This window comes from Lathyrus oleraceus, chromosome 5 (assembly GCF_024323335.1).
Source record: "Lathyrus oleraceus cultivar Zhongwan6 chromosome 5, CAAS_Psat_ZW6_1.0, whole genome shotgun sequence".
Taxonomy (NCBI): domain Eukaryota; kingdom Viridiplantae; phylum Streptophyta; class Magnoliopsida; order Fabales; family Fabaceae; genus Lathyrus; species Lathyrus oleraceus.
Window position 1 is genome coordinate 269466461 of NC_066583.1, and position 72089 is coordinate 269538549.

Consider the following 72089-nt stretch of genomic DNA (forward strand, 5'->3'; position numbering starts at 1 on the left):
GCTCTACTTTCTTCCCACTGATTCCTTTGGAAATAAAATTCATTTCTAGGAAGACTCTAGTTCGAGCGATAAACACTTTTCCCTCTGAAGGATTGTAGAAGCAATACCCTCTTGTTTCTTTAGGATACCCCGCAAATAAGCATTTTTCATATTTGAGCTCAAGCTTAGTTGAAATTTGTCGTTTCACATAAACTTCGCAACCCCAAATCTTCATGTAAGACATATGTGGTTTCTTACCACTCCATATCTCATATGGTGTCTTCTCAACCTTTTTGGATGGGACACGATTAAGTGTGTAAGCTGATGTCAATAGTGCATGTCCCCAAAAGGAGTTTGGAAGATCAGCGTGACTCATCATGGATCGGACCATGTCTAACAAGGTTCGATTTCTTCTCTCAGATACACCATTCCATTGGGGTGTTCCAGGAGGAGTAAATTGGGATAGAATCCCACACTCTTTCAGATGGTCATCAAACTCTAGGCTTAAATATTCACCACCTCGATCTGATCGAAGAGTTTTAATATTCTTACCTAGTTGGGTTTTTACTTCATTCTTGAATTCATTGACTTTTTCAAAGGACTCTGATTTGTGTTTCATTAGATACACATAATCATATCTACTAAAATCATCAGTACATGTGATGAAGTACTTAAAACTTCCTCTGGCTGGTATGTTCAGTGGTTCACATACATCAGTATGTATGAGGGTCAAAAGATGGTTAGCTTTTTCACCTTTTCCTGTGAATGGAGACTTTGTCATATTTCCAATTAAACAAGATTTGCATGTCTCATATGATTCATAATAAAAAGAGTCCAAGATTCCATCTTTATGGAGTTTGGAAATTCCATTCTCATTTATGTGGCCTAATCGACAATGCCAAAGGTGAGTTGGATTTAACTCATTAGGTTTCATCCTTTTAGTATTAATGTTATAAATAGGAATTTCAAGATCAAGGACATATAGTCCATTGTTCATTTGTGCAGTAGCATAGAATATATCATTAAAAAAAATTGAGCAACAATTGTTCTTTATTATGAATGAAAAACCAAACTTGTCCAAACAAGAAACAAAAATAATATTCCTGCTAATTGCAGGTGCATAATAACAGTTCTCTAACTGAATTATTAAACCACTAGGTAAAGTCAATACATAAGTTCCTACAGCTAAAGCAACAACCTTTTCTCCATTGCCAACTCGTAGGTTAACTTCACCTTTTGCCAAATCTCTACTCCTTTTTAGCCCCTGCACATTGGTACAAATGTGAGAACCACATCCAGTATCTAATACCCATGATGCAGAAGTAGATAGATTAATTTCAATAACAAAAATACCCAAAGTTGAAATCTATACTTCATTTTTCTTATCTTCCAGGTACTTTAGGCAGTTTCTCTTCCAGTGTCCGGTCTTACCGCAATGGAAGCAGGTGTTATCCTTTGCTATTCCTCCATTAGGCTTCAAAGTATGAGCAGTGGCTTTGGGTTTGGCAACTTCCTTGCCTTTCTCTTTACCACCCTGCTTGGTGAGCCTTTTGTTATGTTTCTTTCAATTTCTGATCATTAGAATGGACTTCCTTTTTGACTTCAGATTCTGCTCAGCAGTTCTTAACATGCCTAGCAGTTCAGGAAGAGTTTTGTCCATATCATTCATGTTAAAATTAAGGACAAATTGACCGAAGCTCTCTAGAAACGATTGCAAGATCAAATCAGTCGCAAGTTCCTTTCCGAGGGGAAAACCCAACCTCTCAAGGTTCTCCACATACTCAATCATCTTGAGCACATGGGGACCTACAGGGGCTCCCTCGGCTAACTTGCCTTGAAAAAGGGCTTTTGAAACTTCAAACCTTCCATGCCTTTCATGCTCTTGATAGAGCATTTCCATGTGTCTGATCATATCGAACATTGTCATATTCTCATGTTGTTTTTGCAACTCCGAGTTCATGGTAGCTAGCATGAGGCAGGCAGCTTAATTGGCATCATCAACATGCTTCTTATAAGCATCTCTTTCTGCCTTAGGTGCAGAACTAAGAGGTTCCTCTTTAGGAACAGTTTCCTCCAAGACATACAGCTTTTTATCATGCTTGAGGACAATCCTCAGATTTCGGTGTCAATCTAGAAGATTTATCCTAAACAATTTTTCTTTATCAAGGATTGATCGTAAAATGTTGTTAGAGGTGTTTGTTATCATGGTAATCTACATGAAAAATATGAAAATATCAGTATCATTAAAATAACATATTTAATTAGGTCTTTAATTAAATATGCTCTTACTATTTTACTCAAAACAAATTATCCTCACCATTTGATTCGGAAAATCCCATTGGAATATTTTCTAGTGGGTCGAGATCCACGTTTCACTTTGTTTTAAGTCCACATAGGAGGATTACACAAAACTAGGTTATTTAGGTAGGAACTCCTTCCAATTGTATCTAATACAACTCTCGAATGTTTTAGTTGGGTGAATAACTTCTTATTCTAATCCATCATATGGATCATTTCCAACTCTTGCTTCTAAACGTATTAGTCTTATTATAATTTGTTTAGTTAAGTTTGACCCATTGTTTTAGCAATTGGATATTACAATTATCCCATCGCACCTTACTAATATAGAACATGCACCTCGCGTAGGCGAAACCTACATTATTTGATACTAGTCTTGATGAGTGCTAAAACTTGGAAAGCATAAACTTAATATTTAATTTGAGGGAATCTGCAATTATTTTGATCTCACCGGCTTATTTATCATATAAATCGTCTCTCACATGCATCAACATACATACAAAATGAAACATTAATGGCCCCTAGCGCAATTGTTCTCCCAAGCCAGTGAGAGGACCTAAACTAACCTAATAACGATCTAAGCTTCTCCAAGCAAGATCTTCAAGGTTGTCCTCCTTTGATATTGTATTCTTCTCTTTCTTCATAGAATTGCAATACATAAAAGAAACTCGTTTTACATACGAGGGAGTGAGATGAGAAAAGAAGTTATATTAAGAGATTAAAAGAGAGGCACGACATGCAGGCCGTATTTTAAAATACCAAAAACAAAATAAAGGAAAACTAAGGCCATAATTGATCACCACAAGACAATAATAATAAACACATTATTATTTTTAATTTAAATTTTGTTAATCAAATAAACCTAATTAAATTTCGGAAATTGATCACACTACGCAGAGTTAATTAGTATTATTAATTTAAATTTTGTTAATTAAATAAACCAAATCAAATTTCGACAATTCGGCAGTGCCCCGATGCAAAATTTTAATGAACAATTCATTTGAAATTGACGTTGTTTTTCGCATCAACACTTGATACTTTAAAGCACAACTCTTGTGCAGTCACAACCCTAATCGCATAACTCTTTGACACCACAACCCTTGTACCATCATGAACCCTAATGCAGCAATTTCATATCGTCAAACACACCTCGATTGATAATTCATTATGATTGATCAACACGCCATTCCTTCACCATACTAATGTCAGACTCCAAAGCAAATGACTATTGATCGCTTAAAGGAATAACAATCATTAAGTGTTTGAATGAACGAAATAGAAACAATATATCATATATACCATATTTTGCATCAGAATTACTTATATCATATATATAAATTGATCGATCTCATTTGTGTAACCTACGGATGATCGATGTATCGCTGCTTCATCATACTAACGTCGGATTCCGAAGCATAGTCAACATCAATCATCCAAATCGTACACACAAGATGCCAAATTTAATTACTCGTTTATTATTTAATTCATTATGTCTTTTAATCGTATTAATACAGAAAATATATAAAATAAACAGTTATCACATGCATGGTTTCGTAAGTGGCTCTGATACCACTGAAGGAAAATTGCGATCCAAAATGTAGCGGAAATTAAAAAATTTCTTTTAGTGATCCTTACGAATGGGCATGATCAGTGATAGAAATTGTTGCCTCTTGTGGAGATTGAAACCTTTAATGCAAATCTAAGGAGTGATCACGAGCGTTGAATGGTGACAACGCCACTACTCAGTCTACACTAACGGATTCCTTCAGTCTCAGTGCTAGCTGCTACGAATGAAGGCTTTGGGTGAGTGAATGAGAGAGAGAGAGAGAGAAACAAAATTTTATCAAGTGAAATGCTTCTGCACAAGGGTTCTATTTATAGAACCACTTGTGTGGGCTGCAAGCTAAAAAGTCCACTTAAGTGTATGTGGCTCATATCTTATGGTATACCGAAAATCACTTAAGCGTGTGGTACCTGTAAGACCCCAATTTTGCCCCTAAGATCCCTCATGGCCCATATCATCTCATATCATGGCCTCAAGGATCACTGCATGCCCTAGCTTCCCTCCTAGTGGGTAGGTTGCCTTGTGAGTTGTTTCTTGATCACCAAGCATGCCTTGCATTTGTGTATCTTTGCTTTTCATATGTTTACTAACCAAAAAGTGCAAAAATATTGTCAGTTTAACCTTGTTGCTTGCAGTTGAAGCAATCATCAGCAATTAGGTCAAAATCAGTCACAGTCAGTCAAAGTAATGGATGGTGGCCATTCTTGCAGAATTTGGGCACCATGATCAATAATCAAAGGTTCATATGACTTGTGACATCATTTGGAATCAAGATATCAAAGAATTAGGGTTTGGAATTCATCAGAAGGTGGTTCAGTCAAGCAAAACCCTAGAAAGTCAAACTTGGTCAACTGTGGATTTAATCAGTGATTTGAGGATGGGATTTGGTCTGAGAGGTCTCATTCATGTCTATACAAGCTTCATATATCATGTCAAGCATCATCATTGAAGAATTTGAAGTCAAACAGAAAATTTCCAGAAATGGAAAGTTGACCTGTAATTGGAATTTACCAAAAATGGAAACTTCTTGATCCTAAACTTGCATCATGATACAAGCTTCAAATGAATTTTTGTCCAACATGAAAGTTGAAGATCTTGTTCTACCATTTTCAAAAAGTCCAAGAACACTCAAATCCCATGAATGGTTTGCAAGATATGATCAATTCAATTTCAAAAATTTGTGAACTTCAAAGAGCCATATCTCATGAACCATAAAGCCAAATTTGGTGGGGTTTTTTCCTACAAACCACATTTCATCTCCTCTTTCCAAAAATATAAATTTCATCCATCAAAACCTCACCATGCAAAATGGCAATTTTGGACTTGTTTCATTTAAATTCAAGTTTGACCAAAAGTTGACTTTTCAAATTAAAGGTTTTCAGCACATTTGGCCAATTGGGAATTGTTTGGAAGGCTATTTGCAACATGTTCCAAGCCCAAATTCATGCTCATGCTACTATCATACCATCATTTTGGCCAAAGGTGCAAAATTAGCAATTGGTTGAAATAAGTAAATCCTTGTTAGCACTTCATGAGCAGACATAAAACAGCAAATATAATGGTCATTTGCAGCATGTTACAAAGCACATTTCGTGCAGACTCACACCCCATTGCCAAGTTGGTGAAAGTTAGCAAAATGACAAAAATGCTTCATTTGAACTAATCTTGTTTAGCACTTCATTAACCAACATTAAACAGATGTATATAACCTTATTTTCTGCACAACTAAACCCTAGTAGCAGCCATACACGCACAGAAACTCTCATGCTCTCTCAATTGCATTTTGACACATTTTCAATTTCTGCTCAAAACTTTCAAAGTACACGATCTCCATTGGTTTGTTCTTCATTCTAGCCAACATTTGAGGACATTTGCAAGCACACAACACCAGCTGGAACTCCTTTTTTGAGCTCTGTTTTCTTCAAGCCACAGCAATGGTGAATCGAATTTAGGAAGCTTCCAGGCATCAGTGAGCTAATCTACCTCAAGTACCCATCATTCCACAGCATTGTATTCATCTGTTTTTGCTTGCATCATCAAAACAACACCTGCTCCACACTTTTCTTCAAAATCAAGTAAGTGCTCGACCTTCTCCTTTTACCAAATCATGCTATGTTTAGGATAGGTCTTTGTATGCTCATTCCATTGCAACTTGAATCGTTTGAAATGGTTAACTGTGTTAAGAGAAATCTGGCTTTGAAGTTCTATGCTCAAACTTGTTTTCATTGATTTCTCTTTTGTGAGCCTGTTTTAATGATTATGGTTGCTGGATTTGTATTATGCTTGGTGTGCTGAATCGATTGCCATATTTAAATGCTGTTTCTGGGATAATTTGTTTTTCGCGATTGGCTGATGATGAAGAACAAGTTGACGCTGTACTGTACACAAACCCTAAAATTCGTTTTTTCCAGAAATCCACTGTTCACGTGTTGGCTGCTTTTGTTATTTTTTGATTGCATGAACAGCACTGTTGCCTTGCCCATACTGAATTGCTGCGTGCCACCTCTCCAACCAAAACTCACCGTTTCATTTAATTTCCCCACGAATTACAATACTGCCACCGGTCATAATTATTTAAATTAATTCATTTTAATTGTTCAATAATTATTTCATTTTGTTACACAATTTTACAAAAATCACATCTCATTCATTGTTAATCCAAAATTCATGAAAATTTCAGCATTGTGTTCATCTTGATGTCTAGTATTTTATCATGATTTTTGCTGAATTTTTGGTTGGTCGAATTTTTAATGATGCTAGGATTTGTAACATGTATGCATATTTCATACCTTTTGCCAAAAACCTTGTGAAATGATGAGGATGTATCCAATGATTCTGAAATTTTTTGTGGTTAATCTACACTCATTCATCTTCATTTTGATGTAAAGTTTGTGCATTTATAATATGTGGTTTGTGAGATATGAATTTTTGAACTAGGGTGTGACAATTTGTGTCACACCAATGTTATGCAATTTCTTGATTTTTGTTGACATGCTTCCTGACCTCCAATTAATGTGAAATTTTGCATGATCCTTCTCTTACATGTCTAGTTGATGTGTGAATTTTCCTGGAATTAATTGTGCCATTTCCAATTTGTTTGAGAATTTTCTTCCCTGCCTAGTCAAATGTTGACTTCATGTGATACATGTTGCCAAATCCCTGGTGAAATTCTCATATCTTATTGGTTGATCATGAAATTTTACATGTTCATACTAGACATCTTGAGCTTTTCATTGGTGTTGATCCCATTCATTTCTCATATGTTTTCATTTTGTTATGATTTTTTGAAGATGACACATGTTTTGTTGACTTCTTTGTGCACATTTGAAAATGTGTTGACTTCCTGATTTTAATTGACCATCTTCCCATGATCCAATTGAGCTGAAATTTAATATGCATGCTATGTTATGGATTGTGATTGAGTGTGAATTATTTCATAATTTTTGGAATTGATTATGTTTGGGTTTGAGCTTGGTCTTGCTGTTGACCTTTTGTGTGCTCCCTCTTGCCATGTTTTGACTTCTTTGGTCTATAAAATGATGATGATGCATGTTATGAATTTGAAACCAATTGTGCTTGCTTCTTAAATGTTTGAACTTGACTTTGGTTGACTTTCATTTGCTGTTTTGACTTTTATCATTTGTTTTTGACCCTAGGCTTGCCCTAGTGGTCTCTTGGCTTATGTTGAGTTCATTTGTTTCAGGTTAAGCATAGTGCTTCAAAGAAACCATCCAATTTTGTTTGAGCTTGGTTATATATCATGTACTAACCTTTGTTTTGTAGGTGTGACTCATGTGACTTGAGTCTTATGCTTTGCACATTGGTTCCTCTGATTTAACTGTTGAGTCCATTCCTTCTGATTTTAACTGTTGAACTGTGTACTGATTTGTTTGACTATTTCAGGTACCATTAGTTGCTTAAGTTCTTTGAACTTGCTTGCTTTGCTATTTAGCAATTTGCTTTGAGGTAATCCCTCTCTCTTCATGTAGTCTGGAGACCCGGCTTGTTATTTGGCCGGGCAAACTGTCTGAAGTCCTCCTTAAGAGGCAATGCTTGTGTGTGTTTAAAATTGTCCCAAGCAGGAAAAGTCCTTCAAGTAAGGCAATTGGTAGATCAAAGGGATAAGCAACCTATCCCCTACTATTCAGTGAGTCTTCTCCTTGCTCCCATTACATGGTTGTAGCATTGAGATCAAAACCCAAGATCTATCGAGTCAATAATGTGGAGAGAGTTCCTACTTTCTGAACTCCCACACTTTCTGAAATGCTCTCCCTGATCAGGGATAAGAGCAATGAGGCACACCCCTCATCTCCTTTCATCTGCTTCACCTTAGCCTCTCAATGGCAAGGTTAAGAGCAATCTTTTACCCTATTCCAGTTGGCCTCAGTGCCTAACCCTCTTGTGTGAGCCTCCTTGTTTGGCTATAGAGTGTGCTGTTTGATATTGATTGATTGATTGCTTACTTCATATGCACATGCTTGCTTGTATGCTCTATGCATTTATCATCATTTATTGCTCATCAATGCATAATCATCTCATTTGTCTTTGTGACTTATCATTGTTGTTTACCCATTGAGGACAATTGTAAGACCATTCATTGGCCATTGCTCCTATGATATGGAAGTGAGTATAAGACCATCACCTTGGCCACTCATCTTATCTTTGCTTGATGCATTTGATTGTACGTGAGGTTGCAACTGTAAGTCCCTGCAAGTTGGCATTTGCTTTCCTATGATCATTTGTTACTTTGTTTGTTTGTATGTGAGGATACAATTATAAGTCCCTGTAAGTTGGCATTTGCTTTCCTGTGATCATTTGTTGCTTTTGTTCTTGTATGTGAAGATCCATTGTAAGTCCCTGTAATGTGGCATTGGTTTTCCTATGAGCATCTGTGGAGTTAACCTAAGTCCAGACAGATTGGCAGTTGACTTCCATATTTCATTCTTGTTTTTCTTTTGAGGAGATTAGTGTAAGACCATTGAGTGGCCTCTGATATCCATTTCTGTTTTAGGAGACTGGTGTAAATCCATCTATTGGTATCCGGTATCCACCTTTTACTTCTTTGTTTGAGGAGATTAGTGTAAGACCATTGAGTGGCATCTGATATCCAGTTTTATTTTAGGAGATTGGTATAAGCCCATTGATTGGCATCCGATATCCGCTTTTATTGACTTTCTTCTTTGTTTGTTTATTATTATCCATTGCTATTCCAAAGGACACACTTGAATCATCTGCTATATGATTTCAAGAAGTGAACCTCCTGAGAAGTTTTACAATCCATCTCATCCATTCATCCTCATTGTGTCCTAAACCTTTTCACACATTGATTTCAAACTTGACATAGATGTTGTGCAAACATCTTCATGTTTTCTAACTAAAAACCTGGACCCCAAGTCCTTGACTTTTTTTTTCAAACTCCATTTTCATAATACTTCTTTTGAATCAATCTTAATCATACTTTGACTTCATTTTCACAAATCACAATCAATTAATTTCACTCATTCACTTGTTTTGGCTCTGTCCATTGTTAATCTTTTCATGCATTAGCCATAGGTTTCAATTATCATTGTGGTTGATGTAAATCTTACCTATCCTTAGTGAGTCGACAGTAAGACTTCCGTACTGAAAACAGGGCTAACCCCTCTAGTACGTCGAAGCTATCCTCGCATGGTGGATGTTGTTTCTTGGTCGAGTTTTCTCCCATTGATAATGAAAAGCCTCAGTGCTTGTGTTTAAAACTGAATCCACCAACTTTTGGAAATCTTTTAGCCGAACTACGGCGTTTTGATCCTTACCTTTGATGGAAGGTACGTAGGCAGCGGGTTCATCCGTTCAAACCCAATAACCCAATAAAAATTGTATATTCTTTTCTCATCATCCCAATCATGTTTGCACAATGTTCATGTCATAACAAATAACAATTTTGTACAACAAGTGTGAAAAGGGCTCCCTAGGAGTACCTAGGACGTAGTGGGTGCCTAACACCTTCCCATTGCGTAATTTACCCCTTACCCAGACTCTCTGATCTTTTTATTAGTTTTCTACGTGTAAAACTTCTTAGGCTTTTGTTCGCTTTTTAGCCAGTCCTTTGGATAAATAAAAGTGCGGTGGCGACTCGAAATTTCATTGTATGCTTTGCTCATGGTTTAATCGATAAATCATATAGCGACGAATACACCGCTACAGAAAAGTGGCGACTCTGCTGGGGAGATCTCACCAGAATCCTTGGTGGTATTGCCTACTTTTCACCCCTGTTGTGCTATATTATTATTTGTTATACGACATATTTTTGTACAATTTGGGATCACTGTATTGATTGTAATGTTTGAATTACTTGATATACAAATGTTGTTTGCTTTGGTGATCTGTGAGATGAGTTCTGTACCCGAACTCGAGTGCACTCTAGGATAGGAGAATGGCATAGTCTTGTTGACTGGTGTGGAGTATTCCTTAGCCAGTTGACTTGCGAGTCCATTCACTTGGTGGAGGTCATGTTGAACTAATAATGTCACACAAGTTATTTGTGGTTAGGCATTATTCTTTCAATCATGTTCCGCAGAAGCCAAGGACCGTAGTTTACCAAACCCATCTTGGCCTATTTTTAGGACCGTAGTGCGGAGGTCGTTCAGATGTCAGTTCTGATACGATTGTTACGCGATACTACACTCATAAGAGTTTCTCTTGAGAATATTCTTGGAATACGAGTATTCGTTCCTCCGATAATATTCGAAAGATGGAACGATGATTATGGGAACCTCTGATAGAACATGTCTGGCAGGTTTAAACCCTAGTACACTCCCTTTGGGTGGTTCTTAACCGAGACTCCATGCTCGTGACTCTCAACAAACCCGTGATTCGTGGTTGAGTCGTTCAAACATTGTTAATATCAATGGATCCCGGATCAGGTGTAAAACCTAAAATCCACCAAAGCGGCTGGTTGATATTAAGAATGTTAGAGCCGGTTCATGTACCGTTAATATCAATGGAACTTGGGTGTCGATAAGGTGAAAACTTAAATCCACCAAAATGGATGATTGATATTAGGGATACATAGAGCTTTCCCACGACCTTTGTTTGGTGTGCTTTGCTTGATCCTTGAGTGTGTTTGTTGCATTCATGCATTCACGCATTCATCCGCATTCATGTCATCACAAAAAGAAAATTTTCAAGGAACTTAAAAAAGGGTTTATTTGCAAAATTTTCAGACATGGAAAGACCAAAGAGGCATACAAAGAAGTACAGCTTTAGACAGCCCGATGTAAAAGAGTTAAGGAATCTGACATCATATGTACTAGATCCCTTGGGTTTCAAAGCTCGATATGGGAAGCTCCTACCTCTGCTCACCACTCAGGTTGACGAAGGGTTGATGAGTACTCTAGCTCAGTTCTACGATCCGTTGCATCATTGCTTCTTATTTCCGGACTTCCAGCTGTCGCCGACTTTGGAGGAATATTCTCATCTCATTGGGATTCCAATTCTGGATCAAGTGCCATTCAGTGGCTTAGAGGATATTCCATCTGCTCGAGAGATTGCCAGCTTGTTGCATATAAATGAAGATCTGATTAGAGCTAATCTGACTACCAAAGGCGGAATTCAGGGTTTTCCTTCCGAGTTCCTTATTGCCCAAGCTACCTTTTATGGGAAGGCCATGAGTGAGGACGCCTTTGAGGCTCTATTTGTGTTGCTCATCTATGGATTGGTGCTATTTCCCAACTTTGACAAGTTCGTGGACATGAACGCCATTAGGATCTTCTCAGCTCTTAATCCAGTTCCGACTTTGTTGGGTGATACATATGTCTCCTTGCACCTGAGGAATATGAAAAATGGAGGAGTCATTGTCTGCTGTTTACCCCTGCTGTACAAGTGGTTTATTTCGCACTTGCCGCAGACAGTTGCTTTCAAGGAGAACAAGGGATGTCTACGGTGGTCTCAGAGACTCATGTCTCTCACCAATGATGATATCACTTGGTATGATCGCGTGTATGATACCGTCCAGATCATCGACTATTGTGGTGAATTCCCTAATGTGCCCCTTCTTGGTACATGTGGTGGGATTACCTACAGTCCTATTCTTGCACGACGGCAGCTTGGGTTCCCCCTGAAGGATAAACCTAATAGCATTCTGTTAGAAGGTGTGTTCTTCCAGGAGGGTAAAGATCCCCAAGGCCTGAAAGCCAGATTTGTCCGTGCTTGGCGCAGTATTCACAAGAAGAGTAGGAACGAGTTGGGTCCAAAGAACTGCATTGCTTTGGAGCCATACACCTCTTGGGTCAGACAAAGAGCTGCCACTTACTTGATGCCGTATGATCATCCGAGACCTACACCGTTGGATGTGGCTGGGCCTTCAACCCTCCCTACCCAACGTGTAGAGGAGTTGAGAGAAGAAGACCTTTCGCGTGCTTGGATCCGTGAGAGAGAGGAATTGCTGCAGCAGCTCAAGGAGAAGGACGCTATGATTGAGTTCCTCGAGCATCGAGTGATCGATGATCCGAACGACGCTTGGACTTCTCTGCTTCCTCAGTCTTCCAAATTCTGGAAAAGGAAGTACGATCGACTTGCAAAGGAGAAAGCTGACATGGAAGCGGCCTATGAGAGAGAGATCAAGAAGTTGCGCACTTCTTGTCTTCCAGCATCCCGAGCTTCTAGGGATCCATAGGATGTCACTTACCTTTTCTCTTTGTAATTTAAAATGCTGTACTTTTTTGTCTTGCTGTATTGAAGGAAATATTTTCCATGAGGAATCAAAAATGCTTAAATTAATCAAAATATTGCAAATAATACCCTAAGGGTTCCTTGAAAACAAAGCATTTGCACAAGCATTTCATGCATCATTCTTGCATAAACAGGTACCCTTTGTTTCTGGTCTTCTTGTCCTAACCTCTGTTCTTCATTTATTTTGAAGACAAGCTGATTCACCGGTATTATACACGAGTCAACTCTGCAAGAATCATGGAGCAGTTGGAACAAGAGAACAGAGAATTGAAGGAAGAGGTCGCCAGACTTGGCGCTTTGATGGAGCAACTCCTTGCCGCTCAGAATCAACCTGTTCCGACGCCTGCAACTCCTGCTCAGAGGACAGTCATTTCAGAAGTAGCTACTTCTACAGTGCCAGTCAGCACCCACGCGCCCAATGCCATGCCGCCCGGGTTTCCTTGGGGCATGCCCCCAGGTTTTATGCCAGATATTCCTGCGCCAACCTTCGCTCAAATGTCGGCGTCTAGCTCGGTCCCTATCGCCGCTCCTCCTGTCGTGCATACCATGCCAAGGGTAGATGACATCATCTATCACTCCGAGCCATCTGAGGGCACAGACGTTCATGAAAAGATGGATGCCATGAACGATCAATTCCTTGAGCTGAGAAAAGAATTGAGGACCCTCCGTGGAAAAGACCTATTCGGCAAGTCTGCAGCCGAACTCTGCCTAGTTCCCGGTGTCAAGATACCGATCAAATTCAAGGTCCCGGACTTTGAAAAATATAAAGGGAACACCTGTCCGCTTGCTCACCTGGTCATGTACGCCAGGAAAATGTCAACACAGACTGATAATGATCAGCTCCTGATTCATTATTTCCAAGACAGTCTATCCGGTGCAGCGCTCAGATGGTACATGAGCTTGGACAGCGCCAATATCAGATCCTTCAATGACCTTGGCGAAGCTTTCGTCAAGCAGTATAAGTACAATGTCGATATGGCGCCTGACCGAGATCAACTCAGGTCCATGTCGCAGAAAGACAAAGAATCGTTCAAGGAGTACGCCCAGAGATGGCGAGAGCTGGCAGCTCAAATCACTCCACCGCTGGAAGAGAAGGAAATGACCAAGATCTTTCTGAAGACTCTTGGCTCATTTTATTATGAGCGGATGGTAGCAAGCGCTCCCTCTGATTTCACCGAGATGGTGAACATGGGGATGCGTCTCGAAGAAGGTGTCCGTGAAGGACGGTTGGCTAAGGATGATAGCTCTTCCTCTAAACGATATGGGGCGTTTAAGAGGAAAGAAGGTGAAGCACATGCCGTTCAATCTCAGCCCAAACACAGAAGACCCTCTGTTCAGAGGAATCCTGCACGACATGCCAGTCATCAGCACCAGGTGGCTCACGTAGCACCTGTTTTCAAGGACAATACTCCTCAGCATCAGCAATATCAACATCAACAGTATCAGCATCAGCAACAATATCAACAACCGCAGTACCAACAACAACAATCTCGTCCACAGCAACAGGCTTACCAGCCTCGTGGGAGTACGAGTAATCAAGCAAACATGGGTTATGAAAGGAAGAAGATCAGTTTTGATCCGATTCCTATGTCGTACGCAGAGTTATATCCCTCTCTAATAGAGCGAAAGTTGGTTTCTCCGAGAGATCCTCCGGCTATACCGGTCAACCCTCAATGGTGGTATAAGCCTGACCTGCACTGTGTCTATCATTCTGGCGCTCCGGGCCATGACATAGAAAATTGTTTCCAGCTGAAGACTAAGGTGCAAGACCTTATGAGAAGTGGAATCCTGAGTTTTGAGGACTCAAGCCCGAACGTCACCAAGAACCCATTGCCTGCGCATGGGAAATCTGTCAACATGATTCAAGAATGCCTTGGGAAGTACAAGGTCAAGTATGTCAGCCACATCAGGCAGTCGTTGGTTGAATTACATCGGATGCTGTGTCAGTACAGCTACTTGGAGCATAACCACGACAAATGTCGCGTTTGCTCAATTAACCGTTTGGGTTGCGACCAGGTCCGCGAAGAACTTCAGAAGTTGTTGAATGAAGGTACCATTGAGATTCTCCAGAATCGCAATGTTGATGAAGTTGAGCCTGAAGTGAATGTCATATCACCAGTGTTCAAGCTGCCCGAGCCAGTTGTTATCCGCTATAATAGCAACAAGCCGAAGGCTTCCCCTTCCTTGGTCATTAAACCAGCTGGCCCTGTGCCCTATTCATCTGACAAAGCTGTACCCTTCAGATACAATCCTGTTGCTGTCCAAGATGGGGTCGAAATGCCTTTACCTTCCACTTCCGTCACCAACATTACTGACGTCAGTGGGTTGACCCGCAGTGGTCGTGTATTTTCTGCGCCTCCAAAGGCTACTGCTTCTGAATCTGTTGAGCGCCCTGTGGGGACCGCTGTGAATGTTCAGAATCCGGCACCTGATGTTGCCAAACCCTCCTCATCCGTACAAAAGACTCCTGTTTCTTCAGTTGGCCCAAGTGGCATTATTGATGAAGAATCTGATGAGATGCTGAGGCTCATCAGAAAAAGCGAGTACAACATTGTAGACCAGCTTCTACACACGCCCTCCAAGATTTCTATTCTTTCCCTATTGCTGAATTCAGAACCTCATAGGGAGTCTCTGCAGAAAGTCTTGGATCTGGCATATGTCGATCACGACGTCACCCTTGAGCAATTTGATAGCATCGTTGCAAACATTACCGCTTGCAACACTTTGAGTTTTTGTGACGCTGATCTCCCTGAGGAGGGAAGAGACCACAACATGGCCTTACATATTTCTATGAACTGCAAATCAGATGCAATGTCCAATGTGTTGGTGGACACTGGATCGTCCCTTAATGTATTGCCAAAATCCACACTCTCTCGTCTGTCATATCAAGGTCCTCCTATGAGGCAGAGTGGGGTTGTTGTGAAGGCTTTTGATGGGTCGCGCAAGACCGTGATTGGGGAAGTTGACCTCCCAATCAAGATAGGACCAAGTGACTTCCAGGTTACTTTCCAAGTAATGGATATCCACCCATCTTACAGCTGTCTCTTAGGCAGACCATGGATTCACGAGGCTGGCGCCGTGACATCCACCCTACACCAGAAGCTGAAATTTGTGAAGAACAAGAAATTGGTGGTAGTAGGGGGAGAAAAGGCTCTCCTGGTTAGCCATCTGTCTTCTTTCTCGTACATTGACGCAGAGGATGAAGTTGGAACTCAGTTCCAAGCTTTATCTATTGATGAACCAATCGAGAAGAAGTCTCCTTCATTCACTTCCTACCGAGATGCGAAGCTGGCCATCGAATGTGGTGCAGTTGCTGGATTAGGGAAAGTGCTTGAACTTGAAGACAATAGATCCCGGACTGGCATTGGCTATGGTTCTGGGGCATGCAATGAGCAAGGCCTGTTCAAGAGTGGAGGGTTCATTCACGCCGATCAACCTGAAGAAGAAGAAGCTGCTGCCATCATTGAAGAGGAAACAGAAGATTTGAACAACTTTGTTATTCCTGGTGGTGTCTGCCACAATTGGGTCGCTGTAGATGTTCCTACAGTCATCCATAGATCAGAGTAATTGTTCATTTTGTTTAAAACCCTTCTCCCATGCCAAAAGGAGAAGTGATGACATTGTTGGCAACATTTAATACAATGATGTTTTCATTCAATTAATGCATTAACATTTGTTTTTCCTTTGTTTTCACTTTTTGCTTTTCTGCATGAAATCAGTGATCACAAAAAACCATAAAAACAAAAAAAAAAAAAAAAGCAAACATTCTTCATCTGCATAATGGTTTGCTTATTTAAATGCTGAAGTTTTTTCCTTAACCAAATCATTATGCAGGTTGATCCTAAAACCCATTGAACATAATGATCCAACGCCATCTCCCAATTTTGAATTCCCTGTATTTGAGGCAGAAGAAGATGACGTTGAGGGGGTTCCTGATGAGATTACCCGTCTCCTTGAGCACGAAGAGAAGATCATTCAGCCGCATCTCGAAGACTTGGAAACAGTCAACTTGGGGTCTGAGGATTGTGTTCGTCTGGTGAAGATCGGGGCACTTCTTGAAGAATCTGTCAAGGAAGATTTGATCAGCTTGCTACGAGAATATTCAGATATCTTTGCTTGGTCCTATGAAGACATGCCGGGTTTAGATACAGATATTGTGCAACATTTCCTGCCTTTGAAGCCTGAGTGCGTGCCTGTGAAGCAGAAGCTCAGAAGAACTCATCCAGATATGGCAGTAAAGATCAAAGAGGAAGTTCAGAAGCAAATTGATGTGGGGTTTCTGGTGACTTCTACATATCCTCAATGGGTGGCCAATATTGTGCCTGTTCCTAAGAAGGACGGAAAGGTCCGCATGTGCGTTGACTATAGAGATTTGAATAAAGCTAGCCCAAAAGATGATTTTCCTCTACCACACATTGACATGTTGGTAGACAATACAGCTAAATTCAAAGCCTTTTCCTTTATGGACGGATTTTCTGGATATAATCAAATCAAGATGGCACCAGAGGATATGGAGAAGACAACATTCATCACACCTTGGGGAACATTTTGTTATCGAGTGATGCCCTTCGGTTTGAAGAACGCCGGAGCCACGTATCAACGAGCTATGACTACCTTGTTTCATGACATGATGCACAAGGAGATCGAAGTCTATGTTGATGATATGATCGCTAAGTCCCGAACGGAAGTTGAGCATGTTGAGCATTTGTTGAAGCTTTTTCAGCGTTTGAGAAAGTTCAAACTTCGCCTGAATCCGAACAAATGCACATTTGGAGTCCGTTCCGGCAAATTGCTGGGTTTTATGGTAAGCGAAAGAGGTATTGAGGTTGATCCTGCCAAGGTCAAAGCAATACAAGAGATGCCTGCACCCAAAACTGAGAAGCAAGTCCGAGGTTTTCTTGGCCGCTTGAACTACATTTCCAGATTTATATCCCACATGACTGCCACATGTGCGCCGATATTCAAGCTCCTCCGGAAAGATCAGTCGCATGATTGGACCGAGGATTGCCAGAAAGCTTTCGACAGTATTAAAGATTATCTGTCTGAACCTCCGATTTTGTCTCCGCCTGTGGAAGGAAGACCTCTGATCATGTATTTAACAGTTCTTGAAGACTCGATGGGTTGTGTGCTCGGTCAACAAGACGAATCAGGGAAGAAGGAGTTTGCTATATACTACCTCAGTAAGAAGTTTACTGATTGTGAGTCTCGGTACTCTACACTTGAGAAGACGTGTTGTGCTTTGGCTTGGGCTGCTAAGCGTTTGCGCCAGTACATGATAAATCATACAACTTGGTTGATATCCATAATGGATCCAATTAAGTATATCTTCGAGAAGCCTGCTTTAACTGGGAGGATTGCCCGTTGGCAGATGTTGTTGTCTGAGTATGATATCGAGTATCGAGCTCAGAAAGCTATCAAAGGTAGTATCTTGGCTGACCATCTAGCGCACCAGCCGATTGAAGATCATCAGTCTGTTCAGTATGACTTCCCTGACGAGGAAATTCTGTATTTGAAGATGAAAGATTGCGATGAGCCTACACTTGATGAAGGTCCAGAACCTGGTTCCAGATGGACGATGGTGTTTGATGGCGCTGTTAATCAATATGGAAATGGAATTGGGGCAGTGATTATTACTCCTCAAGGTTCACACATTCCGTTTACAGCAAGGCTAACTTTCAAATGCACGAACAACATGGCGGAGTATGAAGCCTGTATAATGAGACTTGAAGAATGCATTGATTTGAGAATCAAGTATCTTGATGTCTATGGTGATTCGGCCCTGGTTGTCAATCAGATCAAGGGTGAATGGGAGACGAATCAGCCAAGTCTCATTCCGTACAGAGATTACGCAAGGAGAATTTCAACATTCTTTACAGAGGTTGAATTTTATCACATTCCTCGAGATGATAATCGGATGGCAGATGCTCTTGCAACGCTTGCTTCCATGATAGTGGTCAGATGGTGGAATGATGTCCCCAATATTACTGTGATGCGCTTGGACAGACCAGCTCACATATTTACAATCGAAGAAGTGAAAGATGACAAGCCTTGGTATTTTGATATCAAGAATTTCCTCCAGAACCAGGTCTACCCGCCTGGGGCATCTGTGAAAGATAGGAAAACTTTGAGAAGGTTGTCAGGCAGTTTCTACCTCAGTGGTGAAGTGCTGTATAAGAGGAATTTCGATATGGTTTTGCTCAGATGCGTGGATAGACACGAAGCAAACCTATTGATGACTGAGGTCCATGAGGGTTCATTTGGTACTCATTCCAATGGACATGCCATGGCTAAGAAAATGCTGAGAGCGGGCTACTATTGGCTGACAATGGAGTCTGACTGTTGCAAGTATGTGAAGAAATGTCACAAGTGTCAAATTTATGCGGATAAGATTCATATTCCTCCGACACTCCTGAATGTGATTTCATCACCATGGCCTTTCTCTATGTGGGGAATCGACATGATTGGCATGATTGAGCCGAAAGCGTCCAATGGGCATCGATTTATTCTCGTAGCAATTGATTACTTCACCAAATGGGTTGAAGCCGCTTCGTACGCGAATGTAACCAGACAGGTGGTTGTGAAGTTTATCAAGAACCAGCTGATTTGCCGTTATGGTGTGCCAGAAAGGATCATTACTGATAATGGATCCAATCTGAACAATAAGATGATGGATGAGTTGTGCGCTGAATTCAAGATTGCACACCATAACTCCTCTCCCTACAGACCTAAGATGAATGGGGTTGTTGAAGCTGCTAACAAGAATATCAAGAGGATCATCCAGAAGATGACTGTCACGTACAAAGATTGGCATGAGATGCTGCCATTTGCTTTGCATGGATATCGTACGTCTGTACGCACTTCAACAGGGGCAACCCCTTTTTCTCTTGTTTATGGCATGGAAGCCGTTCTCCCAGTAGAGGTGGAGATCCCATCAATGCGAGTCTTGATGGAAGCCAAGTTGACTGATGCTGAATGGATTCAGAGTCGTTACGACCAACTGAATTTGATTGAAGAGAAGCGATTAACTGCCATGTGTCATGGTCAGTTATATCAGCAAAGAATGAAGAAAGCATTCGATAAGAAGGTCAAGCCTCGTGTGTTCCGAGAAGGTGACCTCGTGCTCAAGAAAGTTTTGTCTTTCGCGCCCGATTCCAGGGGCAAGTGGACTCCAAACTACGAGGGTCCATATGTTGTTAAGAGAGCCTTTTCAGGCGGTGCCTTGATGCTTACAACAATGGATGGGGAGGATTTCACTCGTCCTGTGAATTCAGATGCAGTCAAGAGATACTTTGCCTAGAAAAAAAGTATATGCAAATAAGAAAAAAACAGAATAGCTCGCTAAGTTGAAAACCCGAAAGGGCGGCTTAGGCAAAAATGAGCGTCTCGGTGGAGAACCCGCAAGGGTAATCCAGGCAAAAATTAGAGACTTGAAAAAAAAGAATATATTTGCATCCCGCTAGATTGAGTACCTCACCCTGGGGCAATCTAGGCAAAAATTAGGGATTTGGCAAGTAACTGCATCCTGACAAGACTTTCTGTTCATCAGTCGTTATTTCGTCAGAAGATTTCTCGATTCGTCGTCAACTGAAGCTTCGGATACATCGAGATTCAAATTGGTAGAGAAAGGATCATTATGTTCAATGTAGCCCTCTTACAATATATATCACTGATTTCAAATTTGTACAGATCTATGGAGTCTTGCCATTTGCAGGCTACCATTCCATCAAATCAATTTGAGCTTTTTATCCAATTATTTGCACTCTTATTTGTTTCAATTCAACAAATGTTTTGCATGTTTTAAATTGATAAAATGTCATTGTTTTAAACAATCAAATTTTTCAAATTTTTGTTCTATACAAAGTGAACATTCACAAGATTGAAAGGATACTCAAGAATATCTCAGTGCTCTCCCGAGGGTGGCATGATTTCCAACAGGTAAGACATTTGTTCATGTTCCTGGTTTGGTGGTATCTTCTTTCTTCAGATCTTTGTTGAGGCTGTTCCTCAAACAGAGTTGTTGTTGGGGTTGTTCCCCAGTATAGTCACAAGCAGAGTGTTGTTGAAGATTTCGTGTTCTCCAGCAGCAGTTCCCCTAGCATGGGTGTTTTCTTGTGAAGTTTCGGCGGTTGATGGTTTGTCATCTTGGCGCCCCGTCACTTTCTCCAGTGGGTCAATATCCCCAGACTTTATTTGTCTCCTCAGCAGTCATGAGTATAACTGTTGATTGATATTCCCCTCGCAGTCATGAGTATAACTGTTGATTGATATTCCCCTCGGAGTCGCGAGTAGAGCTGTTATTGATATCCCCATCGGATTTGCGAGCAGAGTTGTTGTCACTCGTCCCAGTGCAGTTGCCAGCGGAATTGTCTGTTTCCTCAGCGCGATCGCTTTCTTTTTAAAGACTCGGTAAGTCAGTGGTTTGATACCCGGTACTTTACCTTTTCCCCGGCGAAGTCGTCTGTGGAATTGTTGTTATCTCTCCATCAGAGTGCTTTTTTCTCTTCAGCAGAGCAGGATTTATTTTCCTATTCAGTGGTTGATTTGGGTTGACATCCCAGCGTATTTCAACCATCTTTTCCTCAGCATAGTCTGTTCGTTGTGGCAGTTTCGCCAGTTGATTGCTCCCTCAATCCCCAGTATGGTCGGATGATGGCTCTAGCATCCCGAGAACGGATTGATTTCCTGACTGTTTGTGATCCCCAGTAGAGTGGCTTATATTGCAGAATCTACTTGTTGTGATCAGTTTGCTTTGTATATTCTCCCCAAGTGGAGTGGTTCGTTGCAGAATCTACTTGTTTGATCTGTCCTCCCTCGGTGGCTTGTTCCCCAAGAGAGTAGCCGACAGTTTTCCCCAGTAGAGTTGCTTATGCAGTTAGATTCTATTTGGATGATATCATTCTCCCTCAGTGGGTTGTTCCCCAGCGGAGTTATGTGGAGTTGCTTCTACAGCAGTTTGTGCTCGTGCAACGCACTTTTTATTTCTCAGTTGACACTGGGATCCCCTGCAGATATACCTTGGGTCTTCTCTTGTCCCCCTACAGATTCGTCTTGGTGGCCGCTTTGCCCGTTGTGACTTTCTGTACCCTGATTGGGTTGTTTCCTGATATCTCTGATCCTCTGCTTCTCCAGCAGTACCCGCAGATCTTTGCTTTACAGCATATAGATCTCCGCAGATTGGCTATCCAGCTGGTTTTTCCCCTGGAAGTATAATACCGGACGTTTGATTCCTGAACCTGTTGTGTTAGAATTGTCTGTTTTGTCAGCATTCATCAAGCATAAATCACGCATATTCATGCATATTCATAAAACATTCAGATATTCATGTTGCATTTCTTGCCATATATCTTTTGTTTGTCGTGTCTCCTGCAACGGGTGATAGAGATCTCTTTACAGATCTCCCCAAGCAGATGTCGGGTGTCATAAATCTCTCCATATAGAGTCAGCCCCATAAGCAGAAAATGTTGTCTTTCCTTCTGCAGTTCCCCACTGAGATATACCCTCGTGGATGGCGGTTTCTTCCGTTTCCTCCCAACACATATATTGGGATGGATTTTCCTATTTGAGTTACATCCTCATTAGGACGTGTCTTGATTCAGTCCGTCTTTTCGGATTGTTCCCGAATTGGCTATTTGTCAAATGTCTTGTGCTTCCCAGTGGGTTGTTCCCCAGCGGAGTAGTTTTGGGCCTCTACCCTCATACCGGTGGTTATAAGTCCTATTTTTCCTGGCTTTCTTGACAGAATTTGTGGTTATACACCTTTTATTCCCCAGCCAGAGTTTTGGTTTTCTACCTAACAGTCGGTAGTCGTAAATCCAATTTTCCTGCTCTCCAGCAGTTTGCGGTTTGTTATAAACCCTATCTTGGTTTCCCGTGCGGATTTGTGATTTATTCTATCCCCACGCGGAGTTGTTGGTCTTCTACCCCGTATTTGGTAGATGTAAACCCTAATTTTGTGGTCACCTCCACCCTTTTGGCCCTCTGCTTACAAACCGGTAGTCATAAACCCTGTTCTCTCCTTGCAGAGTTAACTTTGTTGTTCATCTCAATCGATGACAATTTCTCTTGTGGTTATCTTCATCTAGTTCTTGATGTTGATTTTCCTTTGCTTGGATAAGTTGCTCAGATCAGCACTTATATCCCCAGCAAGTCTTTTGTGGATAATTGCCGTATGCTAGCAATTTTATCCCCAGCGGGTCCTTTCACCTTTCATCAGTGATTTGTTCCCTGGATCATTGGTTGTATACCAATGCATCCCCAGCTAGTCCCTGTGGATAATTGCCGGATGCTTGCAATTTATCCTCAGCAGATCGCCTTTCATTTACCCTTTTGGCGGTAATGTCTGTTGCTCCTTTTGATCGGTCATCACTATATACCTATTCTGGTATCCCGATGCCTTTCTTTTCGGATCTTTATCCTATAAACAACCTACAACCCGGTTAAGGATAATTTTCCATGCGAGTATATTATTCACGGTTTGCCGGTAATGAATAGTATATCTCATGCGCTCGTTAGTTGGAATCCTTTGTTGATTTTCCCCAGCTGAGCAAGATTCGTATTCTTTGTAGAATCGAATATCCATCCTATAAACAAGTCAGCTGTTCTAGCTTTCTTCAGGATGATGAGTGTTTTGGAACACAAACCAATTCACGTTTTCGGATTTTATCCTATAAACAACCTACAACCCGGTTCAGGATAATTTTCCTTTCCGAGTATTCTATCCACGTTCTGACGGTAATGGATATTATATCTCGTTCGCTCTTGGGTCAATCCTTTGTTGTTTTCCCCTCAGAGTAAGATTCATATTCCTTGTGGAATTGAATATCCATCCTATAAACAAGTCTGCTGTTCTAGCTTTCTTCAGGATGATGAGTGTCTTGGAACACAAACCAATTCACGTTTTCGGATCTTATCCTACAAACAACCTACAACCCGGTTCAGGATAATTTTCCATGCGAGTACATTATCTACGTTTTGACGGCTATAGATAATATATCTCATGCACTCTCTTGTCGAACACTTTGTTTGTTTCCCCAACTGAGTAAGATTTGCATTCTTTACAGAATCAAATAACCATCCTATAAACAAGTTTGCTTTCGCTCTCTTCAGGATGATGAGTGTTTTGGAACACACACCAATTCACGTCTTTGGTCGGTCACCTGTTATATACCTACAACCCGGTATCCTTGGTGTTCCTTCCTGATTTTTGTTACCCTCATACCGGTAACACCTCATTGTTCTTGTGCTTCCCTAGTGGAACTTCTTTTTGCTTCTCCCCAGAAGTCAGCTTGTGTCTCTCCAATGGATTTATTTTCCTTTGGGATTCTTTTCCCCAGTGTGAGTCCTTCACTCCCCAGTGAGGCCTCCAGTCTGTTTTCTATTATCTTCTAATCAGAGTCGTGTCTTGTTCACGTTATGTTAGTGTTGTTTATCCCCAACTAAAGTCTTGTCAGAGTCTCTGTTCCTGGTGAGTGTATTACTCCGATGGATCGTCTTTTCTTCTGTGAGAACCATATATTCCCCACAGAATTTGTGTCTTTTGCATACATACATTTGCATCATGAGGTCTCTTAGGGACCAAAATTTGTCTCATTATTGTTATTTAAGCCCATTCTACCGCGTCGAGATGAAGATTTCTAAACTTCACTTCTCCGGCTAGAATGACCTTAAATAGGGGCATCTGTAAGACCCCAATTTTGCCCCTAAGATCCCTCATGGCCCATATCATCTCATATCATGGCCTCAAGGATCACTGCATGCCCTAGCTTCCCTCCTAGTGGGTAGGTTGCCTTGTGAGTTGTTTCTTGATCACCAAGCATGCCTTGCATTTGTGTATCTTTGCTTTTCATATGTTTACTAACCAAAAAGTGCAAAAATATTGTCAGTTTAACCTTGTTGCTTGCAGTTGAAGCAGTCATCAGCAATTAGGTCAAAATCAGTCACAGTCAGTCAAAGTAATGGATGGTGGCCATTCTTGCAGAATTTGGGCACCATGATCAATAATCAAAGGTTCATATGACTTGTGACATCATTTGGAATCAAGATATCAAAGAATTAGGGTTTGGAATTCATCAGAAGGTGGTTCAGTCAAGCAAAACCCTAGAAAGTCAAACTTGGTCAACTGTGGATTTAATCAGTGATTTGAGGATGGGATTTGGTCTGAGAGGTCTCATTCATGTCTATACAAGCTTCATATATCATGTCAAGCATCATCATTGAAGAATTTGAAGTCAAACAGAAAATTTCCAGAAATGGAAAGTTGACCTGTAATTGGAATTTACCAAAAATGGAAACTTCTTGATCCTAAACTTGCATCATGATACAAGCTTCAAATGAATTTTTGTCCAACATGAAAGTTGAAGATCTTGTTCTCCCATTTTCAAAAAGTCCAAGAACACTCAAATCCCATGAATGGTTTGCAAGATATGATCAATTCAATTTCAAAAATTTGTGAACTTCAAAGAGCCATATCTCATGAACCATAAAGCCAAATTTGGTGGGGTTTTTTCCTACAAACCACATTTCATCTCCTCTTTCCAAAAATATAAATTTCATCCATCAAAACCTCACCATGCAAAATGGCAATTTTGGACTTGTTTCATTTAAATTCAAGTTTGACCAAAAGTTGACTTTTCAAATTAAAGGTTTTCAGCACATTTGGCCAATTGGGAATTGTTTGGAAGGCTATTTGCAACATGTTCCAAGCCCAAATTCATGCTCATGCTACTATCATACCATCATTTTGGCCAAAGGTGCAAAATTAGCAATTGGTTGAAATAAGTAAATCCTTGTTAGCACTTCATGAGCAGACATAAAACAGCAAATATAATGGTCATTTGCAGCATGTTACAAAGCACATTTCGTGCAGACTCACACCCCATTGCCAAGTTGGTGAAAGTTAGCAAAATGACAAAAATGCTTCATTTGAACTAATCTTGTTTAGCACTTCATTAACCAACATTAAACAGATGTATATAACCTTATTTTCTGCACAACTAAACCCTAGTAGCAGCCATACACGCACAGAAACTCTCATGCTCTCTCAATTGCATTTTGACACATTTTCAATTTCTGCTCAAAACTTTCAAAGTACACGATCTCCATTGGTTTGTTCTTCATTCTAGCCAACATTTGAGGACATTTGCAAGCACACAACACCAGCTGGAACTCCTTTTTTGAGCTCTGTTTTCTTCAAGCCACAGCAATGGTGAATCGAATTTAGGAAGCTTCCAGGCATCAGTGAGCTAATCTACCTCAAGTACCCATCATTCCACAGCATTGTATTCATCTGTTTTTGCTTGCATCATCAAAACAACACCTGCTCCACACTTTTCTTCAAAATCAAGTAAGTGCTCGACCTTCTCCTTTTACCAAATCATGCTATGTTTAGGATAGGTCTTTGTATGCTCATTCCATTGCAACTTGAATCGTTTGAAATGGTTAACTGTGTTAAGAGAAATCTGGCTTTGAAGTTCTATGCTCAAACTTGTTTTCATTGATTTCTCTTTTGTGAGCCTGTTTTAATGATTATGGTTGCTGGATTTGTATTATGCTTGGTGTGCTGAATCGATTGCCATATTTAAATGATGTTTCTGGGATAATTTGTTTTTCGCGATTGGCTGATGATGAAGAACAAGTTGACGCTGTACTGTACACAAACCCTAAAATTCGTTTTTTCCAGAAATCCACTGTTCACGTGTTGGCTGCTTTTGTTATTTTTGATTGCATGAACAGCACTGTTGCCTTGCCCATACTGAATTGCTGCGTGCCACCTCTCCAACCAAAACTCACCGTTTCATTTAATTTCCCCACGAATTACAATACTGCCACCGGTCATAATTATTTAAATTAATTCATTTTAATTGTTCAATAATTATTTCATTTTGTTACACAATTTTACAAAAATCACATCTCATTCATTGTTAATCCAAAATTCATGAAAATTTCAGCATTGTGTTCATCTTGATGTCTAGTATTTTATCATGATTTTTGCTGAATTTTTGGTTGGTCGAATTTTTAATGATGCTAGGATTTGTAACATGTATGCATATTTCATACCTTTTGCCAAAAACCTTGTGAAATGATGAGGATGTATCCAATGATTCTGAAATTTTTGTGGTTAATCTACACTCATTCATCTTCATTTTGATGTAAAGTTTGTGCATTTATAATATGTGGTTTGTGAGATATGAATTTTTGAACTAGGGTGTGACAATTTGTGTCACACCAATGTTATGCAATTTCTTGATTTTTGTTGACATGCTTCCTGACCTCCAATTAATGTGAAATTTTGCATGATCCTTCTCTTACATGTCTAGTTGATGTGTGAATTTTCCTGGAATTAATTGTGCCATTTCCAATTTGTTTGAGAATTTTCTTCCCTGCCTAGTCAAATGTTGACTTCATGTGATACATGTTGCCAAATCCCTGGTGAAATTCTCATATCTTATTGGTTGATCATGAAATTTTACATGTGCATACTAGACATCTTGAGCTTTTCATTGGTGTTGATCCCATTCATTTCTCATCTGTTTTCATTTTGTTATGATTTTTTGAAGATGACACATGTTTTGTTGACTTCTTTGTGCACATTTGAAAATGTGTTGACTTCCTGATTTTAATTGACCATCTTCCCATGATCCAATTGAGCTGAAATTTAATATGCATGCTATGTTATGGATTGTGATTGAGTGTGAATTATTTCATAATTTTTGGAATTGATTATGTTTGGGTTTGAGCTTGGTCTTGCTGTTGACCTTTTGTGTGCTCCCTCTTGCCATGTTTTGACTTCTTTGGTCTATAAAATGATGATGATGCATGTTATGAATTTGAAACCAATTGTGCTTGCTTCTTAAATGTTTGAACTTGACTTTGGTTGACTTTCATTTGCTGTTTTGACTTTTATCATTTGTTTTTGACCCTAGGCTTGCCCTAGTGGTCTCTTGGCTTATGTTGAGTTCATTTGTTTCAGGTTAAGCATAGTGCTTCAAAGAAACCATCCAATTTTGTTTGAGCTTGATTATATATCATGTACTAACCTTTGTTTTGTAGGTGTGACTCATGTGACTTGAGTCTTATGCTTTGCACATTGGTTCCTCTGATTTAACTGTTGAGTCCATTCCTTCTGATTTTAACTGTTGAACTGTGTACTGATTTGTTTGACTATTTCAGGTACCATTAGTTGCTTAAGTTCTTTGAACTTGCTTGCTTTGCTATTTAGCAATTTGCTTTGAGGTAATCCCTCTCTCTTCATGTAGTCTGGAGACCCGGCTTGTTATTTGGCCGGGCAAACTGTCTGAAGTCCTCCTTAAGAGGCAATGCTTGTGTGTGTTTAAAATTGTCCCAAGCAGGAAAAGTCCTTCAAGTAAGGCAATTGGTAGATCAAAGGGATAAGCAACCTATCCCCTACTATTCAGTGAGTCTTCTCCTTGCTCCCATTACATGGTTGTAGCATTGAGATCAAAACCCAAGATCTATCGAGTCAATAATGTGGAGAGAGTTCCTACTTTCTGAACTCCCACACTTTCTGAAATGCTCTCCCTGATCAGGGATAAGAGCAATGAGGCACACCCCTCATCTCCTTTCATCTGCTTCACCTTAGCCTCTCAATGGCAAGGTTAAGAGCAATCTTTTACCCTATTCCAGTTGGCCTCAGTGCCTAACCCTCTTGTGTGAGCCTCCTTGTTTGGCTATAGAGTGTGCTGTTTGATATTGATTGATTGATTGCTTACTTCATATGCACATGCTTGCTTGTATGCTCTATGCATTTATCATCATTTATTGCTCATCAATGCATAATCATCTCATTTGTCTTTGTGACTTATCATTGTTGTTTACCCATTGAGGACAATTGTAAGACCATTCATTGGCCATTGCTCCTATGATATGGAAGTGAGTATAAGACCATCACCTTGGCCACTCATCTTATCTTTGCTTGATGCATTTGATTGTACGTGAGGTTGCAACTGTAAGTCCCTGCAAGTTGGCATTTTCTTTCCTATGATCATTTGTTACTTTGTTTGTTTGTATGTGAGGATACAATTATAAGTCCCTGTAAGTTGGCATTTGCTTTCTGTGATCATTTGTTGCTTTTGTTCTTGTATGTGAAGATCCATTGTAAGTCCCTGTAATGTGGCATTGGTTTTCCTATGAGCATCTGTGGAGTTAACCTAAGTCCAGACAGATTGGCAGTTGACTTCCATATTTCATTCTTGTTTTTCTTTTGAGGAGATTAGTGTAAGACCATTGAGTGGCCTCTGATATCCATTTCTGTTTTAGGAGACTGGTGTAAATCCATCTATTGGTATCCGGTATCCACCTTTTACTTCTTTGTTTGAGGAGATTAGTGTAAGACCATTGAGTGGCATCTGATATCCAGTTTTATTTTAGGAGATTGGTATAAGCCCATTGATTGGCATCCGATATCCGCTTTTATTGACTTTCTTCTTTATTTGTTTATTATTATCCATTGCTATTCCAAAGGACACACTTGAATCATCTGCTATATGATTTCAAGAAGTGAACCTCCTGAGAAGTTTTACAATCCATCTCATCCATTCATCCTCATTGTGTCCTAAACCTTTTCACACATTGATTTCAAACTTGACATAGATGTTGTGCAAACATCTTCATGTTTTCTAACTAAAAACCTGGACCCCAAGTCCTTGACTTTTTTTTTCAAACTCCATTTTCATAATACTTCTTTTGAATCAATCTTAATCATACTTTGACTTCATTTTCACAAATCACAATCAATTAATTTCACTCATTCACTTGTTTTGGCTCTGTCCATTGTTAATCTTTTCATGCATTAGCCATAGGTTTCAATTATCATTGTGGTTGATGTAAATCTTACCTATCCTTAGTGAGTCGACAGTAAGACTTCCGTACTGAAAACAGGGCTAACCCCTCTAGTACGTCGAAGCTATCCTCGCATGGTGGATGTTGTTTCTTGGTCGAGTTTTCTCCCATTGATAATGAAAAGCCTCAGTGCTTGTGTTTAAAACTGAATCCACCAACTTTTGGAAATCTTTTAGCCGAACTACGGCGTTTTGATCCTTACCTTTGATGGAAGGTACGTAGGCAGCGGGTTCATCCGTTCAAACCCAATAACCCAATAAAAATTGTATATTCTTTTCTCATCATCCCAATCATGTTTGCACAATGTTCATGTCATAACAAATAACAATTTTGTACAACAAGTGTGAAAAGGGCTCCCTAGGAGTACCTAGGACGTAGTGGGTGCCTAACACCTTCCCATTGCGTAATTTACCCCTTACCCAGACTCTCTGATCTTTTTATTAGTTTTCTACGTGTAAAACTTCTTAGGCTTTTGTTCGCTTTTTAGCCAGTCCTTTGGATAAATAAAAGTGCGGTGGCGACTCGAAATTTCATTGTATGCTTTGCTCATGGTTTAATCGATAAATCATATAGCGACGAATACACCGCTACAGTACCTTACCATATTTCGTATTCCACTTAAGTGTGTTGTACCTTACGATGTTCTACAATTCACTTAAGTGCATTGTAACTTACGATGTTCCTTATTTACTCTGTCTCTCATCAATCCGTCCATTTGTGTGTGACCCTGTAGGTTTTTGCGATATTGACAATTATACTAAATCACGTATTTAACATAATAAACAGTGAGCGGTATCTAACAACACATCACTACTACTCAAGACACAAAATTGTCATGTGATCTGACAAAATCCTTTTTGTGATAATACTTGTGTGTACAATTACCCTTTTGCCCTTATGTCTATATTGAACACAAGATATAGATCGTGTCATCCTTGTCCAGTTCAATATTGGGCCCTTAGACATTTAACATGTTACGCGTGATTGGAAAATTTCATCTAGGTCACTCATATCCCTCAATATGCTTCGTGGAGTACCCATTATTTATCTTTATGGTCATCCAATTACGGACAATGTTTGATCAGCAATAAAGCACTCTACTCTACATCTAGGGTCCATATTGGTTTCAGGTCGAAGGGTGGTATACACCACTATCACCATGAGAATAACTTATGACACTTTGCATAACATTTTATGTAGTATTCTCATAGCGGGTCAATCTAGTATAAATATTACTCCTAATATTCATACATATGTTTAAGACTTGATAACTCTTTATCCATGATCCATGAGATGTGATCATCAGTCTATATACATAATAGTCTAAATACTTTAATGTTATCCCACTTTACAACAAAGATCGACTACAGATACTATAAGAATAGTGTTCTTATGTTTAATGGGATCTCATGATCAAGTCATACTTGATACATTAAACGGACTAGCTATTCTAGGGACTTTATTAAACATCATAAAGAAAAAACATTTTATTATAAATAAATAATTTGATACAAGTAACAAAAGTATTGGTCTCTAGGGCTTACACCAACAGTCTTAGGGAGAGTTAAAAGCTATATGTATGTAACAGAATTTCAAAAACATGGACTACCACATGTGCATATGCTACTCATCTTGGATACTGATGACAAGTTACGGGAACCTGAAGAGTATGATAGTGTGGTGAAAGCAGAAATGCCACGACATGAATTTGAATCAGAATTGTATGAAGTGGTATTAAAACACATGATCCATGGTCCATGTGGAGTATTGAATCAAAACTCTCCATGTATGCAGAATGCTCATTGTAAAAAAATATATCCAAAAGACTTTTGTGAAGAGACGCGTCAGGGAAATGACTCATATCATGAGTATTAAAGAAAGTTTAGTGATCCCATTTTTTTGAATAGAAATAAGTTTGTTGATAATAGATGGGTGGTTCGTTATAATCCATGGTTGTTGTTGATGTACGATTGTCACATGAATGTTGAGATTTACAATAGCATCAAAAGCATTAAATATTTGTATAAATATGTTTACGAAGGTCCTAATTGAGTTGCAATGGAAGTTCATAGAGGTATAGGTATGGATGAGATTCAATAATACGTTGATGCAAGATGGATTTGTGCTCCAGAGGCATAGTGGAAAATATTTAAATTCACACTTTACAAGTTATATCCCTCAGTTGAAAGACTACAAATCCACTTGCCAAATCATCATCAAGTGTGGTTGTATAATCATCAAAGAATCACAGATGTACTAAATGATAACCAAAACGCAATAACCATGCTCACTGAATTCTTTGCACTAAACCAAATGGATCCACATGCTATGAATTATTTGTACAAAGAGATTCCAGAGCATTATTGTTGGCTAAAAGGGATCAAGAAATGGCAATGAAGACAGACAAAACAAAAAGTTATTGGTCGAATCTATACAACATCTCCTTCAGCAGGTGAGAAATTTTATTTATGTGTTTTGTAGTCTCATTTAAGAGATCCAACAAGCTGGGAATGCCTTCTTACACATAACGGTGCATATTTTTTCACGTTCAAAAAAGCAGCTGAGGATTGGGGATTATTAGAGAGTGACAATAGTATTCGTGAATTTATGCTTGTGACATCAAATATGCATATGCCATACGCTTTACAAAGGTTTTTGTGGCTATATTAATCTTTTGTGAACTAGCTGTTGTTAGAGGAATATTTAATGAGTTTTATCCCTATCTGGTGGAGCATTATCAAATGACAAATATTATTGTGGGAGATAACTTTTAAAAAATGTTATTGAGGGAATTGAGGGATCTTATGCTGCTAGACGGAAAACTAATCAAAAACTATGATCTTCCAATGTAAACAATGGAAACAAATGAAGTCGCGGGAGTGCCAACAATTATTCAGGAAGAGTTATCAGTCTAAATTCCAAATTAAGACATTCAATCTGTTGAGAAGTTAAATAATGATCAGATGAGTGCTTACAATACAATTATGTACGCCATCCTCCAAAAACAAAGACAAAAATAATTTGTTGATGGTCCTGGAGGGACGGGTAAAACATTCCTTTTTCAAACTATAATGGTAAATTGAGGCGTAATAGTGAAATTGTCTTAGCAACAGCTTCCTCAAACATAGTTGCTACATTATTACCTGGTGGTATAACTACACACTCTCGATTTGGGATCCCCATTGATATAAAGCCCCTTTCAATTTGCAAAATAACAAAGAATTGTGACCTTGAAAAACTCATTATAATAACCAATGTTATCATTTGGGATGAAGCACCCATGATAAATATATATTGTGTAGAAGCATTAGATCGATCACTGCAAGATATTTTGAATATCAATGCTCCATTTGGTGGAAAAATAATGATCATGGGAGGAGATTTTTGTCAAGTGCTTCCTGCTATTGAAAAGGGAAGTTGAGGACAAATAATTTCAACGTGTATTGTTAGGTCTCAATTATGGGCCACCACAAAGATCTTACATTTGCGCCAAAATGTGTGATCAATTCATGAACACGACTTTGCACAGTTTCTGATGAGGATTGGAGATGGCAATGAACCTGCTAAAAAAGGATGACAGGATGCCTGCTGAAATTATAATACAATGGGAAGGAGAAAACTCCATAAAAAATCTTATTACAACATACATTTCACCAATTATAAAACCATGGATGGGAAGCTTCATATATGATGGAGAGAGACATACTTACTCCCAAAAATTGTGATATACATATGTTGAATGACATGATTATTAATAAGTTCCCTAGAGATGAACATATTTTGTTATCTTTTGATGAGGTTGAGGGTGATACTCATAATCTATATCAACAGGAAGAGTTACACACAATTGCCTCTGGTACTTTACCACCATATATTCTAAAGATAAAAATAGGGGCTCCGCTGATGTTGTTGTGAACATAGACCCCAAATTTGGGTTGTGTAATGGGACAAAGTTGTTATGTTTTTATGAATTTTCTTGATGTTGAAATACTTACAGGCCACAGCGGTGGAAAATGAGCTTTCTTGCCAAGAATTAAGCTCAAAACCACTGAAGGTGCGGGACTTCCTTTTGTGCTTATTAAAAAACAGAGTCATGTCAAACTAAGTTTTGCAATCACTATAATAAATCACAAGGACAAACAATTCCAAATGTTAGAATTTATCTTCCACGTCATATTTTCAGTCACGGACAATTGTATGTTGCTTTATCAAGAGGTGTTTCGCGAGATACAACAAGAGTGCTAATTAAAGACGGAAAAGTAGAGGGGGGAGAAGAGGAGTTTACCAAAAATATAATTTTTAAAGAAATTTTGTTGTCACAAACTTAGGTATTTATCTATTATATTTAATCGTGCAACTATACTTTTTCAATGTAACACTTGGTGTGTACTCACTAGATTATGATATATTGTTGACTACTAAAATTTAATTCACTTATTTTGCAGTAAAACGAGAGAGAGATCTGATTTCGATTCCATGGCTGACCTTCTTATTAAGCAATAATGTCACTTAATGTCTCTGTTAATGTATATATTTATTTGCTTAATAAACTGTGAGAAATATTTATTTTCTTATTTTATCTAAATCTTCTTATGATTTTGAACAATATATAGCAATATATAAAGATAAAATTTAATTTTGGTGTAACCTATTTTCTTTTTCTATAATATGATATTCCTAACCACCAAATTATTTCACTCACATTATTGATTTGCTTGGAAAAAATGGTTGAATAAAATCACGTCGCAATGTGATTTTCTCCATTCAAAGAAAATTTAATGGCGAATATTACATATTACAAAAAAAAACTTAATATGTATCTTCATCATATAAATAGTTTACATTAAAATCAAACTTATATATAAAGACATTGTTAATATTTCACGCGTTAGTGCAATAAAAAAACGGACAAACGGACACATAATGTCTGTTTGAACGCTAATGGCCTTTAGGATCAAACTCATATTTGCATCCATAACTTTTAGAATTTTCTTTTCCATGTGAATCCTATAATTACTTTCAAGCAATTGGTTAATGTTTAAAAGATTACATTTGATTCTCGGAATATGCAGCACATCTTTAATCAAGGAATGCTCACAATTCTTCCTCTTGATTGATACGTCGCCAATTTGCTACAAGTGTGTTATCATTCGTGAATTTCACCTTGTTCTTCAACGCTTGATTGATCTTAACTGACCAATCATTCCTTTCTATCATGTGCGTTGAACACTCAGTCTCAAGGTACCATTGATCGCTGCATCATGTGTCTTCTAATATGGTCACCATCACGTTTTCAAGCGATTGTACCCGATTTTGGCTGCATTTTTTGCATTGCTTTTTGCTTCAGCAATCACCATTAATAGTGTGCTCTCATCATCTTCTTGCCTTGCAAAGTTTGTTTCATCTTCTTGAGGATCATTCTTGTTGGCATGACAATCGCGAGCAAAATATCCAAGCTTTTGACAATTATAACATTGAACATTGCTTTTGTCATTTCTTCATCTTCCTCCTCTTCCTTTATTGTTACCACCTTTATAATTGTTTGATCCACCACCTTTGTTGTCATTGCTTTCACCCTTTTGGAGTGGTGAATTATTGTAATTGAGAGTCTCTTCCACCATTGTTGTGGTAGTTTCTTCTACCTCTACTCATGGACCACTTTCCATTCACTTTCTTGTCCTTTTCAACAAAACGAGCTTGCAAAGCAATCTAAACCTTTACTTTGTCAACATTCAGCTCCTTCATTATCTGTTCATGAGCCTCAAGAGAACTTTGTAATTCTTATTTGTTCATAATTGAAAGATCATTGGATTGTTCAATGGCAACCACTACGTTATTCAATCTTGACGTCAATGATCTTAAGATTTTACCAACCACATACTACTCAGTGATTGTCTCCCCACACGCTTTCACATTATTCAACAATTTTGTGATTCTTGTTGTAAATTCATTAATAATTTCTTTCTCCTCCATTTGAATCAACTACGGCTGCCTCTTGTGAGTTTGTGACCTCGTCACTTTTTCCTTATCAACTCCTGCATAACTTTTCTCCAAGATTTTCTGAGCTTGCTTTGAGGATGTGCAATCACCAACCTTTTCAAAGTTATCAGCATTAACAGATTGATGAATGAGATACAAAACTTTGAAATCTTCCTTCTTCTCCTTTTTGTGTGTAATTTTTTTTGTAACTGTTGCAACTTCTACAAGTGGATTAACATTGTTCTTGATCACTTCAAGAACATCTTGATAATCAAACAAATCCTTATGGATCATTCTTGTTGGCATGACATTCACGAGAAAAATGTCCAAACATTTGGCAATTATACCATTGAACATTGCTCTTGTCATTTCTCCATCTTCGTCCTCTTCCTCTATTGTTGCCACCCTTGTAATTGTTTGATACACCACATTTGTTATCGTTGCTTTCACCGTTTCGAAATGTTGAATTATTGGAATTTTAAGAGTTTCTCCCACCATTGTCTTGGTAGTTCTTCTACCACTACTTATGGACCAATTTCTCTTCACTTTCTTGTCCTTTCCAACAAAAAGAGCTTGCAAAACAATCTCAACCTTTACTTTGTCAACATTCTTTTCATTCATTCTCTGCTCATGAGCCTCAAGAGAACTTTGCAACTCTTCTTTACACATAGTTGGAAGATCCTTGGACTCTTCAATGGCAATCACTACATTATCAAATCTTGACGTCAATGGTCCCAAGATTTTACCAACCACATTACTCAATGACTGTCTCTCCATACGCTTTCACTTGATTCATAAATCTTGTAATTTTATAATAAATTCATTAATGATTTCTTTCTCCTCCATTTGAATTAAGTCCTGGTACCTTTTGTGAGTTTGTAACCTCACAATTTTTGTCTTATCAACTCCTACATAATTTTTCTCCAAAATTTTATAAGCTTGCTTCGAGGATGCGCAATCACCCATCTTTCTCTAAATTATCAACATCAACACATTAATGAATGTGATACAAAACTTTAAAATCTTCCATCCTCTTTGTGTAATTCTTGATCCCTTCAAAAACATCTTGATAACCAAACAACATCTTTCACCTGATTGCACTACTTGTCATAATTCTTCTTATCAACTCCTACATAACTTTTCTCCACCTGATTGCACTACTTATCACAATTCTTCTTATCAACTCCTACATAACTTTTCTCCAGATTGCACTACTTGTCATAATTCTTCTTATCAACTCCTACATAACTTTTCTCCACCTGATTGCACTACTTGTCACAATTCTTCTTATCAACTCCTACATAACTTTTCTCCAAAATTTTCTAAGCTTGCTTCGAGGATGTGCGATTACCAATCTTTCTCTAAATTATCAATATCAACATCAACACATAAATGAATGTGATACAAAACTTTGAAATCTTTCATCCTCTCCTGTGTGTAATTCTTTTTACGATCGTTGCACCTTTTACAAATAGATTAATGCAATCTATTGCGCTGACTTGAATTATATTTTTTAACAATCCGCCCCCACACCACGCCCCATGTCCCATTGACATCCCTAGATGGAAGAATTGTGTATTGGTTTTAGCAACAGAAACAACTTTCAAAACGTTGTAACAAGCATCCAGGCAGTGAAACAAACTATAACAGAACACAGTTTGAATTCCAACCAAAACAATTATTAAATAACATAACAATAATAGACAAAAACAACTATAATATATGATATGGCAACTTCAAAATCACCCAATTAATCATTCAGGCCATAGCAAGTTTCAACGCAGTCAAAATACAATGGCATATTTAACATCAAAGCGAAGTGCATTCAAGTTAAAGCCAAAGAAAAACAGCTTCTGTACAAGGAAGCCAATAGCAAATTTTTGACTCAAACTTGCTGATTGCCAGATCATGAGATGTTCATAGCCTCTGCATGATAGGTCTCCAGTTCCTTGTCAAGTTGCTCAGCTGACTTTTCAACTCCATCCTTTCTTCCACGTCCTCGACCTCCACCCCTACCAGGACGGCCTCGGCCACGGCCACGTCCACTGCCACTACCACCCCTTGAGCCACCTCGACGTCCCCAACTGTAAATCAAAAAATAAAGAGGTCATCCGTAAGCAACTTCATTGTGAAAAATGGATGTGCATTATGAGGATGCAACAACAATATAGACATCATCAATAAGCAACTTCATTGTGAAAAATGGACGTGCATTATAAGGACACAACAATACAATAGCAAGCTTCATGAGAGAAAAGGCAGAGCCCACAAAGAATAATCACCAGGTCGACAGCTGAATCCATATGAAAATGAAGTAAAATGAGACTAAACCCTACATTCAACAGCAACTTACACAGATACAGCTTCAAAACAGAACTAAAAAATCTAAATCTTGTACATTTGAAAAGTGTAAGATTTTAAATGATTTTATGTAAGATTTGAAAAGTGACAGTTAGAATGTTTTTAACCCTTAACTGAAAGCAATTCCATAATAAAAAAGCACTTTATCTGAAAGAATATTAAGACACCTCTGAACATTATTATCTAATATATTTTATATACACATGATACAGTAAATATACAATAGACATAAAATACTTACGCAGCACCACGATTTACCACAGCAGGACCTCCACCTCGACCACCTCTAGGCCTGCAACACACCAAACAAAAATGCGAGTGATTAAGACTTCATTCAACAGAACTTTGAACCATTAGAAGAAAAATATTTGACGCTAGCTCCCAATTATGAATATGGACATCAATTGTCACCATTCACAAATCAATGTTGATAAATGCCAGTATAGCAGCCCTATACCACTAGCTTAGCCAAATTTGGACTAACCACTATCGTTCCGCAATTTGCTATTGAGTACAAAACGTAGTCAAATGCCTATCTACAGTGCAACAGCACTTTTACATAGCATAATTTAAACAACCCACTATTCTCCACTCTCCACAATTGCCAACATTGTCACAAACAAATATGTACCAAGTAAACAGCAGATGTATAGGAAGTGACAGAATCATATCATAGAAAAGTTTCCTCTCATTGCTTAAATTAGTCAACTTACGTCATTACAACTGTCCTCTTCCTCTGTCCATTCATCCCAGTGACATTCACACGTGCAGTAACAGGCAATTCTGATTTTGCTCCAACAATCTCAATTTTCATGGGCTTTCCATCCAAAAGTACATTGTTATATCGTTTTAAAGCGGCAAAAGCATCACTTCTTCTATTATAGACCACTTCAGCTGATCCCTGTTACATAGTGAAACATTGAGATTTAAAAAAAAGTTGAAGGGCAACAGCTAAACAAACAGACACCTGGAATGTAAAAAACTACAGCCCAGTCCCTCCTTGCAAAAACAAAACCACCTCATTGAAAATTATAAACTAAAAAGTAAAACAGATGGCTCTTATAGAAGACCTCAAAGCATATATGAAAATGGTTTGATCATGAGTAGGCAACAAAATGACATGAATTTAAATACAATATCAAATACTTACAGTTGGGTGTCCATTTTTCTCATAATGAACAGCATAGCGCTTCAAGTCTCCAAGCTCAGAGAAAAGCTCCTGAGTAGCAAATCAAGTTTCAAGAAAACTTCCAGAGAGGTTGAATAGAAACAGTGGCTAAGAATGAAGCATATGATGATAGGACATAATATATACCCTTATGTCTTCATTGGTTACTCCTCTGTCCAAGTTGGAAACATACAACTTGGTTTCAGCTTCTACTCCTTGAATCCCAGCAGCTCTAAGACTATCCTCAAGCAAATCACTCTGCCATGGAAAAGGCTTGGTTCTGCGAATAGACTGGCCAAAGCAAAGAGAACAGTATCCAGAATGGCAGAAGAACACGTCAGATTATGACCAAAAAAGTTATTTACTTCTTCAAGATTTATCAGAACAGGAAAATCCCCAGATTAAAACAATAACACAATATTAATGAAGTAGATCCGGTCATGGTGATATATTCAAATGAAAACCCACAGTCAAACATCAGTGTTCTATGTTAAAGATGGCAAATTGGAGTAAGAATTCAACCCACTGCATTCAAGCAGCTGCAATGTTACAAGTCAGAGCTCTGGTGCTGATATTAAGCGAAAAGCTCCATTGCAAAACACCATGAAACAGGGAAATTACTGAATTCTCGCACCATGGAGCCATACTTAGCAAGAGGATCCAATAAAACACCGGTCCACACAAACCAGCTTAGAATGATAAAGTCACCTCATCTTAAGGAAATGATTAGAATGATAGTGTTTTAAACCCCACTTATAGTTCTAAGATTTTTGTGCTACTTGTAAGAGCTCCATTTTGAAATTCAACTAATGAATCTCCTTCAGAAAATATAATAGAACCACCAATGAAATCCTGCACATATCAGAGATCTGTAGCAATGCCCCCTAAACAAAAGCAAACAACTCATAGATGCATATTAATTGACACTATGGAACTATGCAAAATGGTCGAGCATGAGCTTCTCCACGGAACAAATAATAAAAGGAGTTCCTCTTGCTTTCGAATTTCTTTGAATTTCTATAATACTGAATCATCTCATTATTGGGTATTTATAGTATATCAGAATCTCAAGAACATGTATAAGCAAGCATCCACGTTTTTTGAGCTTGCCTTGGCAATAGCATAAGATGATGGGCGAGTGTTGACCATAAGTGGGCCTCTACGAACAGCACCAGTTGCTCTTCCACCGATACCAGAACCAGTCATTCTTCTACCATTAACAGCACCAGTCCTTCTTCCACCTCCTAGAGTCCCACTTCCACGGCCAGAAAGGGCTTTGCCACGTCCTCTGCCTCTGCCTCTGTTAGTCCTGTTCTTAATTCTATCATCAAGTGACATGTCCAAGGAAGAAGACATTGTACTTGCAATTTAAAAAGGTCAAATCTTTCAAGATATTTCAATATCCCTGCAAAAAAAACACGTTGATCAGATACTTGTATATGTGCATGGGGTAGGGTAGGGTAGGGTAGGGTAGGGTAGAATGACAGGTTATGTATTCACGTAATAATTAGATCTGCTTCAGATATCCTAGAACCAAATATTGGAATATTTCCAGACGAGACATAGTAAATATCAAATAAAATTTTAAAATAAGACAACTACAGAAACGGAAACACCATCAGATTCAAACCAAAATCAAACTTAAAAATCCTTACAAGTATAACCCAATTTAAAAATTGGAAACATCTATAGAGAGCCAATATTGAAACACATAAACTTCCATATAAATAATCCAACATACAATTTTCAACAATTAACAAACAAATAATAACTTAAAACGTTGGGATGAATAGATCAAAGCATTTTCGCAACCATCGCCCAATCAGATCCATAACTCAGCAAATTTCTCACGTCACAGAATCGAAAACTTGAAAAGGAAAAACCTAACAACTCGCATCCCAATTCGCGATCTCTTACCCCAATCACGCCCATGAACATATCCACATCACAATTTGAACACACAAATTAGAGAGGTAAACAGATAAAAATACGATACCTGGATATGATAGAAAACCAGCGTCTGAAGAAAAAAAGGAGATAGTGTGCGTTGTGTGTTGCTTGATGAAGAGCGCGAATCGAAAATTAGGGTTTCGATGCGTGGAGAAGGGGGTTTTAGGGTTTCGGCTAGAGATTTTTGGGTTTAGATTGGATTCACGGAAAGAAAAGCATCGTTGAAGTCATTTTATAGGCACTTAGGGGCTTTCATGTCTTTCTGCTTTTTTGCCAAACCGCGTACAGCGAGAAATTATTCTATGCCACTGTCGTGTTGCATCATGAATGGGTGAGATGAGATATTCTCGTTATCATCACATTTCATGTCCCTTTATTTTATTTCATGAAAAAATTTACTATAATGTATGATTTGGATTGAATTTATTTATGATTTGATATTTTAGGCTAAATTATGAAGTACTCAATAGTTTTTGATTCAGTGTGTTTTTTTATAATGATTTTGGTATTTTTCAGAAGGGCTTTAATATTTTAAGTTGGGGACGAAATGTAGGTTTTAATGAAGTTTATATGAAAATGAATGGCATCAATATTATTATATTATATTTGATTAATAACGAGATATATAATTCTGTAAATATTTATTTGTTTGATGTGACAGATAACTCGTATTGTGAATTTAGAGTTTTCAAATATCAAGTTTTAGAAGATTTATTGTATATTTTCTGATTTATTGAACTTTTTTAACAGTGATTTTGGTATTTCTAGACACAAGGAGGTTAAGGACAAAATGCTACAAGTTTTTTCTAGAAATCAATGAAATTTATATTAAATAGTATACCTCATAAGTATTTGGCACACAACAACTTATTTACAATTGAGAAAACTATAGGGGCAATAATCGAAATTGTTATTCATAAAGTTATATATAGTTTAAAAATTGGCTTTAAATAGTCTTAAAAGAGAGTTGGCAATATCATCTCAAGTTGTCTATTATCATAGAGACAATATTGAATTTATATATTTAAATTTGGAGGCAATAATGAAAGTTTTGGGAACGACAGAACATCCTCTAGTATATAGGTTTGTTTGAGTTTAGAATTAGGATCATGAATTGAGAATAAATTATTTGTTGACATCATTTTTAAATAATTAAAATTATATCAAAATTGATATTTTGCATTCATGGGTTTGGATTATAACGTTTAATTAGATTGATTTTATTTATGATTTGATATTTTAGGCTAAATGCTTAATAAATGGTTTTTGGTTCATTGTATTTTTTTATCATGATTTTGGTATATTTCAAACATGTGTTTAGCTTTAAGGCTAGGGACAAAAATGTAAGTCTCATTGGCAAGTTTTTATAAAAATCAATGGCGTCGATATTAGATATTATATTTGATTAATAATGAAACATATAACTCAATAAATATATGTTTGCTTGTGCGGTAAACAACTTGTATTGTGAATAGAGTTTTCAAACACTGCGATTTTTAGGAGGTTTGTTATAGTTTATGATTCATTGTGTTTTTTATTGTATTTTTAATATTTTTCAAACACACGTTAAGTTTGGAGGTTGGGAACAAAATATAACCCTTATTTGCAAGTTTTTTTGGAAATCAATGGAGTCAGTATCAAATATCATACCTAATAAGTACTTGCGCACAATTAGGATTAAGAGAACTAAAGAGTTAATGATCTGAATTATTATTCTTGAAGTTATGTATAGTGTAAAAGCTTGCTTTTAAAAGTCTTACAAGAGAGCTAACGATATCATTTCAAGTTGCCTATTATCATAGAGACAACATCAATCTTCTTATTTAAAGTTTAGAGGCAATAATGAAAGTTTGAGGTGTTGTGTGAGAATATAGACACAAAGGGTCTAGAGGGGGGTTGAATAAACATGTCCCTAAAAAGATAATTTTAAAAACATTTTAGTTCCCATAAAGCGAAATCAAAGATTTTAAAATACGCAGAAGCAAAACATCACACGAAGACAACTTGGAAGCGTCTCAATGTATTAATCCAATAAGAATACTACAAGATACCACTAAAGGCATGATTCTTTCTAATGCAAATCAATTACAAAATAATCAAAGCTGATTTAAACAAAGTGATTTAAAACATTTACATAGAAATTCATTCAAAACATAATTGGATGTATGATGATCCAATAGGTTTGATGCATCACATATCTAAACTTACACATTGAATCACTATAAGTAAGATCTAACATAAATGACATACAAACAATGCAATGATACAATAGTTATAGTAATGAATGCAGAAAATTAAAGGAGATGAGGGAAGAAAAGAAGAGTGAACACAGATATATAGTGGTTCGACGTTCGTCTTCACTTTGCCTAATCCACTCTTCAATAGTGTTAAAACCATTGGGAAATAATCACGATCTTCCATTATTTCCTAAGTTTGTTATAAGCATTTTGATTACAACGAAATATCATACAGGATAGTTCCTCTATTGATGCAAATAATCAAACTACTAACAAACACAATATCCTCAATGATCTTGATCCAATAACTTTGCTATCAACAATAACCTACTCCAAGTCATCGTATGTGGTAATCCACCTTGTTCCCATCGATATCTTGTCTGAGAGATTGCCATTAGTTAAGCATTCAATTAGACAACTTCTAACGTTGTCTACGAATAGTCTTTACACGACTTCACAAAAGCTAGACAACTCCCAACTCTGTCTTACGAACAGTTTGTACTCGACTTCGCAAAAGTACTCAATGGAGTATAATGAAACTCTCCTTTTGATAGATAACACAGTATTTACACTGCATTTAAGAAACGATTCTTGCACATATTACAAACAACAAACTTCACACAAAAACATTAGATACCCTAATCTACCACCAGTCTCCCTTAAACACTCAATCTTTAGAGAATAAGGTCCATAACACTGGATAAGAACTAAGGTTGAAGATGATGAACAGTGCCAAAACAATCTCACATACACACACTCTCTAAAATTCACAAGATAAAAATAAGTAATTTAGATGTTGGTGAATGAAGAACACGCAAATATCCTCTTAAGTTTCTGGGCAAAATGGATCTTGGTTCTTGATGGTCACGAGCTTGGTCAAAATTGAATCATTACAAGATTGATCAACTCATTTTCTTTGATTTTCCTTAACAACAAAATTACGCACATAAGGTGTAACGAAAAGGAGATGTAATTTGACATGAATTACACTCGAGAAATTATTCTTCAAACAAGAGAAAGATATAAGGGTGCAAGGAATATACACACTAGAGAGGGAAAGATAAATTGACATCTGCGTAAAATTTTCATCTTTCTTTCATTATGAAAAAGTTCGTAATGAGAGATTCTTATTATCTTTGATCAAAGAAATAACTATTTAAATCTAAGATGGAAATTTGGATGTTTGAAGTTATGATTTGAATCACTATTCAAACTCATGACTTGAGTCAAATGCAAACCATGATTCGAGTCATATTATGTTGTGATTCGAGTCACTTGTATTTCATGATTCAAATCAAATATGCCAGAGCCAGATTTTTGCTTTCATGGAAAGTTGTAATCCAAGTCAAGTTAATCTTGTGATTCAAATCAAATCACACAGGGCCAAAACCCAATTTTCACAAATTGTATGATTTGAGTCACACAGTGTACATGATTCGAATCAAGAAACTCAACACCTTGATTCAAGTGTTATAACTTATGATTCAAGCAAAACTAGATGAAAAGACAAAAAACCAACTTGCAAGGATAAAAAATGGCACACAATAACATGGGTCAACATTCTAATTTATTGAACAATGAAGGGACTAAAGGTACAATACTACATAATTGAATCAAACAGAATACAATTCAAAATCAAACAAATTATAAAACCCTTGAATAATCAAATAACCAAAAAATTACAAACATGTAAGTAAGTAATTAATACATACACGCAAATCGACAAAAATCTCAAAATTAAAAGACGGTATAGTGATTGCAATTTCACGGGGAGTGGGAGAACATCCTCTAGTATATAGGTTTGTTTGAGTTTAGAATTAGGATCATGAATTGAGAATAAATTACTTCTCGTCATCACTTTTAAATAATTGAAACTATATCAAAATTGACCTTTTGTAACCATAGATTTAAATAGTAAGTAGGTACGACACGTCAAACCTTTATGAAATGGTTTTTGTTTACCGCCTATTAGAATGCTTTCTTTTTCTTACCATAGAAATTTTGGATTGTATATTGATGCCATTGATTATTGTATTGAAGTGTATCTATTATCTACCTAATAAAAGAATATGCTCTAGAATTTACCATTAAACCCTTCTTAAACCAAGTTAATTTTTTTTTCTAATTAGAGGGTTATTTCAGTTTAAACATACTTAACTATATTTTTAAATTTCCATGCAAAACTTAAAAGCATGTTTCCATGTTTCAACGTAAAATTCACTTTTCACTTTGCTCCATGCATAAAGTACTCAAAGGACACTCTACCGATATATTAAGACACTCAAAATTTTGAAAAATATCCCTCTTCATTACCCCGCCTCCGCCCCTAACCCCACCGCCAGAGCCAAGCCACCTGCTTTGCAGTGTTTGTTCTATTATATTCTTCATTTCACCATCTTCTTCCTCAACTCCACCGTCGTTTCAACTTTTGTTCGATTTTATTCAGCATGGGAAGAAGTTCCTGACCGCCGTTGCAAGAAGGTGATATTTACTATTTTCCCATCGGTTATGTTATATCTTTGTTCAACTGGTTGTAATTTATGTTCAAACTTTGATTTTTACTCTTTGTTATTGTTCAATGATCGAGTATTCATTATGTTGAAAGATGTTTAATCTTTTTTTTTGGAAAACCCAAGTGTTCAAAGCTGACAAGGTTGTTCATATATGCGACTGTATTTATTTGTCTTTCTTCTTTACTTGCTCAATGTTGAATTTCATATGTAAGATGACAGCATATTAGTTTATATTATTGTTTGGTTAACGATATGCTCTGTTGAATCTTTTTTGGAAAACTCATTAAATTTCGTATCTCATGAATTTTGTTCAATCTTTGTTGTTGTTTCAAGTTATCATACCAAGCTAATGGCACACCCAATTGGAGATGTTAGGGATATCAATTACTCCAAAAATTTGTGGAATATTGTTGTTAGGATCAGATATTTATGGTCTGTCAAAAGTGTCTCTAAGAAAGAGCATTAGGAAATGGTTTTAGTTGATGCAAAGGTATAATGATATCTCACTTTACATACACAATATGTGTAGTTCATTATTACCTGAAAATCGTCTTCGCATCTCATGAGTGTTATTTATATTTGATTTTTTAGGGTGACATGATCCAAGTAATTATACCATCGCATTTGGTTTTGAAGCACAAGTCTACACTTATAGTTAGAAATACCTACATCATGTAGAACTTCAAGGTTGTCAATAATGATTTCTCCTTTAAAGCAACCACTCATAGTTTTAAGTTAATTTGTTATGGTGCAACTTCTATAAAACTTACTGATTTGCCCGACATGCCGCTAAACCATTTGAAATTGATTAGTTTGACATCCATCATTGCGGGGAGGTTTCAACCTGATTTCTTAGTTGGTAATTTAATCATATAACTTTGTTGTTTTCATATTTATTCCTTTAAATTTATCTTTCTTAGCTTGGTAATTTTAATTTTTTTTTAGATTTCATTAGAGGAGTAACTGAGATCATTTAGACTCAAATGAATGTTGAGAACAACAAAAACAAAGTTGTCTTTGTTATCACTGATACGAGGTATTTCCTTATTATTCTCAATTTGAAATTGTTCTGACTATAAATTGAACTTATTGAATGTTTGTTGGATTCATTTACTGCAGTAAGTCTTTGGTTCAATGTACTCTTTGGAGTGAGATTGCATCATAATTCTACAATTACTACAATAATAACAAGTATTTTGATAATGTTATTGTACTATTGCAAAATGCAAGAACCATGGGAGCTTAAGGTATTGGTTTGGTTATTAGTAAAACACTATAGTAAATAGTTTTCTTCACTTATAGTAAATAGTTGTCTTCACTTAAAAAATGAAAATGTGTCATTTGTACATACTACTTGAACTTTGATGACTACATACCTTTATTGTTATTTGTTGCAATAGATCCTAAATCTGATATGAACATATGTTAGTCTAATGATGCATGTGTAAAAGATGCAAATGTGTCATTTGTACATACTATAGGTGGTTTATATCATACATCCATAAACTTCAATATAATTGTTACATGAAAACCATGCATTTGTTATTACAAGAATTATATGTCTTACCATGATTGAAATGTTTATCTAATTTTGTTTTGTCAATACAATGCGTTGGAATTGAAATTGACCATTTTTATAGTTGTATTGCTTATGTCATTAGCATGGACATTATTTATATTGATAACTTCAAAAATGAATGAAATTCTGTTAAATATTCTTTTAACATCAAAGATATAAATCAAGTATGTTGGTTGTTTTAGCCATGGTTACTGATATTAGAATTATGTTATACAAGAAAAATAGATAACTCACTTTATAGTATGGTTCTTTATCTAATTGAATTTATATGTAAGTTAATTGATATAAACTTCATTTAATATCTCAAGAACTCTGGATTGGAACTTATTCTTCTGTAACTTCAAGACAAACAACAATGAGCAAAAAATAAAGGTAGTTTTGAAGAATTTTAACTTTGACTGTGAGTAAACATTATACTAAAAAGGTGATATTAGTTGTGTTATCATATATATCAAGCACATTTTAAACGATATAGTAGTAAAACTATGATTATTTAAATTACTATGTTTAGTAGAAGAGAAAAACAACTTCCTTACTATACATAATATAGAAGGTACATAGATTTTAACATTGGGTACATTACATTATCAAGAGAACACAATGGTAACACTGTTATATAAAGAAGTACATCAGAGATTTGTTTTCTCCAACAACTAAGACTTAGATAATTTACATAAAACCTAAGCAAACAAATATAGTAGCCTATATTTTAATTTAAACAAGGTTATGACTTCTAAAAGACAACATTATCTGACACAGTATTCTTCAAGCATCCTTAACATACTCATACTCATATTCTTCTTTTCTTCAAGCGTTGTTCCTTCGGGGACGTCTCCACAATCTAATGTACAGCGTCTGTGAAGGAGAATGGTAATGACATAACAAAACATCTCCCGCCTTAAGATTGGCATCCTTAGCATACTCGTACCACCCATACCCCATGTACATCTCCACCCATTCTCTATCTAATTTGATGATTTCACAATCATAGCAGTCCATAATGTCAAGATCCATCAGGGTACACTGAGTTTGGTCGACACGTAAACCCCTCCTTATAACTTCGGTTGGAAAATGTTATAGAGAATGCAGTTTTGTCAGTTAATAATTAACACAAATTTAATGAACCTTTATAAAAATTAAAAACATAACATTTATTATTTGTTTGCTGGTTTTGTTTAAATTGTTACCAAAACATTTATTCCGCCCTTCATTGCCCTGATAACCTTTTTCTCCCAAAATAAATCAACTTCCAACTCATGTACGTCATCATTCACTTGTTTGGTTGGACCATGTTCCTGAGGTATATTAATCTCAGGGAACAACTCTTGTGCTTGAACTTCATTGAGAGGTTAGTTCACTTCTTCCACTTTTTTTCCAAAAATTCCCATTACTTCAGTCGTGTCAAGGGATAAAAAGCTGCAAGTTCCACTTTAGAAGAAGATGTAGAGGGCAAAAATGATGGTGGTGGATGCATATTTGATGAAGAAACAAAAACAAACTATATGGATGATTTAGAGAAAATCAACTTCAAAGAATTAATTGTCGAAGAAATTATGAGGTACCATTTTTCTTATCGCAATGTTGGGTGTATGTTTTACAATAAATATGATTGTCTACGTGGATTTTATGCTAGGAATAATAAGGTTTTTAGGAATGTTAATGGTGAAATAACTCAACAAACATTTATTTACCATCAAGAAGGAATTAGAGATGAAAAATATAAAAACTCTGGATGTCAAAAGAGGGAATATAAACTGACTAGTAGGTGTGGTTTTTTATCTAGAATCTGAATACATGTCAATTTCAATAATCGACAATGGTATATTAATTTTTTGATGATGTTCATAACCACACATTCATTAATGACAAATATGAGTGGGTGCTACCAACATATAGGAAGATGAGTGAATATGACAAATACCAAATGGTAACTATGAGAAAACCTAGTATTAAAACCTCACACGTTTATGGGTTATTTTCCAGCCAAACCGGTGGGTATGAAAACCAAGGATATTCAAGGAGAGACATGTACAACGAGCAATTAAGGCATATGGGTGGGAAGTGCTCATATATGGATGACGCTCTTGATTATCTTTAGAGTACGTGTTTTATGGATGATTTGATGTATTGGAAATACATTATTAAAGAGGATGGAACAGTGCAACATTTATTATGGTGTGATGCTATATGGCGGTTGGATTACTTTCTATTTGAAGATGAGTTGGATTTTTACGCGGCATATTGGAAAATAATATATACTATGCTAGTATTTTTTCTGGTGTTAACCATCACAACTACAACAATATATTTGCTAGTGCAATAGTTGGCGATGAAGCTAAAGAAACTTATACTTGGCTCTTGGAGAACCTAATTGAAGCAATGAGTGGAAAATGCCATGTATCTGTTATAACTAGTGGGGATTTATAAGTGAGAAATGTAATAAGAAAGGTGATTCCTAATGCTCGTCATTGTTTATGTGCATGAAATTTGATATGCAATGTGACAAGTAACATTAAAATCCCAAGTTTGTATCTAAATTTATGTAATGTATAGTAGGAGATTTTGATATTGAAGGGTTTAAGTGTATATGAGAGGCCATAATTATTGAGTGTCACTTACAAGAGAATGGATGGATAAGTGAAATGAATGGAAAAATGTCATATGTGGTCCCCCTGCCCACATCCACGGTAAATTTTCAAGATGTTTAGACAAGTATTGGACTGGGCTTGTTGTTACAAGGTTGAAAAGGTAATGAAAAATGGATCCATTTTTACCTACGTTGTTACTAATATCCAAGATAGAAGATGAACTAGGTGGTTACATTTTGTGAAGACAAATTGAAATTTGGTTGTTTTTGTCAATGATTCTAAACGCTGAGAATTGCAAGTGAATATTTGATGTTTATGTTGATATGTGTGAACACTGTAAACATCCATAAGTGGTTAATATTGTCGAGATAGATGAAACACATGAAGAACAAGGTAAACACATGCAATGCAGATTGCTTAAGTCAATGTGATATGACGTTTGTAACAACATATGTAACATTTGTTGAGCGGCGTAAGAGGATGGTTATGCTGCTCTTAAGTGTGATAATCCTGAATATTTATGCAGAACATAGATACGGTCGAGAAACAAACCAAAGTTTTGGAAGCAGTTGGAATGGGTGAACTTGAAGAGACAACCAACATTAGTATATTATTATCCAAATGTAGTTTACGTAATCCCCTGCGTGTTAGAAGAAAGGTGGTATGTCCGCATCTACATCAAAAGTTGAGGCAGACAAACTAACAAGGAAAACACAAAAGTGTGGAATATGTGGAACTAATGGTCATAACCGGAAGTCGTGTCAACTCAAGCGGAATTCACAAACATTATCGAGTGATAGATATGGTATATAAGAAGGTATATTAAGAGACATAGTTGAAAGCGACAACGAAGATTCCAATGTTCACATAGAATAAACAATTAACATTTCAAAGTATTCATTTCATTATTTGGGAGTTGTAATGGTTAATCATACATGTTTTTTAAAATTGCATGTTGGTATCTAAATTTAAGATTCAATAATGTTAAAATTGCAAGTTTAATGGAATATGTAAACAATTATTATTTTTGTTAGTCATTAGTCACATCATTATGGATATATTTTGTGATTAAATGTGTTTTCTTGATTAAATTTGCAGGAGTCAATGCAAACGAAGATATCATGAAAACAAACAAGATCTTCACTTGGAAATAAATTCCATTAATTAATATATTTAAAATTGTAATATATTTTAATTATTAGTAATTAAACAAGTATAAGTTGTAATATAATGATGGAACTTTTATGTTTCGAGTCAAGAATATTTTGTAGTAAAGAGTTTGTAATAGACTAAGTTGTAATATATAAGTTGTAATACAATTTATCCATTACTATTAATTTTTTAAGCGATATGGATTTCAATTTAAAATAATACTAATTAATAATTCCAAAGACATGAGATGCTACTAACTATTAATTAAGTTAATATTCTTCGGATTATTTGTGTGGTTCATTAATAGGATTCAAAGACATATAAAAATGAATTATCATTCATAATTTATATTTACCTCTTTCATAATAATTTTTAACCGCACATCTCATCTCATATTTTATCAAATTCATTATTCTAGGATAATCTATCTGTCAAAATTGTATATTTATCCACTATTTCATTATCCATATAAATGAATTATTAGATAACAAAAATAAAGTAATAAGATAAAAAAATAACAATATACTATAGCACAATTGTATTTGCAAAAAAAAACAAAAAAAAATAACATGCTTCTTATTTCATTTTATACAACAAAAAAATGCAAGTATGTAATTTGCACAATTATATACATTATGTAAAAGAAAGAAAGTCATGCATTCAATTAAAAAAAAGTTGTTTGATGTTAGCCAAAACTTGCAATCAAAAGGGGATATACATACATGATTACAAACAATCACAATGCTCACAAATATTATAACTTAATCTCCCAAATTATTAGCTTTAGGAATGCTTTCGATGAAGCTAGTATAAGTTTATGCACGGTCTCTAAGAGAGTGGGTGAATTAGATTTATTGGGCTTTTCTTAATTTAAAGTGTTAGCTCTGATTTTGTTATTTTTCAGAGCTGATATGAAAATACATATGTTGAAAAATAAATGCAGAAAGTAAAGGACACAATGATGTATACCGGTTCCCCTTACCATCTGAGAGTACTCTAGACCCCTTACTCCCCGTGAGAGATTTTCCACTATGTCAGATCTTTATACAAGTATTCAATCAAGACCAATCCTACAATCTTCTAACATAAGCAACACAAATAAAAAAAAGAAAATAATCCTTTCTTTTCACTCTCTTGTTTCCAACAATCCTGAACAATAAGGTATACACAAATCTGAGTTTGTAACAAAAGTTATAGCTCTTGAATCAATTACGTATTAAATGATTTCCTCTTTGTATTTATCAGAATCCAAACATATACACCTAAATGCTTCGGATAATATGAATAAAATTTTAATGAATATGTATGAAAGTTCATGCAGAAAGTTTCATATTTGAAAGTTTAGAAACTTGTTTGGATTATGAGATGTAAAAGTTGTATATCAAATAATCTCTTTTGAAATATAAAAGTTTTGTGTCTAAGAGTTTATATTTTGAAAACTGAAACCACATGTATATATACATGCAATATACCCTTCTGAAAGAGTGTATATTCATGAAACATTGCCATGTTTGATGAACGAAAGTTGCAAAACGTTGGAATCAACTTTTTCACAAAAAAGTGTCATTGCTTCAGTGGTAATCGATTTACACAATAAGGATCGGTCTCGACTTTTTAGAGACCTAGGAAAAATAATAAAAATTGGCCCGTAATAAAAAAAATGAACAACTAACTTTAACTTTGTGTTTTCTTTTCTTGAGTTTTGTTTTTCCATTCTGTTTCGATAAAGAAGAGAATGACATTGTGTCATACTCAAAGGGAATGAAGGTGGATGTGGTTGTCACCGAAGATGGTGGCGGTGTGGTGCGGCAGCGGTGCAGACTGGCGCGTGGGAGGCGAAGTCTCGACAATGAAGAGCTAAAAGGGAGATAGATACTTTGAAACGTGAAAAAATATTGAGGAAGGAGATGTGAACTTTATATTAGAATCGATGCAATCAAATTAAATCAATGTATTGAGTTAGAGAGTGTTTCACAAAAATATGCAAGAATTTCCACTTCTATAAATAATAATTAATTATATTTAATCTTAAAATTTTGATAAAAATTATATATAATAATTAATTATATTTAATCTTAAAAATTTGATAAAAATGATACGATGGTATGATGAATTTTTAAATATTTAATTATAAATGGTATTAAAATATTTGTCAAGTTCACACATATTTGTCAGTAAAAAAAATCATATGCATCTCTTTTTATTTTCTATTGAGTCGTGATAATTTAAAAATAATATTAGTATTTATTTATATAAAATAAATCACATGTCATTCAAAATATAAAATAAAATAAATAAATTAAAATTTTATAAAAGTATAAAATATAAATATAAAAATGTATTTATTTGAAGGTCTATAATAAATTTAAAAAGATTTGTTATTAAAAATATAATATAAATTTAATTCATATGTAAAATTATGAAAATAAAAAATTAATAATGTATGTGGCAAGCTATGAGTCGTCCATGACTCTTTGATTTCTACCGCATTTTCAAAAACATAATAATGTATATGATTCATTTATTTTATTAATTTGATATATAACCTATGTGCAGAACTTGCTGATAAATAAAAAATAAAAAAATAAAAAATAAAGATGATTAATACAAGTTTGACAATTTTTGTTGTTGTGACTTTTGTTAAAATATTGGAAGATTATAATATTGGAAGCTTGTAAAATAATAAATGAAACTGAAAAATTGTGTATCAATAAAATGAATGAAAAATTGTGTAGCAAGAGGATCAAACTTATTCCCTACTAGCTTTTGGTTGCCAATATTTTTGAAACTAATATTTATATTAACATTAATTATCATAATAGTTTAACACTTTCTCGATTTCGAGGCCCCGATTTTTTGAGGTCTTTGCCCAGGCCCTGAACACAATAGTGTAACCGGTTACAACTGAAGTGATATGTAAAAATTGAAATTTTCGAATGTGTGACTGGTTATCAGAAATGGTGTAACCGGTTACACCTGATACTTTTTCAAAAATTAAGGTATTTTTATGTTTATGTAACTCGTGCAAATTATGACGATTTTAAAGTGCTATTAGAGTGAGTTTAAATGCCATAATTGACCAAACCCAAAATGTTTTCAACAAATTTTATAAAAATTCATTTTTACCTTTATGTAACCGGTTACACATGCTATGAAAGTGAAAATAACTTTAAAATTAAGTTTCAAACAAGTTCCACATGATGTTAAAATGAATGCATGCACAAGATGAAATGATTATGATAATTCTGAGCAATTGAGATATATATACTTGAATTGTAAATAATACTCAACCATCTTGATTCTTTCATTGACTTTCCAAAGTTTATGATCATTTGAACTTGGTTGCTATAGTCTTCAAGCTTTGACTTCTTTTTGTTGATGTGTTTGTCTTCATCAAAACTATAATCAAGGACAAGAAGAACTCTTATTCACATTCTCCCCCTTTTTGATGATGATAAAACATCCTTTGAAATTTTACTTGTTCATCAATGAGTTACTTCAAAGTGTGAGCTTTTGAAATATTGAGCAATAACTAGAATCTCCTCTTATCTTGCATATTTTCCCTTGCTTTTGCAGTTAAAGACTTTCTCCCTTAAAAATATTATGAACAAGAACAAATACAATACCTACTATTTCTCCCCCTTTTGACATCATCAAAAAGAAAACAAAGTAGAATAAAATATAAAGCAAAGTTATAGCATAAGAAGGATATATCATTGTAATTGAAAATTAATAGCACAAAATTAGACACTTATCTCCTTCATAAGGATTTGATGTCAAAGTTAATATCAATGTTAATGTTTCTTCAAAATACATTTTTAATCAAAGGAACTTTTAGAACTACCGTATCATATGATCTTGTATCTTGAAGGATCAATCTCGATTTGACAATGCTAGCACATGATCTTCAAGTACCTACAAAATAATTAGTTACATATAGGTACCTAATTTTCTTTGGGTCCTTTTCGGTCAGATACCTTCTTCACCTATACATACTCACTATATAGAATACCATAATTTTTTATGTAGCAAGCATTAGTAGTATGGACTTTTAATTTATAATAGAAACAAGTAGGACTAAAAATATGATTCCTTTTATAAGGTCTTTTATGATCATTTACAACATGTTCTATCTTTGATTCTTCATTGTTGAATTTGTTAATAGCATTTAAAAATATGGTTTGATTTATACTAGGTTTATCAAAGTTAGTAAATCCAAGACCATATTTATCATTTGAATTTTTTTGACTACGTAACACATTTTCTAAATCATTTTGACATTTTTCAAATTTCATAGTTTCTTGGTTTAATTCAACAATTTTAGACTCAAGAGATGAACAATTATTGCATGTTGAATTTTTGATTAAGTCTAACTTCACTTAAGTGTTATTAACCTTTCTTTCTAGATTTAAAATAGTTTTCTTTTGAATTGAACATTTTCTAGAAAGTTTCGAAAGTTCATCATGTAATTCATGAAAAACACTTTGTAGTTTATCATAAGATGGAATATCATTAGTTTCAGAATCACTAACCTCATGTTCTTCATCACTTGAATGACGTGAGATCATCAATGTATTGTTTGCATGATCTTCATTCGAAGATACACTTATTTCATTGTCATCCCATGATGCATATGCTTTATTTGACCTTTTATTCTTCTTCCTCTTGAATTTATTTTTCTTTTGAAGTGTAGGGCATTCACTTTTAACATGTTCTCTTTCTCCGTGATCAAAGCAAGTAACCTTCCTTCTTGGTGCTTCTTTTTTACTCATTTCTCTTGTACATTCCTTTCTCAAGAAATTTTCAAATTTCTTGATTAGAGCATCATCTCTAAAAACACGACTTGCGAAAGCCATCTTCTGGATCTAAGGAGCAAGTTACCAATAACCCATTATGATGTCAATTGTTAGCTTATGTGCAGTCTCTAAGGAGGGGGAGGGGTGAATTATATTTATTTGGATTTTTCTCAATTTGAAGCATTAGTTCTGATTTTTTTATTTTTCAGAAATAATACGATAATATATATGCTGAAAAATAAATGCAGAAAGAAAATGATACAATCATGTATAGTAGTTTCCCTCACAATTTGAGAGTACTCCAGTCCCCTCACTTCCTGTGAGAGATTTTCCACTATGTCAGATCTTTGTACAAGTCTTCAACCAAGATCAATCCTACAATCTTCTAACATAAGCAACACAGGTGAAAAAAAGAAAACAATCCTTTCTTTTTCCCTCTCATGTTTCCAACAATCCTGGACAATAAGGTATACACAAATATGAGTTTGTAACATAAGTTATAACTCCTGAACCAATTATGTATTAATTGATTTCCTCTTTATACTAATTAGAATCCAAACATATACACCTAAATGCTCTGAATAATATGAATGAAACTTTAATAAATATGTATGAAAGTTCATGCAGAAAGTTTCATATTTGAAAATTTAGAAACTTGTTTAGATTATGAGATATGAAAGTTGTATATCAAATAATCTCTTTTGAAATATAATTTTTTTGTGTTTAAGAGTTTCTATTTAGAAAACTGAAACCACAGGTGTGTATATATATATATATATATATATATATATATATATATATATATATATATATATATATATATATATATATATATATATATATATATATATATTATATATATATATATATATATATATATATATATATATATAATATATATATATATATATATATATATATATACACACACACACACACCCTTATGAATGAGGTATATTTATGAAATATTGTCATATTTGGTGTATGAAAGTTGCAAAATGTTGAAATCAGTTTTTTCATGAAAAAGTGTCATTACTTCTGTGGTAATAACCGGTTAACACAATAAGCGTAATCGGTTACAGTTGAAGTGATATGTAAAAATTAAATTTTTTGAATATATAACTGGTTACCAGAAATGGTGTAACCGGTTACACCTGATACTTTTTCAAAAACTAAGGTATTTTTACGTTTATGTAACCGGTGCAAATTGAGTTGGTTTTAAAGTGTTGTTACGTCGGGTTTAAATGCCACAATTTACTAAAAACAGAATGTTTTCAATAAATCTTATGAAAACCATTTTTACGTTTATGTAACCGGTTAACCAATTGGTGGAACCGGTTACACCTTCTATGAAAGTGAAAAATACTTAAAAATTAAGTTTCAAACAAGTTCCACATGATGTTAAAATGAATGCATGCACAAGATGAAATGATTTTGATAATTCGGAGCAATTAAGATATATATATATATTTGAATTATAAATAATATTCAACCATCTTGATTCTTCCATTGACTTTCCAAAGATTATAATCATTTGAATTTGATTTCTCTAGTCTTTAAGTTTTGACTTCTTTTTGTTGATGTGTTTGTCTTCATCAAAACTATAATCAAGGACAAGAAAAACTATTATTCACAGATAATAGTTTGATCCTGAACTTCCATCTTCATCTTATTGTATCTTTATAACATCAAATTAGATGTTGTCCTTATCCTAAATTCATTCTCATTCATCTATAAAAAATATAAATTGATTTCATTATAAAATTATTTAAAAAGATATTTTTTAAGAGTTCATAAGAAAAGTAAATTCCTTAAAACTTACCATTCATGTTCCATTCTGGAACCAGAGATGAGAAGATGAATGACAGTGATGGTGAATTATGGATTCTAACGCGGTGGAGTGGCAGGACCTGCAAGGTTAGAATTCCAACGTTTAAGTCAGTATGTGAGAAAGAAGAGTGAATTCAAATTGTATTTGAAATCTATTACCTAAATTTGACGCGTTCTCTATATATAATAGATATGGGATAACTAACTTTCTATTAATTATGAGTGAATTACGGATAGCCCTTGGATGCATTTGAAGTTAGGATCTTTGATGGTCATTAGAATGATAATCTTTGCATATAAGGAAGAATCTGGAAGGAGTGGGACCTTTCTCTTGATGTTGGCCAAGATCGATGTGGTCGGCTTAAAATCGTCCAGGGTCGATCTGATCGGCATATAACAGTTTCACCCCAAGCCCTTTATGTCATATAGGTAAGCGGGGGCTTGATATTATAACCCTGTATGTCGACCACTCCCTGGTTATTTTCAGGGCCGGCCCAATAAATCCCGGGGCCCCGATCTAATTTAAAAAATTGGCCTAAAAGAATATGAATTTATATCGATTTTTTTGAAAAAAACTGTACAAAATCATAAATTTTGAAAATATATATATATATTTTTACACCTATTTTTAACAAACAAATGTAAAATAGATTTTGAAAACATTATGATTTAACACCTATTTTTAAAATAACAGGTGTAAAATATATATTTGTAGTAATTAAAAAAATATGTGGGCCCCTCAAAATTTGGGGCCTAGTGTTATAGCGCTTCTTGCTCATGCTAAAGGTCGGGCCTGGTTATTTTAAGACAGATGAATAAGAAATGTTTAAATCTTAAAGAGTCGTACATGTAATGCACCATATTTCAAACATTTTTTCATTGATATCATCATTACAGTTCTTGGGAACTGAACTCTTGAGTGTTGTGTGTGAGCAATTAGACATGTTTGGTAAAGCCTTTTGCATTCTAGGATATAATCTGTTTTTAGAAGGGTAAATTCCCATTTTCTTCTAAGTTTTTCTCTTCAAGTCTATTTGTCATCCTTTTCTTTGGCTTTTGGTTTTCCTGCAACTATAAAGTTAGTGAAATATGAGAAATAAGTTCCATAAAATTGTTCATCAATCTCAGAAGGATACTTCATCTTCTTGGATGAATCATGTTTATTCTTCCATTGTTTCTTCTTTTGATAAACCAGGTGGTCTTGACGATGCTTTTATAGAAGTTAGTTCATCTTCTGACTGAGGAACCTCAAGTCCTTATGAGGAAGAAAGAATATGTGACAAGTATGGCGCCTGTGCTATTCCTTTTTACGAATGTATTTTTTTCTACCATGCCCATTTATCTCCATATTATAGCTTTTGAGATAGCGATTTTGAAACATCTAGTCGTGGCTCCTTCACAACTTCACCATTCACGTTAGGCATATATGAAAGTCTACCAGTATTAATGTGATTCTATGAAAGGAAACCCTTGTGTATTTATCTTCTTTCATCTCTTCAAATGCCTTCATAACCCAACATCTCAAACTAGGGGTAGAGGTTTACTTTGCCTTAATCTGACTATTCACGGGTTCAAACCTCTTATATAGATCCCATCCTTTGAAGATCGGTTCTTTCTGGTAACCTCTGTCATCCCTAAAACCCATGTTGTGATTTGTGATTTTGGTAATGGAATGGAGGGCAGATGTGTTGACCTATTTGTCGCATCCTGCGAAAAATCAACCGGCGAAGCTCAAAAGAAAACACACACAGAGCCGCCACTAAACGTTATTTATCCCAAGATAGGGAAAGGAAACGCTCAGAGAAACCTGGAAAGACATGGTCTCGCGACCAGAGAGAAAAGGTAAGGGAGTCGATTACGCGAGGGGAAGGTATTAGCACCCCTCACGTCCGTCGTACTCGACGGGATCCACGTCCTAGAATAAAGAAAAGGTTGCTAAACATCACACACACACACGGGGAACGCAGGTGGGGTTAAGAGGAACGGGCTCGATAAGGTATCGCACCTTATGCCTACATATCTTGTCTGGAACAAGAATCAGAGCCACTGTAGTTCGGCTTACGCACGCCAAACAACACAAAACAACACAAACAAACAAGGGTGGCAAACATGGAGCCCGACATCCACTGGATGGAATTACGTCGGCATCCGAACCAAAACACACTCAAAACGGCAAACGTGGAGCCCGACAGCCAATCACTGGGCTTACGTCGGCATCCGAGCCAAAACACACAATCAGATAACAAGTAAACACACGCAAAAAAGAAAAAGGTTGCCCGGAGTGGTCTCGCACGACCACCTGCCTACATACCTCGTCTGGAACGAGGATCAGGGCGATGTAGTTCCCCTGAAAGGGACTAAATTGCTAACCAGAAACCGGGGAAAGACACACAACTAGGGAGCTGAGACTCGAGCCTAATGTTGTCATGCATCGTTAACCCTAAGTTCGGTTTTCTATCCTACTTGCATAAGCAACTAACCTAACCAGGAAAGAAGCTAGCACACAAGCATACAATCATATATCAAATGAGAACAGGCATCTCAATCAACACAAGCATAACAATCAGATATCCACGTAGCATGCACTATAGCCAAACAAGGGGCTCAATCAATCAGGTTTGACTGCCTAAGCAATCGTCTGTACAGGCTATGTTTGCTCTTAACCTTGCCATTACGAGGCTAAGGTGAAGCAGATGATGGGATGAAGTGAGGATGAGACCTCACAGCTCTTATCCCTAACCAGGGGGAGCTGACAAATGAGCATGGGTCCAGAATAGGGGAACCCTTCTATACTCGATGACTCTGACTCAATGTGCACTGCACAAGATCTTGGGCTTTGATCTCAATGCTACAACCATGTAATGGGAGCAAGGAGAAGACTCACTGAATAGTGGGGGACAGGTTGCTTGTCCCTACCTTCCACCAATTGCCTTACTTGAAGGACTTTTCCTGCTTGGGCTTAAAAATAAACATACACAAGCATTGCCTCTTAAGGAGGACTTCAGTCAATTTGCCCAGCCCGGTAACAGCCGGGTCTCCAGACTACATGAAGTAAGAAGGTTATACCTCTATGCAAGTTGCTTAAGCAAAGCAAAGCAAAGCAATAGTTCACAAGGAACTGAGCAACTAAAGTACCTGGAAACAGTCAAACCCAGTCAGTACTCAATCAGACAAACCATAAACAACAAACAGTTAACCAGTTTAAACAAACTATGCACAACACAAGGCAAGCTCAAGGCTTAAGCCCAAGCTTCAACACCTACAAAACAATGCTATGTTAATATACAAACATCAACAACATCAATTAAAATTGATTTGCATCATCCTCCATGTGCCTTATGCTTTTGATCCTGAAAAACCAAGCAAATATTAGCAACTAGACCACTAGGCCAAGCCTAGGGTCCAAAAGCAAGAAAAACTTAAAACAGCAAAGTATCCACCATCCAACATCAAATTATCATCAAACACAAGCAAACATCATTGGTCTCATGTTTATATCATCCATCATGTTCAATTCATGCACAAAACAAGACACATTGGTTCATATGAAGCCCAAAGCATACAAACAGAAGTATTGCACTCAAATCCATACCAAAACACATCCAAAAATTCTCAAATTAAATACACCTAAACAGGGGTCAATCAAGGTATACCATGTCAAATTTGAGCTCATTTGGGCAAATGGAACCATGTCAATGAAAATCAACAAAAACAGACACAATTTCATGCTCCAATTCACACCATCAATGCATACATCCACTTCAAAAATTCATATCTCATTGGAAACTAAAAAGAAATGGATGAGACCAAAACAGGGAGGTCCTAACATGTGTCTAGTTCATGCATATCAAATTTCATGGTCATACAATACCACATGAAGATTTCACATCAAAATTACAAACCTATGTCACATGGACTTGCAAAATCAATCATCAGAAATGAAAAATCATGATCAATTAGAAAATGCAGTGAAAAATTCTACAAAAATTCACCAAGTACCCTAACATATCAACAATTCACCATGCCAAATTTCATTCAATTCTAACATGCATAGGTTATCCAATTAAATTCAACAAGTTGACATCAAGAGGTGTGACACAAATTGTCACACCTAAGTTCCAGAATTTGCTGCTCTCTAACCAGGTATCAAAAATTCATGAAATTTACATATAAATAATCCTCAATGAGTCAAGAACCACCACAAAAATTTTCAGCCATTTATTTTATGATATGAGTATTTCATGATCAAATTGCCAAAATGTATCAAAAATGGACACATGTGAAACAAGTCTAAGTCAAACAAGATATTTGCCATGCACAACTTTGACCAATAGGTCAAAAAAATCCTACACTCATCAACAAAGTCAAGGAAAAAATCTCCATATTTTTAGGAATTTTTTACTATTTTTTATGAATTTTTTAAAGTCATAATCAATTTTTAATAATTAAGCAAATTAATTAGAAATCACAGTGGCAATATTGTAATTAACTATGGCGCGGGAGGGAAACGCGTAATTTGAATTTTCAAATAGGATTTCAGATCAAACAGCCAAGTTCATCATCTTCATCCAAGAAATTTTCCAGAAAATTACCAAAAGCTCAAGAACACGCTTCTTCCAAAACCTAACCAAAATGCGCAATCTTACATCCGTTGGAACCGTTACAACACGTAGAACATGAATCTCAACTCTAATTAACCTAAAACTTCCTAAATCTCAAGAATCGTTGAACTTAGGATTTTGGATCTAAACTTTAAATCACGATTTCGTAACCTACGATTCACCATTCTATAAACCACAAGCACCATTGGATTCTACATGAGACGCACTACACAAAGCACCTATCAATCGAACAAAACAGGAGATTCGAAATTTCGACATACCGGCAATGGCAGTGCTGCAATCGGTGTTCTTCGTGTGTTTTAGCTCCAAACAGGTGTAGTATATGCTCGTGGAAGGTGAGTAGAAGAGTTGGATTCGAATGTAATGGCTTCTAATGCTCGAATTCAAGATCCACCATGAATGATGCACTTTTGGACAGCTATGAATTACCACTCCTTGTGCTCCAATGACCAAAAACAGTTTGAGATGATGATGAGAGGAGTTCAAATCAAGAAGAAATTCGAGAATTGGTTAAGATTTGATGGAGAATTTTGGAAATGAAGATTTTTGTGTTCTTGAGGGTTTGGAGAGAATGAAGAGTTTCTTGATCTGGTTTCTTGGTGTTTGTGAATTCTGTTATGTTTAACATGTGATTATGAATATATATGTGCACTTAATCCAAGCTTAATCCACCTAATTAGCAATTTTGACATGTTAAGTGAAATGGTAATCTTGTAAGTGAGGGCAAAATGGTCAATTCCTTTAGACAGCTCATGCCACCTCAGTGACAGCACATACACCTTCTAAATATCATATGTGGACTGTAGAAACTTGTTTCATTCCAATTGGTGGAGTATTTCTCAATTTCACCTTGTATTTGCAAAATGTCCAATTTTAGCATTTCATTTTCCAAGCCAAAATCCAATTTACATGCCTTAGCCATGAAATGAATATTCAAACACACTTAAAATGCCATTCCTGAGGTGTTGGAAAAAGTCCCATCTCCAAATTCCAATTATTTTGACATTTGGACAATTTTGCCCCTGGTCCAATTCAGCTGTCCAGTTGAAAAGTGACTTTTTGCCTTGGCCATTTTTGAACAAATCCAATGATGCACCCTCAAAGTACATGTCAAATGGAGTTTGTGCATATAAAGAACTTGCAATTTGGACAAAGTATGTGGTAGTTATGGCCTCCTGATTACGGGTCTTTTCTGAAATTCACTGAGCCATATTTTGCAAACCGTACATGGGAATTTCAAGTTCTTGGACTTTTTGGAAAGGTGAGAACAAGATCTACAACTGTCATGTTGAACAATTTTTCATTTGAAGCTTCCTTGGACTTCTGTTTTTGAGGTCAAAACTTTCCATTTTTGGAAACTTCAGCTACAAGTCACTTTCCATTTTTGGCAGTTTTTTGTCCTGACTTGATTTCCTTCATTCTTAAGCTTTGAGATGTCATTCAACACTTGTTCCAACATGAATGAAGTGTATCCAACTCATTTTCACCTTCAAATCCATCAAATCATGTACAGTTGACCACAGTTGACTTTTCAACTGACAGATGAATCCGGCAATGCATAGATCAAATTGAACCCCAATCTTCAACTGAAATGGCTCAAGGGTGATACCCTAGCCTCAATAAGCACAACATAATCACAAAATGAACCTCATATCCATCACAAACCCCATCTCCTGATCCAGCCCTGATTGGCCCAATACAACTGATTAGGGTTGACCAGTGGTCAAAACCCTAATCTCAAGGAATCTTCTTCAATCTACTGATGACACCAACCATGATGATGATGTATCAATTCAATCAATATGAAGACCAATATCCCTTGAGAATCATGAAACCCTAATCCACAGCCCAATCCTCAGATGGCCCATGATCAATCAATAAAACCCTGGCTTGCACCTGACTTCCTCATCTTCTGATCAAGACTTGGGAGAATGGCTTGCATAATGTAACCACATGATATGCAACATGAAATGCCTAATGTCCTAAAATGAAATGCAAATATGTTAATGCTAGTCCCAAGAGAGGAGGGCAAATTTTGAGGTGTTACAGCTGCCCCTATTCAATCCACTGTGAACCTGTCGATACGAAATAGCTTCGGCTTTCGGATGATCAGGGTGAAGAGTGATTGAATACCAAGAACAGACGAACAATTTGCACTCTGATGGGATAATAATTAACAACGCCTGTCAGCATCGGCGAAGAAACAAGTTCGACAAACGTCAACCTGGATACCAAAATAAATGGTAACTCAGGGATAACCATGGTCTGAACACCACACATCCACGCGGGATTATCAACTCTTCTTTTCTCTTTTTCTTTTTCTTTTTCTTGAACCCCGAAAGTTTCTCTACTTCTTTTTCTTATTTTCTTGAACCCCGAAATTTTTTCGCGCAAACGATCCTTGGACCTCTGCATTTGAACCCCGGAAAATGCCTCAGCACTCCTTTTTGCCAAAATAAATGGACCCCATTCTCCGTTTTGAACCCCAGTCGCCTGACGATAACTCTCGATCGCCAGAATGAACCCCGTTCTCCAGAAAATGTATCCACATTTCCTTTTCTCCATTTGAACCCCGTCTCCAGAAAATGTATCCACATTTCCTTTTCTCCATTTGAACCCCAGAAAATGCCTCAGCACCTCCTTTTCTCCAATCTCTCGTGATAATTCCGCTGGCAACGACGGAACTAACACCAAACCACTCTGAGGGCGACATATCAGAGGGTACACCTTCACAAAAGGAAGGTAACATGTGCATCTCTTCTTCCGAAGACACCCGTAACAACCTCCACTGGCATCCGCCAAAGTCTAAGGTGACACATGAACAGAAGATAATCCCAAGGACCTCATCCTGGATATAATCTTCAACTCTATCTCCATTTGAACCCCAGAAAATGCCTCAGCATATACTCTTCTCTGATTGAACCCCGATCTCCAGAAAATGTCGCAACATCTCCTTTTCTCCATTTGAACCCCGGAATCGCGCTGATCGCGTAACGTCTTCTGATATCATTTCCATCTCTGTCCGACGGAAACATTTCCTCCAATATCGCACTACTGGGGAACGCTGCTGATCTGACGTCATAGTACCACACTCCTCAGAGTAACATTTTCAACCAGACACTGACTGATGACTGGGAGAAAACTCGACGTTTACTGGACATCGAACAATGATGTTTACAGGACATCGGACAATGACGTGGACAGACATCAAATAATGATGTTTACAGGACATCGGACAATGACGTGGACAGACATCAAATAATGATGTTGACAGGACATCAGACAATGACGTGGACAGACATCAAATAATGATGTGGACAGGACATCGAATAATGATGTGGACAGACATCAAATAATGATGTTGACAGGACATCAAACAAGGATGTGGACAGACATCAAACAACGATGTTGACAGGACATCGGACAATGACGCGGACAGACATCAAACAATGATGCAGACAGACATCAAACAATGATGCGGACAGACATCAAACAATGATCGACCAGACATTAAACAATGACTGGGAAATAACTCGACGTTTACTGGACATCGAATGATGATGTTTACAGGACACCAAAGAAGGACCGACCAGACATTAAACAATGACTGGGAAATAACTCGACGTTTACTGGACATCGAATGATGATGTTTACAGGACACCAAAGAAGGATGTTGACAGGACATCAAACAATGACCGACCAGACATTAAACAATGACTGGGAAATAACTCGACGTTTATTGGACATCGAAGGATGATGTTTACAGGACACCAAAGAAAGCTCGACCAGACACTTACTGATGACTGGGAAATACTGTTGTTCCAAACTCACAATGCTGAACTCCTCGGAGTATCGTCTTCATTGTCCGGCAAAACCAATCCTCAAGCGGTAACCACGGCTCGAATCGCGCTGATCGCGTAACATTCTCCAATCTTCATTCCCAGCTCGGCCCGACGGAAAAGCTTCCTCCAGTATCGCACTACTGGGGTACATCTCTGATCCAATCATGAGGCTAAACTCTTTGGAGTAACACCTTCACTGTCTGACACAACCACTTCTCAAACGGTAACCACGGCTTGAGACTAGCTCTATGCTTGCAACAATGATGCATGATCTTTTTCTGCGTAATGCTCCATAATTATGGAAATGCTACGCGATTTATTATTTTTCTATGCAATATGCTATGCTTACTCTACATGATGAATGCATAAAAAGCATCCCCCTCAAGGGACTCTTCTGGGGAGCACGAGGCACTCTGCTGAGGAACTCGTCTCTGCTCCGACTCCACCCTGCTGGGGAATAATGCTGCTGCTGGGAAATAGGCAACCCTTGCTGGGGAAGAACTTCCTTTGCACCCAATCCACTCGAGAAACTGCGGGGATAAGCACCACCAACACCCTGTGGGGATACAATAGTTTTTTGACTTGCTGGGGATATCAATCCCAACTCTGCTTCGGGAAACCCTCACAGATACCTGCTGACTTTAGTGAGGAAATGCTCACAGATACTCCGCTGGGGAAAACAGCAATCTCCCGACTCAACTGGGGATGCATCACTCTACCACCGGCTGGGGATAACCATCCTGGCCCTGCTAGGGAACCGCATACTACTCCGCTGGGGACAGCCCGCGCAACCCATAGGTAGAATCAACTCAGCTGGTGATGCAAAAATCCGTCCGCTACGGGACTTTGTTCAATCCACTGGTAGGATGAACACTGCTGGAGATATATTTCTTTGAAAAAGACCCGCTCCACTCGGGGAATACTGGAGATATATTTCTTGGAACCCGCTCCACTCGGGGAACAGCAACCTTCAGACCTGGCTGCTGAGGAAACACCGTTGTAAACCTGCCGGGGACCCACATCTTGACTCGGCTGGGAAAGTCCACAGACATTGGATCTGCTGGGGAGCTAGTCCTATAATCCTGCTTGGGGACTTAGCTGGGAAATGAGAATAATTGGTATAGAACACCCGTCGACTCATCGAACCACGGTATCTGCCTCCAATACTCATATCAGCTTTCCACTTTTGGGGAATTTCCAGACTCGTCTGGACCTTTTCTGCTCCATCATCTTGTATTCCAAGTCGCTCCGCGCTCGACGGGAAACGTACTCCTGGGATTTATACAGAAATTTCAATTTCTCGACTTTGAAGAGTCTTCTTGATTAATTTCAAGGGTCGTCGGACGTGTCTCGTCGTCTCTCCGTTCCTTCTTTTACCCATTCATCTGTCCCTGATCGAACTCTGCGGGGAATTACATACTTTCAAGCCTTTCGACTTTGAAGAGTCTTCTTGATTACCATCAAGGATCGTCGTACGCCGCAACGTCTTCGTCATTCTTTCATTCATTAGTTCCTGAGCGAACTCTCTGGGGATCTATTACAAAGCTTCCACACCACAACCTGCAAGTGAGTGACGAATATCTAACAGTACCTGCAAAACAGACCGTCAGATAAAACCGTGCCCCAGGCGTGTCAAGATTTCAACACTTGGGTCACTCAACCTTCCAAATAAGATTTCAAGCTTTCAATCTTATACACATGCATTGGAAGGAAACCTGTATGTTTTAAAAACGCAAAATTCTTTATCAAAATAATTGGATGTTTTTGCAATCAAAGCGGTTATGAAAACAAAAAACAAAATTATTTGACTGAATATGCATTTTATCGACTGGAAAAGTGTGTGGCTCAAATGAGCAATACAAAAGGAAGCAATTCCTGAAAAGAGGTAATTGCACAAAAGGAAAAAATCTATCCTAATGGCAATGTGAAACCCGCAATCTCATCGAGTTCCAACTCGGTTACACCCCATATGTCCTCAGACTCTCCATGCTTTCTGCCTTCTGAACAAGACGTTTCTGACTGATCCCTACCGGGTATTATCCGTGATGCTTTAACCAAAGCGCAAACGATCATGTTGGACGCAGTTGTTCGTTTCAATCCCTCTTTTGCCTGGACCGCCCTTTCGGGTTTTCAGTCCACCGGGATACCCCTTTTTTGCCCAAGTCGCCTTTTCAGGTTCTCAACTTGCCGGGTGTACAATTTTTCATCTATATCCCTAATTTTTGCCCGAACCTTTCTTTCTATTTTTCGGTTCGCCGGGATGCCCATTTTTGCCTGGACTATTTTGTTCTTTTCGTCCAGCGGGTCTCTTTTATACGAAGTATTTTTTAACTGCGTCCGCATTCACAGGGGATGGAAAATCCTCACCATCCATGGTCGTTAACAACAAGGCTCCACCAGAGAAAACCTTCTTGACCACGAATGGACCTTCATAATTCGGCGTCCATTTGCCCCTTCGATCGTTTTGAGGAGGAAGGATCCTTTTCAGCACCATACCACCTATGTGATATACCCGAGGTCGCACTTTCTGTCAAAAGCACGCTTCCTCCTTTGCTGGTATAACTACTCATGACAGATGGCTGCTAGCCTCTTTTCTTCGATTAGGCTCAACTCTTCGTACCGGGTCTTTACCCATTCAGCCTCTTGCAACTTCGCGTCCATCAGGACTCTCAAAGAGGGAATCTGAACCTCAACCGGTAATACCGCCTCCATTCCATATACCAACGAGAGAGGAGTTGCCCCAGTAGGCACACCGAAGATTAATACCCAGGATACCAGTTTCCTACTCAATCACACCGTCGTTGGTGTATTCAAACATTATCCGGACAACAAAATCTTATTCTCCTTAACCTCCCCATCAGACATCAGAATCCGTTCGGATTCAGGGTCGGGCCCCTCCTCCGGGATCGGTCACTCTCAATCTTTCGATTAGAGCACCTCGAGATGTCCTCATCAGGGAACTCAAACTTCATCGGTTGATAACCCCCAATGGGTTGCTAGGCAATGTAATCAGACAATACACTCCTTGATTGCTTTCTGAGAGTGTCACAAATCAGTCAACATTCTTTCGCCTTTTCACAACCCGTCCGGTCGATGCTGGATTCTCAAACCCATACTTGATCGGATCCATCTCGGAAATCCACAAAGTGGTATGAACCAGCATAAACTGTCTCAGTCGGCGAGCAGCCTATGCCAAAGTACAGCAAGTTTTCTCGAACAGTGAATGTACTGTTTCACAGTCGATAAACTTTTTGCTAAGGTAAATTGCATGCTCTTTTCGACAAGATCTGTCATGCTGACCCACTTCACCTCGTAAACCCCTCGAAGGCCGTCAAGTACAGATTAACAATTACTCCTTCCACAGGAGTCATCGGAATCAGAGGTTCCTGCAACTTTTTCTTTTATTCTTCAATGCCCCTTGGCAACCATTATTTCACCTGACCGTTTGATCTTTTTTCAACATCTTGAATATAGGTTCGCACGTGGCTGTTAGATAAGATGTGAACCATGACAGATAGTTCACTCTTTCGAAGGAACCACAAACCTCTTTTTCCTTTTCTTTCGGTTCAGGCATTTTTTATTATTTGTTTTTTTTTTTTTTTTTTTTTTTTTTTTTTTTTTTTTAAGCAGGATGAACCTCGATTCCTCCCTTACGATGAACCCCCAACAGCTTACCGGCTTGCACTCTGATAGTGCACTTACTTGAATTCAACCTCAGTTTGAATTGTCTCAACCGGTCAAACAGCTTGCCCCGGTCTGCCAGATGCCCCTCTCTTGTCTGGGACTTTGCTATCATGTCATATCATAGCATTCAACTTCATGATGAATCATATCATGAAACAAAGTCACCATGGCTCTCTGATACAGGCACTGGCGTTCTGCTTCTCCAGAGGACTGTCTTCTCTCCATGGTAGCTTGTGCACAACGACATCGGTATCCGTTCCTGGCATATCCTGACATGACCAGGCGAAGGTATCCACCTGCTCTTTCAACAAGGCTACCATTCTGCTCTCGACTCGCCTCTGAAGCGGCCCCAATTTTTTCCTTCCTTTCTGACCTCGGTGCTTGGAATAACAATCTCAACCCGCTCCTCGGGCGGCTGAATCACCTTCTCCTCTGGTTTTGACAACCTGGCTAATTCCAGCAGATCACAATCTTCTTCGCCTTCTTCTTCGACATGATTGCTCGGTTTGTCGAAGTCATATGAGGGGTAACCAAATTGTTATCAACGAGATCCGGAAACTTGTTTTTGAAGTCGGAACGAGACAAAACAAAAAGATAAAAAATGAAAATAAACATTGCCATTTTATTTGTTTTTAAACTGCAAAAATAAATGAAAAACAGGGAACACCGCTTTTTGACTGAAAAACATCCATTTATTAATGATGCAGAAAAATGCAAATTATAAACATGAGGTGGCCCTTACAATGAACCATTACGTGTCGGGCAACACGTATGGCTTTCATGCAAATAAACTGAAAACAAGAAATAATACTCTTCCAGACGAGTAACAGTGTTGATCTTTTAGGCCTTCCAGCTTCCTGGTACGCATGGCTTTATCCAACTATTGAACTTGCAGTCACTGTCGTTCTCTCCACCCATTGCACAGGCGTGATCCGAATCTTCAGCAATTGCATTCACCATCGTCTGACCATGCGCCGGCATGGGATTAGCATTAACATCTGTCAATAGTGAAAAATGGAGGGCCTTGGACTCCAGCAGGTCTTGAACAGTATGCTTAAAGGCTCTACAACCCTCAATGTCATGCCCCTGCGTACCAGAATGAAATTCACACCTGGCGTTCTCATTATAGTTTGGTGGCCACTGATCTGCTCTCAATGGAGCTAACGTCCTTGGCTGAACCATCCCCATATCCATCAACTTTTTAAACAGAGCAGCATATGGCATGGGTGGCTTGTCAAAATGGCGATCAACCCCCTTTCCTTTCACTTGACTCCCAGCTCCCTGTATCTTCTGGGGATTAGTCTGAGGTTGCTGTCGGACTGCCCGATTACCAGCAGGGATGGTTACTGCAGCAGTGTGCTGGTAGTAACGACCCCTACCGTGTCCTCTCTGGGCGTATACAGCACTCGATCCACCCTCATCCTTGCGCTGGTCGTTACCAAAGGATTTCTTCGGTCCAGATGACGAAGCGTTTCCTTGCATGTTCCCCATCTTCAGCCAGTCTTCAATCCTCCTCACCTTTTCGGCAATTACTTTCTGCCCCAAGGCGAACTCTTGCATGACATTGATCAGCTCTCCCATCTTCTCTTTCAGTTCGAGGATGTCAGCGTTTGGGAGTTCCATGAGTCTAGGAGTATTGCGTCTGGTGAAGTATCTGTGAGGACGGGTTGAGTGCAAAGGGATGACTCTACGAGCGCGAGCAATGATTCCTACAAAACAGCAAACAGGTTAATATGCATGGATGCAACGTCTATCCATATGAGGAAGATTCTGTCCTTTGATTCTGGTTTCATCGAGACAGATAAAAATTCACCAATAACATTTTGACATTCAGATGTCTCTCATCCAGATTCTCAATCCATAATATTCCCCATATGGCTAGACGTAAGTTTGGTGCAGATGAATGCAAAATGAGGATGATGCATGAATGCAATGCACTATGCCATCCTCCAAGTCATCCGATCATCTGTTGCTCTGATTTTGGTCTCTGAACTGATCATAACCATCGGAGGAACGAACAAACACAATTCTGACCCACGGGTTCCGAAATAAACGGAACTGATACATCATCATCATCACCAAACCACAATCTCTGAGCAGACACCTATAATCATCTGAATCGGCCCGGGGAATCCTGAAATAAACGGATCCCCACTGATAAATATCTCGGCCCGGGGAATCCTGAAATAAACGGATCCCCACTGATAAATATCACGGACAGCACTCCGGCGTCTTGGCAATAAATGGCCATAAATCCGACTTATAAATAGGACTCTGATCCACGGAACAACATGTCACCATCTGAGTCACTATCTGAACATGCATCTGAAAGAATCACCCTCCCCTCACAGGTAAATTCTAAACAGGTCATCCTAAGG

At 37.2% G+C, this 72089-nt stretch overlaps 1 protein-coding gene across 1 annotated transcript; it reads right to left on the minus strand.

Moving 5' to 3' along the window:
- Positions 1–37086: 37086 nt before the first annotated feature.
- Positions 37087–41096, minus strand: LOC127083799 (THO complex subunit 4D). Its single transcript, XM_051024137.1, has 7 exons — positions 40915–41096; positions 40029–40323; positions 39066–39209; positions 38901–38969; positions 38464–38651; positions 37992–38042; positions 37087–37473 (listed from the first exon to the last, which is right to left on the minus strand). The coding sequence occupies exons 2-7, from the start codon at positions 40272–40274 to the stop codon at positions 37296–37298; spliced, it is 876 nt and encodes a 291-aa protein (XP_050880094.1). The 5' UTR covers positions 40275–40323; positions 40915–41096; the 3' UTR covers positions 37087–37295.
- Positions 41097–72089: the final 30993 nt, after the last annotated feature.

Coding starts and splice junctions, on each gene's coding strand:
- LOC127083799 (XM_051024137.1), bottom strand. CDS start 40,274: ATGTCTTCTTCCTTGGACATGTCACTTGATGATAGAATTAAGAACAGG. Junction 39,210..40,028: donor CATCTTATGCTATTGCCAAG/GCAAGCTCAAAA, acceptor TGCTTTGGCCAG/TCTATTCGCAGAACCAAGCC. Junction 38,652..38,900: donor AGAAAAATGGACACCCAACT/GTAAGTATTTGA, acceptor ACTATGTAACAG/GGATCAGCTGAAGTGGTCTA.